Source organism: Pelmatolapia mariae, linkage group LG3_W, assembly GCF_036321145.2.
Source record: "Pelmatolapia mariae isolate MD_Pm_ZW linkage group LG3_W, Pm_UMD_F_2, whole genome shotgun sequence".
NCBI lineage: Eukaryota > Metazoa > Chordata > Actinopteri > Cichliformes > Cichlidae > Pelmatolapia > Pelmatolapia mariae.
The window spans coordinates 8,424,605-8,496,693 of NC_086229.1; the positions used below are offsets into that span (position 1 = coordinate 8,424,605).

The following is a 72,089-nucleotide window of genomic DNA, read 5'->3' on the forward strand; positions in this document are numbered from 1 at the left end:
TCATGGTGTGACAGTGTGAACGGCACAAATCCAATATTTTCAAATCTGATCTGGGTCACTTTCTCTTTTGAAGCAGCGCTCCTCTAAAACAGCAATAAGGATCATTATTAGGTTATTTACATTATTATGTAAATAACAAATTAACTTAAAGCAAAAATTGGGAAACATAAAGTCTGAAGTCTTTATATTAAATGGTAAATGGTCTGTATTTGTATAGCGCTTTACTTGTCCCTAAGGACCCCAAAGTGCTTTACACATCCAGTCATTCACCCATTCACACACTGGTGATGCTACATACATAAGGCCATCAGTCAAACAATACTGTTGCTCTGGGTCTAAACAGAGCGCGTTGTGTGTGCTTTAGCTGAAATTAGGCTACGTTCACACTGCAGGTCTTGATGCTCAATTCCGATTTTTCAATCAAATCCGATTTTTTTGTCTGCTTGTTCACACTACAAATAAAATGCGACAGCAAACGCGCTCTAGTGTGAACGCTCAAAGCGGCCCGCATGCACAAAAGAAGACGTCCTTCAGTCAAAGCTGACACTATCAATAACAGTGTAAAAAACTAGCAGACCTTCCACTCCACAATTAAAAACAGTAAGACTCCATAGTGTCAGGATAAAGCAACATTAAATATTGGATCAGCTGTTTGAAATAATTTCATTTTGTATAAATACACACCTGATATAACAGATAAAACATTAAAACCTGCTTAAAACGCACACATAGAGGAGACGTGCAAAACCACCATATATAATTTTCTCTTGACTCATTTTAAAGATTAAAGAGTGCACAGGGCGAACTACTATGTACAGCTTCTTATTAATGGCAATGATCTGAAAATTATCCTTTCAAGTGAATCTATTAATTCTGCTCATTATTCCATTAATCATTCCTACATTCTTCCTACATCCATTCTCATTCCATACGGAGTATTTTGCCTGACAGTTCAAGCTGCACCTTTTTAGTCTCATGCTGAGTCTGGTGCAGGTATTGCACTCAGCTTCAGCTCCTCTCTTTATGGCTGCTCTCTGTTTATACCAACTTTATTGTCTGGTTGGCTTTCTGACTCTGGTTTTGACTGCACACCATGCAGCCAATCACATGCAAAGACAGGGACCATATCATGCAGGCCAGGCACGCAGAGAGACGGGGGTTTAAAAGCTGGTGTGTTGGGAAAAAGTGACGAAGCAAAAATGTCAAATGAGCAGCATTTCAATGATAGACTGCAAAGCTGAGTGCAGAACTGATCAAAGGGATAAACCTGATTTCATTTTCCTTTGTTCCAAACTTGTCCAGCCTTAGACCTCATGTGTTCTCCCTGGTAGTAGTTAACGCATTAAAATAACCTTTTTATGAAAACACTGAAGAAAATGTTGCTTTCTTGAAAAAGATGATGTACATGTGAAAATAAAGTTATACAAAGTGTTTTTGAATGGCAGAGATGTGTGCGCGTACCACAGAGCCATGGCTCACTGAGTGTCTAAATGAGTCTCAGCGGCCTGAACGCTTGAAGTCGTTAATAATTCTTAACTTGTTGGATCTGCTGCTCACCACAAACCAGCACAAGCATGAATTTGGTCTTTAAATGTGTTTTTATAAGTGTTACAGCTTCTCCTAGTAATAAAAACCTCCTTTATTTCCATTCATGCTACGCAAAGTTGTCAAGCAAATAACAGTTAAATAACAGAAAAGTTTGTTTTTCCACTTTTTGCTACAGAAATTTCTGGATTTTACTACAGTTTAAAAAGCAAAAGGAAAAAACTGCAGTCTGGGCAATGAGCTGTCAGGGCTTTTTTCTATATTTGTACACCTTTATTTCTTACGATTTAAGTACAAAGAGCCGTGCCGACAGATTTCTGTCACAGCAGCTTTTTCATTATCATGTAGAAAAACAGTTAAATATGTCACACTGACAGAAAGCAGCCCTGGCATTTTTGGTCTAGGTGGCTGATCATGATCGCTCCAAAAATATATCAAAAATAAAATACCATAGTGTGAAAAAGTGTCACACTTAAATGTTTCAGACCATCACATCTAAATATTACACAACAACACAAGTAAACACAGAATGCACTTTGTAAATGTTTATTATTAAGATAAATGAACTGTTGTGTGTCACAGACCAGAAGCTCCTCCAAAGCCAGACTTCATGCCAGCATCCTAAGAAATTCAGCAACAAATGAATTGAGATCAGTGTGGACAGGGTTATAAAGCTACGGGACTCCACCAAACCACAGTGAGAGCCATTATCCACAGATGGAAACCTTCCTCGGAGCGGCCGGCATCCAAAAGGTCCAAAACAGAACAACAAAGAGCTGCACGACCCACTCGCCTCAGTTAAGGTTCATCACAAGGGATAAGTAACAAAGTACAAATACTCTGTACTCTACTGAACTAAAGTAGAATTTTCAGGTATCTGTGCTTTACTGGAGTACTTTTTACTGTTCCTCATTACATTCTGAAACAAATATCTGACATTTTGTTGTTACTTTTGGTTTAAGACATTTGCAGGGGGTCATTGTTTCTGTCACTCTGAGCGTACCGTCCTCTTTGAAATAATCACCAGGGGATGTCACAGAACTTTACTATGGCACACATAGATGACGTGTGCCATAGTAAAGGGTCCAAGTGGGCCGCTGTGTGGTTTTGGTTTTTTGGCACAGCTCTGCAACGACTGCAGGTGTCCATAAGTTATGGCTGCAGTACTTCAGCATCTAACGAGCCCTACAGAAGACGATCAAGCATAAAGGGAGTAACATGTTGTGGCAGGTATTTTCAAATGCAACGTTTCTATCAGCTCAACAAACATCAGCAAACACACAAACTGTTTTTGTGCAGTTTGTCTCACAGTGTGTTGCAGCTAAAGGTCCAGTTGCTGTATTTCACAGGGACACACAGGGAAAAGAGTTGGAGATAACTTCACGCAGAGATGGAGAAAGAATACAGGACAGGAAGAGGAGAGCTTATATTTAAAGGTAAGGACGGCTCAGTGGGATATAAACTGAAAGCTTACATGGAAGTCTTCACGTTCTCATATTGCTGCAAAGCAAACTAACTGTGTTATTTAAAGAGCACATGAAAGTCCTCTGCAGGTCAGTGCAGGATAATCAGGTTAGTTTACAGTAAAGAACTGTGTGACAGTGGCTGTGGTGCTCGTGGTTACATCAAGTGTAACAGAGATGAACATGAATTTCAGCTGGTGATGCTTACATGTAGAAAAAAGACGGTGGAAACTGTCAGTGTTGAGGGTGGAAATCAGCCAGGACAGCTCATCAAATACCTGCTTACATCTTGTTGATTTCAGTTTCTACAAAGAGCCACTGCAGCTGATTTTAGGATTCCCCACCTGCTAAATCACACTGTGAGATGGAAACCCTGCTGAGCAAAAGAAACAAAGGCTGCTCTCTGTTCTGCCAGAAAACATCTCGATGATCCCGAGACTTCTGGGAAAATACTCTGTGGCCTGTTGAAGTGTCTCTGCTGCTCGTCTGCAGAGTGACGAGTGTCTCAGCCTTCCACACAGTTAGCCTTTTCTCTTCATTTTGATTGTATCATGGATCTGTTGTTTGATCTCTCCTGGTTTATTTCTCACAGATCTCACTCGCTACAGTGACTACAATAAAAACATCCTGTTTGTGGAACAGCACATCTGATCACTCTGCACTGCACGCTCAACACAAATCTCACCGCCAGTAAGGACCTCAGTCACAAAGAGAAAACCTCAACACATAATATACACAACACATAAATCCCAGCTGTCATAATGTGCACCAAATGAACACTGTTTGTTCTCAGTCCTTGCAGCGCTTTCTGTCACCTAGAGCCAGTTAATGTGAGACCAGCCCTAAAGCTCCCTGATCTTTGAAAATGAATCCACTGTGTGAACAAATGTCATTGTCTCTAAGCCCCACAGATACAATCACAGTCTAACTGTGTCCAAATAATCCAGCACATATACAGCAGTTAAGAGACAGAGGGGTCAGTGAGCAGGGACCTTTAACAATGAGAAACTTTATCTTTTGCCAGAATCACACTCTTACTTTTCTGTCTTCATGTATCTTAAGTGAAAGTAAAGCTAATTAGAGCTTAATGGCATGAAAGTGGAAAGTGCTAAAAATGCAGAATTATCCTTTGAAGTGAATCTAAATATTTTCCTTCCTGTGTCTAAAAGAAGCTTCCTCTCCTCTCTCTGTTTATACCAACTCTACTCTCTGACTGGCTTTTGGAGACTCAGATTTGAAGCCAAACAGAAAAATCGATGTTGTTTTCACTGAATGTTTTCTAACAGTAAATATTTTTCTAACATTTGTTTCCAGTTTCCGTCCTTCCATGTGTTAATCTGAACTGGAACCAAATGAAGCAGAGTGTAATCACCTCCTACGAGCCCTCCTGTCTCAGTGGAAGCTGCAGTATAATATACCGACTCTTTGTGATTTACAATGTGAGCTCTTCATGGTGGCCTAAACAAACTGTGTGCATGCTCTTGTTGTTAAAGGGAATCCTCCTGCAAAGCCACAAGTCAGCTGTTTCCTGCTCGTCCAAAGTGAACAGTCGTGAAAAGATCAATTCATAAAGAAGTGAAGCAGCAGCATCAGTCATGGACGCACAGGTGTTTTTGCAGTCTGTTTTGTGGCACCACCAGCCTGGAGTGACTGGAGCTCCACTGGATCATCACCAGTAGGAAGAACAAAAACAACCACGTGGAACATTTTTGTAGCATTGCTGCACCAGCACACACTGGACGTGATCTGGGAATGCATTTCCTTGCAACATGTACTCAGATATTTATGCAATACTTATGTAAGAATGCTGTTTGTTGACTTCAGATCAGGTAAAGTTCTTCCCTCCAAGCTGATCACCAAACGTGTGGATCTTAGACTCAACAACTCCATCTGTACCTGGATCGTGGACTTTCTGACTAACAGACCTCAGCATGTTAGGTCAGACCATAACTGCTCTACCACCATCACACTCACACTGGCACTCCACAGGGCTGTGTGCTGAGCCCGTTCCTCTATGACTGCAGACCTCGGTATGCATCCAACTCCATCATCAAGTCTGCAGATGACACCACGGTGACTGTCTCATCAGTGACAACGATGAGTCTGCTACAGGGAAGAATAAAGCACCTACCTGTGTGGTGCTGACAATAACCTGCTCCTGAATACCAGCAAAACCAAAGAGCTCACTGTGGACTTCAGGAGAGAGGAGACAGACACCCATGTCCCCATCTGCATAAATGGCACAGCTGTTGAACGGGTCTCCAGCTTCAAGTTCTTGGTGATCCACATCTCTGAGAATCTGTCCTGGTCAACTAACACCTCCAGCCTGGTCAAGAAGGCCCATCAGCTCCTCTCTTTCTTGAGGACACTGAAGAAGAACCACCTGTCTGCTGACATACTGGATAACTTCCACCGCTGTACGATAGAGAGCATCCTGAACAACTGTGTCACAGTCTGGTGTGGGAACTGCTCTGTTGGTGACCACAAGGAACTGCAGCGGGTGGTGAAAACCGCCCAACACATCACAGGGACTCCACTTCCTGCCACTGAGGATGTCCACAAGAAGAGACGTCTATGCCCAGTATGCATCATTCTCAGGGACTCCTCTCATCCTGCCAAGAAACTCCTCCAGCTCCTCCTCCCCTCCAGGAGGCGCTACAGGAGCCTTCAGACTAAAACCAGCAGGTTTAGGAGCAGCTTCTTCCTCACAGCTGAACTCAGCCTCCTGCTGAACCTTTCCATCCACACTCACTGAACCCTTCTACACTCCTCCTCCCAGTGACCATGGTCATTATCAACATTCACCACATGCTCACACTGGTTACTGCTGTAGTTTTAGGACACTGACAGAGTCTCTGTTATAGTGCCTACACTGGTCACTAGTCTGTTCAGAGAGCTACACTTCCACTGCTCTAGATATATTCATAGCTCTGTAGATCTGTTTACCTCACACTGATACATCTGTACATATGTAGCACATCTGTATATTTGTTCATAGTACACCTGTAAATCTGCCCATCTGTACAGCAATATAAAACATCTGTATGCTATACATTTGTTCAGCTGTATGTTTGGTCTCTCTGTTCATGACTATTTCACCACTTATACTACCCTTATCTGTACAGACCAGTACATGTTGCTCTCTACTGAACTTACTGTATATAATCTGCTCTTATTGCACTTACTGATTAGATGCAAACTGTATTTTGTAACCCTGTATTTAGACATGTATGACAGTAAAGTTGAATTCTAAATGCTAAACATTTAAACAAAAGCAGCTACAGGAGAAGTTTTTAGAAGTGATTTTAGAGGCCAGTAAAGAGAGCATGGAGGCAGATGGAGGACGCCACGTCCACTGAATCTACCGTTTCCACCTCATCCTTCCAGTGCTCTACTAAACTCCCTGCTCTCTCTACCACAGCTGCCTTTGAACTTGCTTGGGACAGGTCACATGACACAGGGGTGTGCTCTGATGTCAGCAGGCAGGTCAGTGGAGCCCTCTGGTGATGGATATATGCCAGTGAAACAGGAGGAGGCCTGAGAACAGACAGCAGGCGTAACTAGCAGGACAAAGTTTCATGTAGTACTTGAAGGAGTCATCACAGCCAATCAGCTCTCAGGAAAATAGAACATCACATAAATATTTATCTTCTTTGATTTTGATCAATGTATTTCCTTTGATATGTTTTCTGTCAACACTTCTGCCTGATTAGAAGCTCATAGGCAGTTCCTGTCACGCTACACTAAAATACTGTAAAGGCTGCCCTCTCTGCCCTCCCACTAGCTGACCTGACTGACACAAACTGTGCTGAGATACCCTACATGGACTGAGCTTCTTGGCCACACACATATAGATTTGCTTGGCTGTAGAAATCCTTCCATGAAGCTCCCAGCGCACATTTTTGATGCTTCTGTCTGTGGCAGAGGAGGTTTGGAGCTCTGCAGAGTCTTGGTGACTTTTACTGACTATGCAGCCCTACCCACATGTATGATTTAGATTTATACTTATGTGGCAGCCACTCACTGACAAACTTATTTTAAATGATGTCATGTAACAAGTTATTTTCCATGAAAAGTAAAAGTGGTGAAATTCTCAAAATGAGACGTGCATTTTGTTGTTTTGTGTGTGTGTTTGTCTGTGTGAAGTTTCCATGTGTATTGTTACGAAATAAATATATATTCTTAATGCTTATTTTCTGTTTATTTTGTTTTAATGAGGCCAGACTGGGAGAACGCCAGTTTGAGCACAATGTCACAGAGTACTGACAGGAAACTGCATGCTGCTGCAGAGAACAGGAGGTTTTAGTGCAGAGCTGCACAGGCGTATAAAATACAGGAAACCAGACAAAAAGTAAACTGTGTGTCGGTGTGACGCAGTGCAGAAATATATATGCAGCTGGCAAAGAATTCAGACCTGAGCTTGTGTGTTCGTGTGGCGGGTCTCCATTTCTGCAAATGTAAAAATAAAGATCATTTTTTGAGTCCAGTCTTTCTCTGTCACCAAAGAAATTCAAAAGAGTGGAATTTAATAGTATCTGAAAAGCACAAAACACTGCAAAGACCTCAAGACATTTTTTCTTTTGCTTTGTATGTAAACAAAAATTCCCACCAAGGCTTTTCAGTGTGAAATTTAGTGTGTAGAGAAAATACCTGTGCCAGGTTGTCTCCATCTAGTGGTGAACATGGCCTTACCACTACATCAGGTGAGTTTCTCTGTGCACAGTAACACAACAACAACACAAACTGTTTAAAAATGATGCAGGCAGATCAATGTTAGAGATTCAGTAAGAACGGAGGTTTATCATAATCCTTCAAATATGCAGGGCGTCACACTAACACTGTTGCATCGCTCTGTTATTATCAATTAGATTCAAAACGTGTCCAGTTTAATGTCTGAAACTAAACTGGCATTAAAGTTTCAATGAACTAAAGTGGTCCCTCTGAGTCAGCACCCAGAAAGCTCGTCTCTCTGAACAATGTGGCCATAAATACGAGCGCTGCTGGGATCTTAAAACACTGGAGCTAAATCCAGACTTTGGAGGTTTCACTCAGTAACAGCACCTTTCTAATATTATTGACTGTATGTTATAGTCACATTTATATGAAATGTCAAACGTTATACGTTAGCTAAAGGTTGACGTCACAGAATTATACTGAACAACAATGCAATTTGAGTTCTTGTTTGTTCTTTATATTTGATTTATTGTACGCAGCGGGACTAAAAGGAAAAATAGTAAAAATATGAATGAATCTCTGCTCTTACAGCTTTTATTGTGCTGTGATGTCTCCTATGAAACTGTCCTCTTGCTCGTCTTTTGGATGCTCACCTCTTCTTCACCTTCCACCAAACTGCTGCACTCTTGTTCTCTGCTCTCGCCTCCTGTTCTGTTACAATTAGAAAGCAGTCAGCATGTGCCAAACAAATCTATCATGTTTGATATGATGATGAGGTTTTTAACATCTTATTTATGCACTTATTTAACACTGTATCGATCAATTAGTAAACAAATATCAGACTGTAGAAAAGCCAATAATAATGCACTGAGCACGTTCATGCCATAAGAGCTAAATGTTCATCAAAGAAAATCCTGAATGGCTGATACAGGACAGGCCAACATTTAATGCAGCCACAGATGGACATCAGTCAGCTTTCTGCACTTTCCACCTGATCACATCTGTCCTCAAAGTCATGTCACTTCCTCTGTGGTTCATTTATCTTTACTTTTACATTTGCAGTGACAATAACTTTAGTGACATAGTGCACACATTATGGACTGCTGGCTTATCTTGGTTTATTTAAGTTAGTATTTTTAAAGGTGCACTCAGTCATTTTTAGGTTATTTGATAGAAAACAAGGATCTTGTTCTCATAAACAAACATAGAATGACACAATGACACATTGTTAAACGTGTCACTGGTCACTGCTTAATCTCCTCATTATTTAAGCATTACTTAAGGATGTCATTTATAAATACACATATACATTCTTAGAACCACTCCTGAGCCTGATCTCCTTACTCCCAGGAGCTTTTCTGAGTTATCATTGTTCCAGAGGAGGAGGGTAATCCACTACTTCTTTCATTTCACCTGAGTTCACCTGTGGGAAAGCACAGCGCCCAATCCCCTGAATATTTCTTTGAATTCAGGAGGACTTGGGAAATAATGTTGAGTAATTAGTGACTGACTGACTAAAGCTAATGAACCAGAGAAATTGTAAACTCTTAAACATCCAGGGATGTCTGGACTTATGTCTGCACCTTCACACTCCAGACATGAAGGATCATACCTGCTTCACCTCCAGTGTTGTGACAAAAAGTCATCGTCTGACAAAAACTGATTTCCAGTGTCTTTACTTATGTTGGTAAACAGACTTTAGTGAGCATGATTTACAAAAGGGTATATAACAAATTTAATAATTACCTATTTCTTCAAGTATATTTATAACTCTGTGTTATATTAAAACCAACCCAGTCCTTTTGGGAAACTTAAAATATGTTTAGAGAACTATTATTATATTAGTTGCAGTTTCTGCTCTTTAAAAAAGTCATTTTAATGTCAAATGAAAGAATAAGAAGTAAAAATCACTGCCAAAACATCGTTGCAGTTTCTACCTTGTGACAGGAATGTTGTTTGTGGCACAAGATGACTCAATATCACTCATGAGGGATACATAAAAAGTTGTCTACAGCAGTTTAAATATGATCAACTGGTTTTTGACAAATACTGGGAATTAGTTTATGGCAGACATGACTTTTTGACACAACACTTGCTAACTGACAAGACCTAGTTATAAACTAATATTACGGTTGAATATTATTGCACCTAACCTTGGACTCTAGTATTCTAAAACTTCCCCTCTGATAAACCATATGATTATGTAACAAATATGTCAGCTTACCAAAGAACAGAGCACAGTTTATTCAGGGTGTGACAGCACTTTACCACCTGTGTCCAACATATTCATATTCTGGACTGCAGCACGTACGTCCTTAAAAACTCCAGGACTTCATCACAGCCTCTCTCACATCTGCTTTACATGTGTACAGGAAACTTAACTAACACTGGCTGAATATGTTTGTAGCAGGATAAAATCAGGGTCCCTTATATGAATGGGATTTAAACAGGGAGATATTGGCATCAGTTACCAACATTTCAATTAATATCAGATTGAGACTCACTTGTGTTTAACCCTGGAATATGTGAACAGATTACTTAATGAATCCTTTCTCAGTCCATGGGTTGTAAAATCGCAACATCCTCCATCCGTAGTAAGAGAAAGCGTCTGTGGCAACAACCTAAAGGTCTCCATGCAGCCTGTGTGAATAAGAAAATGGCTGGCCAGGAAAACATTTAAAAATAATCTTTTTAAAATCTTTTATAGAGCTAAATATGAAACGTGTCTGTGAGTCCTTCAGTCCAAACAAGAACAAGTAGCAGCCGCTGATCCCTCAATGGCACCAGTAGGACGGCAGGACAGCAGGGCCTCTTCCTCAGCAGAAAACTCTCCTCCACTGCTAGCAGGAGAATGACACATGAGTATTTTAAAAGCCTACTGCGTGTACACATATCACCGCTGGCTCACACAAGCTGGCTCTGACACAGCTACAGACCATGGCTGTGTCCCAATCCAGCGACCGCACGCATTTTGAGACCTATTACATCACAGCGACATGACGACGGCTGTCCCAATCCGAAGTGTACTCCAAATTTGAAGTGTGGTCCGCTGTACACTTCGTGGTCCCATATATCCCACAATTCATAGGCAGTGCTGGGTGTGGATAATTTTGCCGAAAAATACGGTAGAGAGCTGAAGCGCAGCGGCCGAAGAGTAAACTTTCACACTTATTCATGTGCGAATGTTTAAGAACATTAAAACATTACTGTTGGCCACATGTCGGCAAAGTTATGTAACATTAGTGATGTTTGTACTAACTTGGTTTTAAAGCCTCTACTTATATATCTGACCTTAATCTTACAGAGAATGTGATGATTTTATGGATAAAGTCAGTCATATATCCACAAACACAACAAGCTGAAAGTCAGTGATGCTGCTCGGTTTGCAGTCCTGAATATCACGGCACAAGCAGGATTCACTGCACTGTTAATGTTAGCTATGTTATATTGCTGCCTCTGTTCGGTGGTGTCGAGCCAAACGGACTTTAACGTGTGTTTGAACGAGCTGACGGTTCACTCGTTAAGCTGAAAGAAAGATGCTTTAATCACAGGAGTCACACATGTGTCCACTGGACCATCTGGAACTCTTCTTGTTTAGCACTCGTAACAACACAAACACTAAATCCTCCTTCTCTATATAACATTGGCCATATTATATTTACATTACCAAAGTTAAATGATTTTAGTCTCATGAACAACATGAGCTAATTGTTATTTACTAACTAATCTTAAAATGACTGTTGTACAGAATGAAGAACAACTATCATGTTTTACAGTCACGTGGTCTCAGCCTCAGATACTCAAAGTGATGTCATGACAAAAATGAATGACCAACAAAACATTTTTCTCCTTCATTTCTGTCACACAAAGCTGTATGACACGTTTCTCGCGGTTAGTATCATGGTTGCTAGGCAACCTGAGCAGCGTGACGATGGCTAGACCGTCCCGTTTCACAAGCCTCGCACTTCCGCACTTCTGGTACTTTGTGTTACTTTGTGTACGTGCGGTCGCTGGATTGGGACACAGCCCATGTGTGCTCATAGCCCCTAAACAACAACAGTGCAGTCTGCTAGTTCAAATGCACAACATGAAAGACAACTTACTGAACACACTCACTCACTGAGTTAGGTCCTTGCACCTTTTTAAAACACATCCCTTTAGCTTGCTTCTTAAAAGTAGTGCCAGCCATATTCCAAACAGTCACACACGAACTTGATCACCGAAGTCCGCTTAACATGGCTGCTAATTTTCAAGCTTACTAGCTTATTCACGATTAGCACACTAATAATCATCATTAACCACACATCATAACATAACCAAACGATAACATATAGAAAGAAACAATGTACGTATAAAACACCAATTCTTACCTAGCAGGAGAATAAATAATCAGCATTTTAAGGCTACTGCATGTACAGATGTCACTGCTGGCTCACATGAGCTACCTCTGAGAACCGCCACAGTTTACTCCCCAGCTGACTGTCGCGAAAGAGTCGTAAATCACTGTAAAACTTTACATTATTCCAGGGCATGTTAAAAACACCAGACAGATGGACTGGATATTAAACGGTATCAAAGGACTAAATGAACACAGGGTTACAATTACATTCTACCATCGTCACATCGAGAGTTCATTAATCATCAGAGTTCAACAATGTGACATCCAGTTGAAAGCAGCTTCACTAACGCCAGCCAGAACAGGCTAACAGTGTATAAGAGCACAAAACAGCCGTGCTCGACATATCGTCAACAACTCACCTCAGTACGGCTGCCATCGGTCACCTTTTAACTCCGTTTTACAGCCTCTTCCAGAAAATGAACGCTTACACTTCTATTGATTTTATTTGGTTTTAGAGTTTAACCTGAAATCTTTTGCTGCTGAGCTCCAAAGCGTCCCCTGTAACCATGGTTACGCAGAGGCGTAACAGTGTTCCAGCTGTGACGTCACATACTGCAACGTTTATCGGCACTTTTCTGCTGAGACCCGGAGCTCGAGGCGCTGGCGCCCCGGGATGAGATGAGCTGCTGTGTTTTTCACGGAGAAAAATAATTAAGATGGAATAACGTCAGTCTCAGATGGAAAAAATACAAGATGCAGGCAAAAGAGCAGATTGAGAAGAGATTTCTTCAAACGGTAAGGAGCTTCTACCAAGTGATATTTGATTAGGTTAAAACTTCAAGCTTAAATCTAATGTCCAGATTCATGCAAAACTTTTCTGATTACTCAGTGAATCTTTTCATATGTTGCTGTTTTAAACTTTTAATTTCATGGTGACAAATGTCTTTGACAAAAATGCAGGATTAATTAAAGGCTATATATGACTGCTAGGTTAGGACATGGTTAGAGAGAGAGATAATTTGCTCTGATAGAAATCTTTATTAATATTTATGGGAATTTTCTTCCTCCATGAGATTGTTTGTGGCCAATACAATAAATTGTCTCCTGGCTTTCAGGTCTCCCTGAGCCAAATTTGCAAAAATACCAGATTTTACAATCAAGGAACAAACTAGAGTAAAGAACAAACTGCCTATTAAACAGTAATTTGGAGCAGAGGGGCAACTTCCTGAAGCCATTAAAATGATTTGAGAGTAAAGATCATGCATCATCATGGTAAGAAAAATTATATCCAATGTGTAGCAAAGATACAAGAGGGAGACACTGAAGTGACAAAAAAGATCATTCAAATGTTACAGTGAAACAAATGTTACAGTGAAACAAATGTTACAGTGAAACAAATGTTTCCAAATCATGGAAAGGTGATGACACTATCACTCATTCCATATTGTTCCTAAAGTCTGCAGTCTTTTTCTAGTTTAACTTTTGAAGTTGCATGCACACATATGCTTTTACTCTGCACATGTGTACATGCATGTGAACTGATGTGTGCTTGTGTGGTGATTTGAAGTTGACAAATTATTCATAGTTCTTGAACTTTTACACATTTTGTCACCTTGCAACCACAAACAAAATATGTTTTTATTGACCTTTTCTATGAAAGTAGCACATAATTGTGAAGTGGTATGAAAATAATACATGCTTGTCAAAATTCTAGGCAAATGAATTTGGAAAAGTGTGGCTGCATTTCTGTTCACCCCCCTGCTCTTCATAGAGCCACCTTTTGCTAAAGTTACACCTGCAATTTTTTGGAGTATGTCTCTACCAGCTTTGCACATCTAGAGACTGAAATATTTGCCCATTCTTCAATGTAAACCAGCTCAAGCTCTATTTAGGGTCATTGTCTTGCTGGAAGGTAAATCTACATCCCAAGCTCGAGTCCTTTGCAGCCTCCAACAGATTTTCTTCCAGAATTCCCATTTACTTAGCTCCATCCATCTTCCCATCATCTCTGACCAGCTTCTCTGTCCCTGCAGAAGGAAAACATCCCCACAGCATGATGTTGCCATGTTTCACAGTGGGGATGGCACGTTCAGGGTGATGATGATGTTATTTTTCCCACCACATGTAGCGCCTTTCATATAGGCCAGAAAGTTTAACTTTGGTCTCGTCTGATCAGAGTACCTTCTTCCACTGTTTGCTGTGTCCCCTACATGGTTCCAGGCAAACTGCAGATGGGACTTTTAATGACTTTTGGTCAACCTGCTTTAACTACTTTTGATTTTCCCTCCACATTTTACCTTTAAAAACTATCTTCCTTTTCAGCACGACCTCACGTGTCTGATTTACAGTTATGTTTTCATTTTTACATACTGTATAAACACAATTGATCTACAACCAGACAAATAAACATAAAATCTGAGAATAAAAAGTTTTTTTTTTTACTATTTCAACCACAAACATTTTTAATGAATCATATTTCATAACTTTAAATGCAAATATAAATTGTCCATTTTAAAATCATATGCACAAGTTTTTCAAACAAAGTTATTTGCAGCCATTTACCTTTTACCCTTTTAAAAATAACCACTTCAAACTATTTACAGAACAATCAGCTGTTCTGCATCAAATCTGATGCCACACAAATTATTTGTGCCACTCCAAAAAATAATTTCTGTCCACTATGAGATAAAGGAGAACAACAGCCTGATACCTGCAGGCCTGACAACAGGAGATGTATCACTGCTGTAACACCTGTAACATTCAGCAGTCGCCTCATTGTTCTGACACACACAACACAACTATTGACTACACTACACACTAACTACACAAGATTTGTAGAGGGTTTCTCCGAGAAGGGGGAGGCAGTGAGGCCTGGGGGAGGTCAACCGATATAAAGCGTGGACCTCTGCTTTCTTTCACACGCCTGGTGGGCAGTGCCACCCCGTCATGAGGGCTGGCCAGACTTTCGGAGTCTGAGGGAGGGACACCCGTATAACGGGTGGAAAGGCATCCCGGACCAATGGTGAAGCTGGCCAATTGCGTAGTCAGAGCAGCTGGCCGGTCAGAGTGATTCCCCCCTCCAATCAGGACACGCGATTGTGAAGGAAGTCAGAGTTAACCCTCCCAAAATTAGTGTCCGGGCCTGGGCAGAAGAATAAGAACCCTGGGCCTGGACAAGTGATCGTGAAGGAAGTCAGATGGTGAAGGAAGTCAGAGTTTAACCCCCCCAAAATTAGTGTCCGAGGTTGATATTACACGCTAAGCAACACCGAGTAAGTTTAGAGTGCATCTCTATAACTGTACTTCTCCGCCGCTCAGTGGGGCGTTGTTCGTGGCCGCTCAGTGGGGCTAAAATTCGCCGTCTTAGTGGGGCGATGTACAAAACCGCTCAGTGAAGTTGTTGTACAGAAGCATTAAGTCGCAGAGTTGCGCAGTTCGAACTTTTGTTTGGTTCGCCGTCTTAGTGGGGCGAAATGTAGACCGCTTTGTGGGGTCCGCCGCTTTGTGGGGCATTGAGAAGTTCCACGGGGTCCAGATGTGCTGGACAATAGGCCTATTTTGTGTTGTTGTTGTTGTGTTGAGTGTGTTTGTCTGAGTAAGTGCGGAGTAGAACACGTGGTCTGTGACGCCGACTGTTGTTGTTATCATGGGTTCCCGAGCAAGTAAGACTGCCTCACAGGGAGACAACACATTTTTGCAAGAATTTACTCCCAACAGTGCGAGGTATTTATATTCTCATAACTGTCATATCACACAGCTGTGCTGCTGCTGCTGCTGCTGGTGATGTCAGCACATCTGGAACAATACGAGGTATCTGCTACCAGACTGAGCAGGACGTGAGACCTGTGGACTGTTTAAAGCTGTCCCTCCACAGCTCACTCAGACCTGATCCACACCTCAGTGAGATTCTCTGACTTCCTCAGTAGAGACAGAAACCATTCAGATCTGGGACCATCAGCTGACTGATGATGTCACACAGACTGTGTTTTTCAGGAACAGTGATTCTGATGTGAGCCTGCTAGCTGACAGCAGACCTGATGAAAGCACATGTTGACATCTGTGAGGACAGACTGGACTCTTTGACTGCACCTTGGTTCTCCTCAGAGGTCTGTACAGGAGCATGTCCACCCCCACTGAAGATCTCAGTCACTGTGAAACATAGAAAGCTGCTTGTGTGGCCTCTGCCTCACATGTAGATGCAGCTACAGGTTTCTCTGTCAGTCAGACTGAAACAGTGTCCTGATGCTGCATCATTCAGCTCTGTGCCCCAGTCAGCATCACTGTGTCTACCAGTGTCAGTGTTTCTTTTCCTGTAACACTCAGCACAGGCTCAGCTGGTATCCAGTGTTGGACTTTCAGCTGCTGTCATAGATCCTCTAACATAGATCAGCTCATGTTGTTAGATCAGTGCAGCTGCCTGTCATGTCCTGATGTTTCTCTGGGTCAGCAGCTTCTCCATCAGAGGTTCACATGGAGCTGATCCAGTATCTCCAGTAACTGTGTTCTGTGCCTCACTGGTTCATCCTTCTGTCTGTGTGACGTCAGTCAGATGTTAAACTCTGTAATCTTCACTGTGTCACAGAGTTCAGTGAGTCCCGTTATTCACAGGATCAATCAGATCATCAGAGATGATCAGCAATCAGTGGTGCCAACAGCGCCTCCTGTGGTGAGAGGATGCAATAATGCAATGTAGCATTTTTACACTGAACACTTCCAGTCATGGAAACTGTCTGTTGGATCTGTGTGACGTTGCTTTCTTGTGTTGCTTTCTTGGTTAGAGTTCCTCACAAATGTCCAGATGATTCTTCTAAGGCGTCGACCATGTTTTCAGTTCTTTGGAAGAAAACATCGCCCTTTGCCATCCTTACTTTTCTTTGACTTCTTCAAATGCAGCTGAACTCCAGCTGGTATTTGATTGGACTCTGCAGCTGTTTCTGGTCATCAGTTCATTCCTGCAAACCTCTGAACCTGAACAACAATGATGCTGCATTGCTGGCTGATCCCAAAAGCTTGATTCTGTTCATCTGGACGTTTTCACGTTTGCTCACTGATCAGGTGACTTGTTCAGTCTCAGCTGACTGCAGCTTTACAACCTTACAAACAGCACATTTGAAAAATGACTGAAACCAGCAGCACCTGATATATATGATACTAATATAATACATATACATATATAATCCATACTAATGATGAAGGAGCTGAGCTCACAGTGTTCATTCAGTGAACTACTCAGTTTATTTTGGCCTCAGAAATGCTCACTCTGTTTGTACATCACTGTCAGCAATAGACTCATTCTGCTGTGTGGACAGGAACACATGTGACATCACTTCCTGTTTGTTTGTGACTGAAGAGGAAGAAGTTTACAAGGAATCATTTAGAAGAGTTTCAAACATCAACTGATTGAATCCATGAATGTGAAAACGTGTTTGTGAGTGAAAGAGACAGACATGTACAGACTGAACTGTTCAACAGTCAGAGTGTTTCTCTAACAGGAGACACTCTTTACACTCAGCACAGCGACACTGAGGAACCAGGAGACCAGAGTCTAAACCCAGGATAAAGAGTTTGAGTGAATGTGGTGTTGAAGGTGTGGAGGTGGATCAGAGTGTCAGAGGAGACTCTGTAGAAGGACAGAGTGCCAGCAGGACAGTCCACATAAACTGCTGCTCTGTTAGAGACAGAGGAGGAGGAGGAGGAGGAGGAGGAGGAGGAGATGGGTGTTTGTATGTTATTGTGCCAGACCAAATGAGGCCCATCATCAGAGCAGATCAGACTCCAGGACAGATCATTGCGTCCAAACCAACAGTCTTCACTGTTTCCTTTCCTTCTGATGCTTCTGTAACTCACTGATATATAAACGTCTCCTCTCCACTCGACCTCCCAGTAACAGCGACCAGTCAGACCATTTCTACACAGCAGCTGAGGACAAACATCAAATCTGTCTGGATGATGAGGATATGACTGAACCTCCTCCACATGTGTCACCTTCCTGTTGTTGTCAGACAGTTGGAGCTTTGTGTTCACTGTGTTTGTGTCGATCGTGAGTTGACAGGAATCTGATGGAGAGAACAAACACAATCCAGCTGCAGTTATTGATCCATCATCTGTTCATTGATTGACACTTTGATGATGACTCCTGACATGATGAAGATGGTTGAATGTGTGCTGCTTTGTTTTCATGAATCCCATTAAAAACACACTTACACTTCCTCAGACCTGGTCTCAACCATCGGTCTCCAGCAGGCTCCGCCCTGAAAGGAGGAGGGGTCAGAGCAGCACAGTCAGCATGCACACATGGACATTACATGGCTCTCATACACACACTGTTACACACTGAGCTCAAAGCTCGGCTCCACTGTTTGATTCAAAGAAATCTACATTTATTTATCAGCACATTTAAAAACAGCTTGAGCCAAAGTGCTGCACAGAGTAGAGATAAAATAGGAAACATACACAGTAATTACTATAAAGACTCGTCAGAATTGAAAGCTACAGAGTACAAATGTGTTTCCAACCGGGTTTTAAACATGTCGAGTGTTGGTGACGACCTGATGTGAAGGGCGACTGTTCCAGAGTTTGGCTGCAGCGATCGATAAAGCTCACCTCTGTTTTTACGGCTAGTTCTGGTCAGAAGCTGCTTATCTGCAGACCTGAGGGCTCGACTTGGATTATTTTTGTTAAAGAGAGATAAGATGGAGCCAATCCATTCAGAGATTTAAAGACAAACAACAAGATCTGGAAGTGGATTCTACAACGTACTGGTAACCAGTGCAAAAAGCTGGAAAAAGCTGGTGATGGGTCGTCTAGCACAGAGCCACCGCTGGAACCAGACAATTCATGAGGGAGAGAACTGTGACAGCGCCGTTCCTTCACTTGACCTCAGTTGCTGTCAAGAGATGTATTCTAAGACCCTTCTTCAGCTTCGAATCAGAGAGGAGAAACACACAGTTTTTACTTGCAGCAAGGGCAACAGAACACTAGAGTGAGGGCTCCAAGACTCGCGCCCTTCCACTGCCTTGGTCTTTATTTATATACATCGGTGGGTGCGTTTGTCATTATGCAATCGATTATAAAACTCTAAGCATATACGAGTACATATTTCTAAGCATAAATGACAATCAACAATATAAACCTTACAGCTGGTTTTAAAAGCAGAATTTATATGTTTCTCAAATGAGAAAGAGCTATCGAGAAACACTCCTAAATCTTTAGTTCTGAACTTTTCCAGTGGGCCAAGGTTGCATTATAACAATGTGAGCAGCTAATACTAAGAAGGCTGCTGTTATTAGGTAATGCTAATTTAATGCGAGTTAGCATCTTTGCATTTTAACGATGTGGGGAGTTAATGCTAAGTATGCTGCCATTAGCGGCTGATAGGTTTGTAGCTTAAACCTATTCGCTGGAACGTTGAAGGCAATGTGATTACACAGCAAGCAAGACACGAAGTAGGCAAAGTCCTTTGTGTTACTCATGCATGAGGGAGGCCTGCCTGGAGGCAAGTGTCGTTCCACCTACTTGACCTCCGTCAGACTCTCAGCCAGGTTCCCCATAGCACTCCTTTTATTGAGGTTACTTGAATATGCATAGGGTCATTAACATATGATGTATACATACACACAAAGAGTACCTTGCCTGTGGTTTTGTAAGTATGTGTGTGTGTGTGTGTGTGTGTGTGTGTGTGTGTGTGTGTGTGTGTGTGTGTGTACTGCTGACCAAAAGGGTCATAAAGCAGGAACAACATCCTAGGTCATAAAGAGGGTAACCTCCCCACACCCAATCTATGGTTCACCCTAGATAACACAGTGAAGCCATACAAAGGGCAGGCAGTTTTACCACATCAGACCTTCACAAGGATGTTTGCCTGTGATAAAACACTACAGCCCCCCACTCAGAACCTCGAGAATCTGGGGAGGGGAGAACAAAAGAATTCCTTTCAACACACAGTTAAAGTACAAATGGTAAGAATAAAAATGACAAACATTTAACAATTCACTCTAACAGCGGCTAATTCTAATTAGGGGTGAATAATTATTACCAGCTAATGCTAATATCGTTTTCTCTTCCCTTTTAACAATGTGAGCAGCTACTGCTAGGTAGGCGGATGCTAGCAGCTAATGCTAATTTGATATGACTTACCATTATATTAGTGAGGAGTTAATACGACATAGACAACCATTAGTGGGTAATGCTAGTTTTTGGTGAATAAGCATTGGCAACTAATGCTAATACAATGTGAGCAGCTAATTCTAAGTAGTTTGCCGTTATTAGCTAATGCTAATTTATCCGCTAATGCTAACAATGTTTTTTCTTACATTTTAACAATATGAGTAGCTAATGCTTATACTATTTTTCCTTCCATTTTAACAATGTGATGTGTGTTACCGTTAATAACTATTGCTAATTTGATGTGAATTAGCATTATCAATAATGCTAACTATTTTCCTTTGCATTATAACGATGTGAGGAGCTAATGCTAAGAAGGCTGCTGTTATTAGCTAATGTTGATTTGACACGACTTAGCATCATCCGTTAATGCTAACTCTTTTCCCTTGCATTATAACAATGTGAGCAGCTAATGCTAAGAAGGCTTCTATTATTAGCTAATGCTAATTTGACGCGAGTTAGCATAACCCGAAAATGCTAACACTTTTCCCTTCCCTTTTAATAATGTTTGCAGCTCGTGCTAGGTAGGCTGATGCTAGCAGCTAATGCTAATTTTAGGTTAAGAGGAATTGGCAGCTAATGCTAATACCATATTTTCTTGCTTGATAACAATGTGACCAGCTAATGCTAAGTAAGTTGCCGTTATTAGCTAATGCTAATTTATCCACTAATGCTAACAATGTTTTTTCTTATATTTTAACAATATGAGTAGCTAATGCTTATACTATTTTTCCTTCCATTTTAACAATGTGATGTGTGTTACCTTTAATAACTATTTCTAATTTGATGTGAATTAGCATTATCAATAATGCTAACTATTTTCCTTTGCATTATAACGATGCGAGGAGCTAATGCTAAGAAGGCTGCTGTTATTAACTAATGCTAATTTAATGCGAGTTAGCATCATCTGCATTATAACGATGTGAGGAGTTAATGCTAAGTATGCTGCCATTAGCGGCTAATGCTAATTTTAGGAGAATAGGAATTGGCAGTGTATAGGAATTTCTTTCAACTGATGTACTAATCACATTATTTTATTGTATTATGCCTTGGTGCCACTGGATTTTAACATGTCTGACACCCATACTGTAAGACAGAAGTTGGGGGGGAGCAGACCACTCCACAGGAAGAGTCTTTTGTCTCTTCCAGGACTTTGGGAGGTAACACGGGAGTGTAAACCTTAAGGTGTGAAACAGCTGTGTACTGCCTTTTGTTCATGGAGAAAGTATTTAACTGAGAGACACACTACTCTCAGGGAGACTCTGCTGACCCTGCCCCGTGGGTCATGTAGGCTCTCCACCAAGCTTGGTTGTATGTTCTTTTGTGTGCTTTGGATTAAAGAATGTTAGCTACCGCTCACCGCTCATCTGCAGGCTTTATTTAAGTGGAAAAAACTTCCACAACAGCAGCTAATGCTAATACCATATTTTCTAATTTGACATGAATAAGCATCATCCGTTAATGCTAACTCTTTCCCCTTGCATTATAACAATGTGAACAGCTAATGGTAAGAAGGCTGCTGTTATTAGCTAATGCTAATTTGATACGAGTTAGCATTACCCGATAATGCTAACACTTTTCCCTTCCCTTTTAACAATGCGATCAGCTGGTGCTAGGTAGGCTGATGCTAGCAGCTAATGCTAATTTGTTATGAATTAGCATTATATTAGTGAGGAATTTAAGTAAATAGGAATTGGCAGCTGATCCTAATACCATATTTTCTTGCTTTATAACAATGTGACCAGCTAATGCTAAGTAGGTTGCCGTAATTAGCTAATACTAATTTGAGGTGAATTAGCATTATCCGCTCATGCTAAAAATGTTTTTTCTTACTCTTTAACAGTACGAGTAGCTAATGTGAACACTTTTTTTATTCAATTTTAACCTTTCCCCTGCGATGCAAAGCGTTAATGCTAAATAGGACGCCATTAGTGGCTAATTCTAATTTAAGATGAAATAGCATTAGAAGCTAATGCTAATACCATATTTTCTTGCTTTAAATCAATATCAGTAGTTGATGCTAGGTACGTAGCCATTATTCGCTAGTGCTAATTTAGGTGGATTAGCATTATACACTACTGCTAACAATGTTTTTGCCAACTCTTTTCCCTTGCATTATAACAATATGAGCAGTTAATGCTAAAAAGGCTGCCATTATTAGGTAATGGTAATTTGATGGTTGTTAGCATTACCCGCTACTGCTAGCAATGTTTTATCTTATTTTTTTATTACATTTTAACAATAGCAGCAGCTAATGCTAACACTACTTTTATTTCAGTTAAGCCTATTTAGCATTAATGAACTTCATTTATCATTAAGAAGTTAGTGGCTAACGCTAATTTTAAGCGAATAAGCAACTAATGCTAATACCATATTCTCTTGATTTCCCAGCAATGTGAGCAGCTAATGCTAAGCAGTTTGCCGTTATTAGCTAATGCTAATTTATCCACTAATGTTAATGTTTTTTTCTTACATTTTAACAATATGAGTAGCTAATGCTTATACTATTTTTCCTTCCATTTTAACAATGTGATGTGTGTTACCGTTAATAACTATTGCTAATTTGATGTGAATTAGCATTATCAAATAATGCTAACTATTTTCCTTTGCATTATAACAATGTGAGGAGTTAATGCTAAGTAGACTGCCATTACTTGCTAATGCTAATTTGACGTGAATTAATCAGCCGTTACTAACTCTAATGTAATGCTAACTCTTTTCCCTTGCATTATAACAATGTGAGCAGCTAATGCTAAGATGCTGTTATTAGCCAATACTAATTTGAGGTGAATTAGCATTATCCGCTTATGCTAACAATGTTTTTTCTTACATCTAACAATACGTCATTAGTGGCTAATTCTAATGTGAGATGAAAAACCATTAACAGCTAATGGTCATACTGTTTGCTTTGTAAGAATGACAGAAGGTTATGATACGAAGTCTACCATTATTAACTAATGCTAATTTGATGAGAATTAGCATTATCCAATAATATATTCCCCTGCATTATAACGATGTCAGGAGTTAATGCTAAGTAGGCTGCCATTAGGGGGTAACTAATTAGGGGTGAATCATTATTAGCAGCTAATGCTAATACCGTTTTCTCTTTCCTTATAACAATATGAGCAGCTAATGCTAATTTGATGTAAATTAGCATTATATTAGGGAGGCGTTAATGCTAAGTAGGCTGCAACTAAAGGTAATTTGAGGTGAATAAGCACTAGTAGCTAATGCTAATACCCTTTTCTCTTGTATTATAATGATGTGACCTTAATGCTAAATAGGCTGCCATGAGTGACTCTTTTCCCTTGCATTATAATTGCAATAGCTGCTCAAGTTGTAGAAAGCAAAGGAAAACAGTACTAGATTAGCTGCTAAATGTGCACTTGAGAAAAAATTTATTGTGAATTCAGTTTTGAATCTAGAGTTTCCAGTATTTAAGCTTCCATTTCCAAATGTTAGCTGCTCCTGTCTGCCTCTGTCACACACACAGACTGAAATGATTCACAGCCTTGTTTCATCCTTCTGTCACTGTCACTGTGGACATACAGCATGGGAAACATACACATGGCTGAGACTTTATTAGGTACACAGTGGCATCTATCTCAGGTACACCTGTGACCTAAATGTCCCTGCAAACAGACTCCTTGGAGACCCCCTACATAAATATCCATGTACTATCCAGCTAGACTAGTGTGTCTGTCCCTGAAAATATTCCTGCATGTGTGATTGTTCGTGTCTCATCTGAAGGAAACAAACAAGGAGTGAAGGACACAGGAAATGTTTCCAGCTCTTCCTCCTCTATCAGACATTCTCTCCATACCTGAGAGTGTCCAGTCTCCAGCCTGGATCCTTCAGTCCAGCCGACAGCAGCTTCATTCCTGAGTCACCTGGATGATTGTAGCTCAGGTCTAGCTCTCTCAGATGGGAGGGGTTGGAGCTCAGAGCTGAGGCCAGAGAAGTACAGCCTTCCTCTGTGATCAGACAGCCTGACAGACTGCAGACACACAAAACATCTCAAGCTGTTTAACAGAGTAAGGTAACAGCCTCCAATATTAGAGAGAAAGCCCCAAACATCAATCCACGGTGAGCAGCACTTGGTGATGGTGGGAAGGAAGAACTCCCTTTGACACAAAGATCCTCTCAGTGAAAACAGGCTCCAGGAGGAGCATCTACCATGACTGGTTGCAGGGTGAGGGGAAAGAGAAGAGATGAGCTCAGAGAGACAAGAACAAAACACAAACTAAGGAGAGAGAAGACAAAAGTTAAGGACATGCAGTAGTGACATATAAAAGCATCAGGAGTGAAAGAGGGGAGTGGAGAAGAAAGCAGAGCATCATGGGAAGTCCACCAACAGCCTGAGCCTATAGCAGCATAACTAAGGGATGGTTCAGGGTCACCTGATCCAGCTCGAACTATAAGCTTTATCAAAAAGGAAAGTTTGAAGCTGATCTTCAAAGTAGAGAGGGTGTCTGTCTCCTGAACTCAAACTGGGAGCTGCTTCCACACCCAGTCCAACATAGCCAGGCTTTCTTTGCTGCTTTGACAGAAGCTCAAATCCCAGTCAGAGATGATGAGCATCATCACAGTGATGATCATTTCTCTGTTAACCCAGGCTTTCTGCTTCAGGATCTGTGCACGCTCACAGAACAAGGAGATCTTTAAACATCATTTCACTAAATGGATGGACTGAGCTCAGCCTACAGATGAACTGGTGCCAGAGATCATAAAGAACATCAAACAGTCAAATTCAACACTTTAGATGGAAATATGAGATTAATGCTGCAGACAATCATGAACCTGCTGAATTCATGAACATCAAGAATGCAGCGAGTGGTAAAATAAAGATTTGACCTCAGTGTTTCTGTCTATTCTTAACATATTCCTAACATGATAGCTGCACTTTAGAGCTCTAAAACTGGACCTGACACATATTTAAACTCTACATGTTACTCAGTACATTCAGTTCTGACACTCACAGTCCAACAAAGGAAACATGGAGATCACATCAGTTTGACACCAAAGTCTAATTTGGAGGAAGAATACATGAGCTGTAGAAAAAGGAGAGACTACGAAAAGCCACGGCGCTACAACCTGCACCAGCTGTTGGTCTCTCTGGAGACTACTGGGCGTGGTAGTAGTAGAAGTATACTACAGTACTCTGATCACTGATAGGATAGTAGGGGTGGGTTTTAATAATCGATTTATCGATTAAAATCGATTCTGGCTTGGATAACGTGAAATCGATTCATTAAAATCCTGAATCGATTTTTATAAATTTATTTTGCATGAAACACCAGAATCTCAGGTGAAACCTCATAAAATTTCAACAACCACCAAACATGTCGCCTTTTTCACCTGACGGCACGGACACGGTCGGGGCTGAAAGCCGACAGCTCGCTGATTCTGCTGTGTCGACGCGTCTGCGCTTTGTGTTCACGCCCTTTTTGCGCTGATTCTAAAGCTGTTAGTTTGATCTCTCTCCAAACAATATTGACTGAACCAGCAGCAAAAGAAGATCCAAACTAGGCTTCACATAAACATCGTCATGAAATCACTCTGACTTTTGCTGTTTTGCTTCCACCACACTTCATGCACAGCTCTCTCTCTCTCTTTCTGTACTTCAAGAACAGTTTCCTGTCTAAAAATCTGTTTTCTTCTGAATCTGATCTGAATTATAATATTTCTGACTGTCAAAAATTCCCAGATTCAAATCGAATTGAATCGAATCAAATTGAATTGAATCGAATCGAATCGGGACCTTGTGAATCGGAAACGCATCGATTCTAGAAATCAGTGACGATACCCAGCCCTATAGGATAGATTTATGTAGATATACAACTTTGTGTTTAACATTACTGCATTATAGTACTGTGATCTTTGTCCTTATATATGGTTATGTTAGCTATACTGGCGTATGCATATAACTGGATATGTATCTTATCTATTCATCTTATTTGTCATGTATTTGCATTGTGTACTTCCTTTTTGTAAGAAACCACACACGTGATCACAGCCACAGGAATCAATCAGTGTAAGAATAAAGTGCCTCAAACTGAACCATAAGCTCCTTGTTCCACACGCTGCGATCATTTGGCCTTCAGTGGTGTCCTGGCTGACACACCGGAGTGACCGGAGTGCTAAAGAGTGAATCAGACACACCAGTGTCATCCCTGATATCTCCACTACATTTAATCATCCTTCAGCCTGTGGCTGCAGTTAGCTGGTCTGCTAGTTAGCCGGTGTGCTAGTTAGCCGGTTCGCTAGTCAGCTGGTGTGCTAGTTAGCCAGTGTGCTAGTCAGCTGGTCTGCTATTTAGCTGGTTTGCTAGATAGCCGGTGTACTAGTTAGCTGGTGTGCTAGTTAGCTGGGAGCTAACTCACTAGAACATTTGATGCTAAACTGTCTAAACTTTGTGAGCAGCTTTCGTGGCTGCTCTGTGTTTCTCTCCAGCCTCTATCTAACTCAGTCCTCTCAGTTTTTTCCTCCTTGCAAACTAGAAAACCTTCTTTTTCAGCTTCTCCACACCTGAACTGTGGCTAAGCTACCAGCATGCAGGCCCAGTGTGTCTCACTCAGCAGTTACACTCGTCACCCAGACTAACACCACTCCACATGTTCACCACTAGGAGGCGCGAAAAGACCACATACAGTGAGATTATCACTAAATATCTGCTGTGTCTGACGGAGACTTGGGTTTTTACTAACTGGCTACATGAGCAGGATTAGCTGCAGTTCCATCTTTGTAAGAGACTCAGCATTAGAACCAAACAGAAACATTTCTACTTTTTCTGCAGCACCAGCTGAATGCATGGAGCCTAAATTCCAGTGAGACACATACAGTGTGACTGCTGTGACTTTACAGCTGGGCCTCATTCACTGACATTAGTCAGATATGACTGAATCTATGTCACACTTAAGGCTTTCTGTAAATGAAAGAATCAGTGAAAACACAAACTCTGAACATAACCTGATCCAGACCAGGTTATAGGTTCAGCATCAGTAACCATGGTGATGTAGACAGGTAGACACCGAGCTAGGACAGAGACAGACAAACATTTATGCTCACAATCACTCCAGTTAACCCAGCATGCATGTTTTTGGACTGTGGGAGGAAGCAGAGAACCTGAAGACAACCTACACAGGCCACACTATCACCCTTATTTACAAAATTATAATTTAATTAGGTGATAAAGTAAAGAAAATAAATATTTTAATAAATAAATATTCATAAATGAATTCAAGTAAGTAAGTAAAATATATTTATATAGCACATAATCTCGTTTGTATAGAAATGTCTTCAGCTGCTTTTTCAAAGAGTCAGTGGAGTCTAGACAGCATAAAGACAACAGCAGGGAGTTCCACAGCCTCGGTGCCTGAAAAGCTCGATCCACACGTGTGTTGAACCGAGTCCGTGGGACCAACAGTGACCTCTGACCTAAAGACCTAAGTGCTCGGGATGAAGCACGAGGTTTCAACAGGTCAGAGATGCACTGAGGAGCTTCACCATGTACAGCTCTAAAAGTTATGACTAAAATGTTAAAATGAACCCTAAAACTTAGTGGCAACCAATGAAGAGATGCCAAAACTGGAGTAATGTGTGACCTCTTGTTTGTGCCAGTTAAAAGTCTCGCCGCAGCATTCTGTACACTGTGAAGCTCCAGAGCTGATTTGTTGAGACAAGTAAAAAGACCATTACAATAATCCAAGTGAGAAGAGATAGAAGCATGAAGAATCATCTCAAGTTCTGCCTTTGACACCAGTCTGAGTTCAAACATGTTTAATAAATTATTAACTTGAAATCTAAATATAAATGGTGAATTTTAATGATAATGGGTTGCATTTATACAGCGCTTTTCGGGGCCCTCAAAGCGCTTTACAATGTCACTATTCATTCACTCTCACATTCACACACTGGTGGAGGCAGCTACAGTTGTAGCCACAGCTGCCCTGGGGCAGACTGACAGAAGCGAGGCTGCCATATCGCACCATCACTAAAAAATAAAACCCTGAAGTTTTATGTTGATATAAAATGGATGCAGCATCTGTAATTTTGGAGTGATACATTGAAGAATAGAGTATTGGCTAGTTAAAAATTTGTTCAAAAGTAAATAAAAATTTTAAATCTTGTCAAGTCTGTAGACAAAAATAAAGTTAAAGTTCATGTTGTAATACATTTTTTAAAAATCAGAATAATTCAGTTCGTCCTCCAACGTTACCTGAAGCTCTGCAACTTTGGCTTCTCTTTTAACTTGATGAACTTATTTAAAAATCGTAATATAATTAATTAATTAAAATTAATTAAAAACATTAAAAGTTAAGTCCAGGGCATAAATATTAGGTATCTGCTGTTAGATCCAGTGAAATAAGTTAGAAATATTAAACCAAAGAGATGTTCATTCATTAGAGCTCAGACTTTACTCGTACTGCAGAGCTGAGGCTAGAGACATATCACTTTACTTAATAAAATGTGAATACATTCTAAAAACTCTGGTTTAAAATGTTTCTCTCTCGCCGTCATCCTGAAACCTCCCCCTCTTCCTAAACAACCAAATGTCATGTTGCTATATCATATTTTTGATTGGTTGACATGGTGCATTTTTCCACCAACAGGAAAGGGATGATTTTGGGGTTTTTTCAAATTCAAATTCAAATTCAAATTTTTATTTGTCACATACACAGTCATACACAGTACGATATGCAGTGAAATGCTTACACAACTGCTCGTGACCTAAAGAAAAAACAGAAAAAGGCTATGAATAAGATAGGAAATAAATATGAAAATTAAAAAGGGTGAATTTAACTAGGAAGGAATAAAATAAAATATATATATGAATTTGTTGAAAAATAAAATAACTGTACAACACAAATTAGAATGAAGGTTAAATTTAGCTGGGAAGGAATAAGATAAAATATATATGAATTAAAGTTTAAAATAAAATAACTGAAATAACTGTACAGCAAAATACACAATACAATATAAATTAGAATGAAGGGTAAATTTAACTGGGAAGGAATAAGATAAAATATATATGAATTAAAGTTTAAAATAAAATAACTGAAATAACTGTACAGCAAAATACACAATACAATACAAATTAGAATGAAGGGTAAATTTAACTGGGAAAAAATAAGATAACTATATATGAATTAAAGTTGAAAATACAGTAGCTGTGCAACAAAATACACAATACACAGTATAGAAATATATAAGAATGTATGAAGAAATATAAATATACATACAATAACAGCAGCATTTTACAAGTATTAAATGGAGATGGAGAAATATAATGTCCATTGTTGTGCAAACCACATTGTAGGTGTCTTGTGCAGTGCAAAAATATGCTTAAAGTGATTAAGTGTAAACAAAGTCCAGACTGTCCAGTGTGTGTGTGTAAGAATCATATGTGTGGGTCCGTTCTATGTGGTGGTGTGATGATTGAGAGACCGTATCGCCTGCGGGAAGAAGCTCCTCCTCAGTCTCTCTGTGTTGGTCTTCAGGGAGCGGAAACGCTTTCCTGACCTCAACAGAGAGAACAGTCCGTTGTTGGGATGGCTGAGGTCCTTCACGATCTTCCTGGCCTTGGCCCAGCACCGCCTGCTGTAGATTGAGTGCAGGTCAGGGAGCTCGGAGCGGATGGTGCGCTCAGCTGATCGCACAACCCTCTGTAGAGCTCGTCTGTCCTGCATGGTGCTGTTCCCGAACCAGGTTAAGATGTTTCCCGTCAGGATGCTCTCTATGGTGCACGTGTAAAAGTTCCTGAGCACCTTGGAGGGCAGTCGGAAGTCTCTCAAGCGTCTGAGGTGGTAGAGACGCTGTCGGGCCTTTTTCACTATGGTGTTGATGTGACAGGACCATGACAGGTCCTGCGTGATGTGAACTCCGAGGTATTTGAAGCTGTCCACTCTCTCCACTGGGCACTCGTTGATGATGGGGGTCTGGTAGTTCCTCTCCTGCTTAGTACTGAAGTCCACTATCAACTCCTTTGTTTTACTGACGTTTAGAAGGAGGTTGTTCCTCTGGCACCAGGTCTCCAGATTCCTAACCTCCTTCAAGTAGGCCGTCTCGTTGTTATCAGAGATAAGGCCCACCACGACGGTGTCGTCAGCAAACTTGATGATGGTGGTGGAGCTGGTAGTGGCCACACAGTCATAGGTGTACAAAGAGTACAGCAGGGGGCTCAGAACACACCCCTGGGGGGCTCCAGTGCTGAGAGTGGTGGAGGCTGAGACATGTCCGCCCATCCTTACTGCCTGTGGTCTGCCAGTTAGGAAGTTGGAGATCCACTGACACATAGATGAGCTGAGTCCCAGGTGCTCCAGTTTGGTGGTGAGTGTGGATGGAATTATGGTATTAAATGCAGAGCTGTAGTCGATGTAGAGCATTTTAACATAATTCCCCCTTCTAGTGTCCAGGTGAGTGAGTGATGTGTGGAGGAGATGAGAGATGGCATCGTCTGTGGAACGATTTGGACGGTAAGCGAACTGTAGTGGGTCCAGTGTGTCTGGTAGTGAAGAAATGATGAAGTCTCTGACCAGGCGTTCAAAGCACTTCATCACTACTGAGGTGAGGGCTACAGGGCGATAGTCATTGAGAGAAGCAGGGTGGGGTTTCTTCGGGACAGGAACAATGATGGACTCCTTGAAGCATGTGGGGATCACCGACTGAGATAAAGAGATGTTGAATATCTCAGTGAACACAGGTGCTAGCTGGTATGCGCAGTCCCTGAGGATACGACCTGGGATGCCGTCTGGTCCTGCTGCTTTCCTGGTGTTCACTCTCTTGAAGGCTCTCCTCACGTCATGCTCAGAGATGACGAGCACGTTTCCGGTGTTGGCAGTATCTTCCTGTCTGCAGCCGTTAGCGCCGCTAGCGCTAGCATCGTTGTAGTCCTTAGCTGCAGCCTCGAAGCGAGCATAGAAAGTGTTCAGCTCGTCTGCCAGAGTCCCGTTCGCGTTCGTCAAACCGGTTGTTGGTGCTTTATAGTCCGTTATTGTCCTTAATCCCCGCCACAGGCTCCTAGAGTCACTCTGTTGGAGTTGTGACTCTAGTTTCCTCCCGTAGCGCTGCTTCGCCTCTTTCACTGCCTTCCGCACGTCATAAGACGCAGCTTTGTACGGGTCCATGTCCCCCGTCGCGAGTCCCGTGTTGTAGGCAGCGGTGCGGGATCTCAGAGCGTCGCGGATGGTTTTATCCACCCACGGCTTCTGGTTGGGAAACGTTGTGATAGTCTTTGTCTCCACGGTATCATCCGCTAGTTTCCCGATGAATCCCACCACCGCTTCTGTAAACACGTTGACGTCATCATCGGAGCTGTTTCTGAACATGTCCCAGTCTGCGTCGTCGAGTGCGTCCTGTAACGCGGCCACCGATTGGTCCGTCCAGCGCGCGACCTTCCTCTGAACCGGAACTTCCTGTTTCAGCCTTTGTTTGTATTTTGGCATGAGGAAGATGGCGGCATGATCGGATTTGCCAAACGGAGGGTGAGATTGTGCCTTGTAGCCGTCCTTGACCGTAGTGTAGCAGTGGTCCAGTGTCCTTTCACCTCTGGTGGGGCAGGTGATATGTTGGTGAAAGTTCGGCGCTGCGCGTTTGAGGTTGGCACTATTGAAGTCCCCCGTCACAATAAGCGCGGTGTCCCGGTGTTGTGTCTGATGCCGGGTGAGAGCCTCATGCAGCTCGCATAAGGCAGTGTCCGTGTCCGCTTGTGGTGGTATATAAACGGCACTTATAATGACCGATGTAAACTCTCGAGGTAGATAAAAAGGACGACACATGATGGACAGTAGTTCCAGATTTGGTGTGCAGGAGCGTGTGAGAGGAACAACGTTAGCACTGTTGCACCAATTGTTGTTCACCATTAAACACACGCCGCCTCCCCTTGACTTCCCCGAGTCCCGTGTCCTGTCCATGCGGTGAACCGAGAAGAACTCGGCCGGCTGGATGGCGTGGTCCGGCACCGCTGTGTTCAGCCATGTCTCGGTGAAGCAGAGGAGATTGCAGTGCCGAATGTCTCTCTGGAACTTTATCCTGGCCCTGAGGTCATCAAGCTTGTTGTCCAGTGACTGGACGTTGGCGAGCAGGATGCTAGGCAGAGGTGTGCGGTGTGCACGAGCTCTCAGCCTGTTCCTGACGCCGGCTCGTTTCCCTCGAGGCCGCCGCTTCGTGTCGCGTCCTTTGTTCTCCCTCAAGATCTCACTCGGCCAGCTCGGATCCGGAGTTAAAGGCTTCGAATTGTGAGTACATTGTATACCAATAGAAACAAGAGTGTCACTGTCGTACCTAATGTACCCAATGGTGATGAATTTGACGATGTAAGAACGCTGAAAACTAACTTAAAAAACAAAAACGAAGAAAAGGTGGTCGGAGCAGTCGTGACGGCAGCCGACCTCACCGGCGCCATCTTCTATATATATTCTATATCTTTTTTGCTCATAAGCAGAGAGGTCTCGCTGCGCTGTCCTTAGACAGTAAAAGTGACAAAACTACTGAGGAAAAACATGCGTATATATTGTTTATCATGACTCTGGTTTTACGTGGCCTATCAACACAGTTTATAAACTGGTATATATCACCTAGTTGCTTTGTCTTTAAGTGGTCATGTGATTGGGTTACCACGACTACTTTATTCTTCCTCAGTCAAACAGCAGCACTCATGCGATTGTTTTGCCCCCATAGCTCCAGGTGTTGTGCCAGAAAGTGATCGTCTGCCAAAAAGTGATCGCCATCCGTGGGAGTGCATGCAGCTGCTTAAAGCCGTAGCACCCAGATTACTTACAGTTACTTCTGTGTAGCTGATAGTAACGCGACCGCACCGAATCCAATTCAGGATTTTGATTTCCACCACACTTCCACTGGATGCCCTGCTGCTCTGCTGTTATGTGATTATCATCAACAGAAAACTGGAGGATAAGACTGTGGTTCAGGGGGTTGGGAAGCTCATCTTGTAACCAGAAGGTTGCCGGTACAATCCCCAGCTCTGTCTGTCTTGGTCGTTGTGTCCTGGAACACAAGACACTTCACCTACTGCCTACTGGTGTTGGCCAGTGGGGCCGATGGTGCTCAGTCTGTCCCAGGGCAGCTGTGGCTACAACTGTAGCTGCCTCCACCAGTGAGTGAATGAATAGTGGAATTGTAAAGGGTCTTTGAGGGTCTCGAAAAGCACTATATAAATGCATCCATTATTAAGAGCATCTTTAGGCCTGACTGTGCTCATCCTGGCTCCATCCTCTCCTTACCAAAGATAACAACTACATCAGTATTAGCTCAATAACAATTTCTGCAATTCAATTGTGGACATTCACTTTTAAACCTTGTGTAAAATGATAAAACCTAAAAGTCCGAGTATTATTCTTTGTGCAAACAGCTCTTGCAGGTTACCCCGGACTTAATAATTAACTACTAATAATAATAAAAAAAAAAACCTTTCCTTTGAGCAGCTACTAAACTCCTTCCAGAAATAACAAGTGACACCATTAATAGTGGATACCTTTAACAGGTGAAACTGATTTGACCTATAAGGCTACTGTGCTTACTTCTTATCAGGGTTAGTAAGGAAGACATCTAGATGAGGTAGTTAGTAGTAGGTATTTAGTACCGGGCGAGTCCCCTCCCCCACATCAGCACCAGAACCCTGCATTATCTACTGGGTAAGACTGCCTGTTTTATCAAACTATGGCTATTACTACTGTGATCATTTGCAGCCCAGTGTGCTGCTCTCTCTGCTGGGATGAACCACTGGAGCTCACCCAGTCATCCCTTTCTTTCTCTCAAGGAGAAGTGAAATAAAAATATTTATTATGATACGACTCTAATATTCTTTAAATCAAACTGTAATGAATAAATGAAGCAAGAAGATATGGTGGCTCCAAGTGTTGTAGAAGATAGATAAACATCTCATTTTGAGAAGTACTGTAAGTACTGTGAATAAAAAACAAACAGCAAACCAATCAGTAGTCACCAATATCCTCCTAATTTTATTCCTAAAGAAATCAAATATATATATTATGGGCCGGAAGGAGCCTAAATCTTTACATTAGGCAGTACAATTGAAGTACGGGGCGATCGTGGCTCAAGAGTTGGAAGCTCGCCTTGTAATCGGAAGGTTGCCGGTTCGAGCCCCGGCTTGAACAGTCTCGGTCGTTGTGTCCTTGGGCAAGACACTTCACCCGTTGTCTACTGGTGGTGGTCAGAGGCCCGGTGGCGCCAGTGTCCGGCAGCCTCGCCTCTGTCAGTGCGCCCCAGGGTGGCTGTGGCTACAATGTAGCTGCCATCACCAGTGTGTGAATGACTGGAAGTGTAAAGAGCTTTGGGGTCCTTAGGGACTAGACAGCGCTATACAAATACAGGCCATCTACCATTTAGTTTTTTAAATAAACAAAGACATGACTATAGCAACTTTTGAAAGTAATTCAGAGTCCAATTATCCACTCAAATGTAAATAAAAGTTCACTTGACAGCTGTATAAAGGTTACCTGTTTATACAATAATATAAGTCACATTTCAAATGATCATCTGTTGAAAAGTTTGAATCCTGACCTGAGAGTTTCCACTGCACAGTGTGAACTCTTTAGTCCAGCAGACAGAAGCTTCACTCCTGAATCCTGCAGGTCAGAGTTACTCAGGTCCAGCTCTCTCAGACTGGAGGACTGGGAGCTGAGGACTGAGGACAGAGCTTCACAGCTTCTCTCTGACAGGTTACAGCCACTCAGTCTGAAAAATAAAAGACAATCTATAAAACAAATACTCATGTAGAGTTCGTTAACACATTTCACAACATTAAATGTTGACTTTCTATTTTTAAAGGAAACATTAACATACTAAGAAACAACATCATATGTATGAACTTTAATTAATAATTCAAAAAACAAACTGTTTTCTGATCTGACCTCAGAGTATTCAGTTTACAGTTTAAACTTTGTAGTCCAGCAGACAGAAGCTTCACTCCTGAATCCTGCAGCTTTCTGATACTCAGGTCCAGCTCTGTCAGATTAGTGGACTGTGAGCTGAGAACTGAGGACAGAGCTTCACAGTTTTCCTCTGAGAGTTCACAGATGTTAAGTCTGAAGATAAAAACATGAATAAAGATTGTTGTTAAAGTGTAATCAGGGTGCAATAGCTTATTGTCTTGTGCTGAGCAGGTTAGTATAAGTTCACTTTAACTTAGAAATGAATAAAAATGCTATGAAACAAGGATAACTGGATAAAGTTTACCTTTACTGGTTAAATTGTTGATTATTTTTATCAGTTGATATAAACAAAAATAAACATCAAACATATAAACAAACAGAACTAAACAGAATACAAATTGATCAGACCTCAGAATATTCAGTTTGGCGTGTGGACTCTCCACTGCAGCAGACAGAAGCTTTACTGCTGAAGCCTTCAGGCTGTTGGTACTCAGGTCCAGCTCTCTCAGACTACAGGACTGGGAGCTGACGACTGACAACAAATTTTCACAGCCTTCCTCTGAGACGTTACAGCTGCTCAGTCTGAGAGAGAACGGAAAAAACAAAAAACAATATATGTGATCAAATGACATTTGTTTACATGTTAAACCTTTTTTAAAAACCTATGAGACTATGAGTGCTACCAATCCAGTGCCCACTATTGGTACCTTGATGGTACCTTGCTCCGGGGAACCTCAGGGTAACTGTTCGGTGGATTTGACCTCCGACCTTACGATCATGGTGCGACCACTCTACCTACTGAGCTAATAATTCTGTGTACACTATCATACAATATTAACTAAAACAATTATTTTAGAAAATTTTACTGATTCAGTAATTATTATGCTCATTACCTGCGTACTGTGAGTAACACTGGATTTTAAACACTAGCTGTATAAAACTCTTCCTGTTAAAGGTGTTTATAAAGGAGATGAGCTGAAACAGACTTCATGGAGAATGTTTGCTGTCAGGAAATATCAAAGAGAAAGCAGAGATCCATCCAGTCTCTTCCACTAAGCCTACAGAGGGACAGACAACCACTCCCACTCACACCTGCATGAAGTTTAGATCACCAGGTAATCTAACTGCATGTCTGTGGACAGTGGGAGGAAACTGTAGAGGACCCAGAGAGAACCCACTGTAATGCTGTGGGAACACTGGTTATGGCAGCCTTACAGTTCGATATGAATACTGTCAAGAAACAGGACCTGAGTGGCAATTTCAATGATGAAGCCTGAGTTTTTCCCACCATCCTGGATGAAAACAGAACAGTCACAGTAGATTTATAATAAAAAGGGAGAGTGTTGGAGTTGGAGACGTGAACAAGCTGAGGATAATAAATCTGTTAGAGTGGCTGAAGGATCAGAGCTCATGTTCTTATTGGCTGGGTCTGGATTGTCCTTTGATTAAAGTTACAGACAAAAATGTGTCCGACATGCTGACACGTCCTGCTGGACTGAAAAAATATTTACTGAGTGACTGATGATTATTTAATTCACTATTTTTATGTTTTTTACCTGTTCTTTAAACTCCGAATTTCTGATTTATTTCCCATAGTTTTAAGATTTTTATCGATTATAAGATTTTAAGCGATGAGTTCATGTTTACTCACAGAGCTTTGTTGGAGGCTTTGATCACTGGCAGCATTCTCAGTAGAGCCTCCTCTGAAGCAGAGTATTTCTTGAAGTCAAACTCATCCAGATCTTCTTCTGATGACAGCAACATGAAGGTCAGAGCTGAGCACTGAGCAGGAGACAGTTTACCTGTGGAGAGACTTCCTGAACTCCCGTATTGTTGGATCTCCTCCACTAGAGAACGATCATTCAGTTCATTCAGACAGTGGATCAGATTGATGCTTTTCTCTGCAGACAGATTCACACTGAGCTCCAACTTGATGAGCTTGACTGTTTCCTGATTGGTCTGTGAGCTACTTCCTGTCTGTGTCAGCAGACCTCGTAGGAGAGTCTGATTGGTCTGCAGTGAAAGACCCAGGAGGAAGCGGAGGAACAAGTCCAAGTGTCCATTTGGACTCTGCAAGGCCTTGTTCACAGCACTCTGGTGGAGAGATTTTAAACTCTGTTTCTTTTTAATTAATTTAGACCATGTAAAGGTCAATTGTTCCTCCAGCAGATTGAGTCCAGAGTTGATGAAGGTCAGATGGACATGAAGAGCAGCCAGAAACTCCTGAACACTCAGATGGATGAAGCAGAACACCTTGTCCTGGTACAGTCCTCTCTCCTCTTTAAAGATCTGTGTGAACACTCCTGAGTACACTGAGGCTGCTCTGATATCGATGCCACACTCTGTCAGGTCTGATTCATAGAAGATCAGGTTTCCTTTCTGCAGCTGATCAAAAGCCAGGTTTCCCAGAGACTCCATAATCTTCCTGCTCTCTGGACTCCAGTGTGGATCTGTCTCAGCTCCTCCATCATACTTGACCTTCTTCACTTTGGCCTGAACCACCAGGAAGTGGATGTACATGTCAGTCAGGGTCTTGGGCAGCTGTCCTCCCTCTCTGGTTTCCAGCACATCCTCCAGAACTGTAGCAGTGATCCAGCAGAAGACTGGGATGTGGCACATGATGTGGAGGCTTCGTGATGTCTTGATGTGGGAGATGATCCTGCTGGCCTGCTCCTCATCTCTGAATCTCTTCCTGAAGTACTCCTCCTTCTGTGGGTCAGTGAACCCTCTGACCTCTGTCACCATGCCAACAGATTTAGGAGGGATCTGATTGGCTGCTGCAGGTCGTGTGGTTATCCAGAGGCGAGCAGAGGGAAGCAGTTTCCCCCTGATGAGGTTTATCAGCAGCACATCCACTGAGGTGGACTTTCTAGGGTCAGTCAGGATTGTAGTTTTGTGGAAGTCCAGAGGAAGTCGACACTCATCCAGACCATCAAAGATGAACACAACCTGGAAGTCTTCAAAGCTGCAGATTCCTGCTTCTTTGGTTTCAGTAAAGAAGTGATGAACAAGTCCCACCAAGCTGAACTTTTCCTCTTTCAGCACATTCAGCTCTCTGAAAGTGAATGGAAATATGAACTGGATGTCCTGGTTGGCTTTGTCTTCAGCCCAGTCCAGGCTGTATTTCTGTGTTAAGACTGTTTTCCCAATGCCAGCCACTCCCTTTGTCAGCACTGTTCTGATTGGTTCATCTCTTCCAGGTGAGGCTTTAAAGATGTCTTCTTGTCTGATTGTTGTTTCTGGTCTGTCTGGTTTCCTGGATGCTGTTTCAATCTGTCTGACCTCATGTTCATCATTGACCTCTGCAGTCCCTCCCTCTGTGATGTAGAGCTCTGTGTAGATCTGATTCAGAAGGGTTGGGTTTCCTGCTTTAGCGATGCCCTCAAACACACACTGGAACTCAGCCTTTAGCTTAGACTTGAGTTTAAGTTGACACCTCTGAAGAGTCTCTGAATAAAAACAGTAGTTGAGATGATTAGTCTACTATGGTCCATACATTGCCAACAACGTATATATACATCTATTTGCATCTTAATAACTTTTGTTTAAATCTCATTAGATGTTTGTGTAGCATATGAGTCATACTCTTAAATTTCACCAAAACATGCTCTGTTTAGTGAAATATTTCATTTTGTTTTTTAATCTCCTGCCTATGTGATCTGAGTGTGTGTGTGTTCGTGTGCACTGAGTGGTGACGTAGACTCGTGCATGTGTGCCCGGGTCACAGCTCCTTTCAGCATGGCCGGAGGTAAGTCACTGCTAATGAAAGTTTTTTAAGACCACAAGCTGCAATTTGAATATAGCTGAACTGCCGCATTTTGGTCTGTTGTTAACAGACTCATTCGGTAGAAGTTTTGTAGAGAGCAGATTTCGCTAATTTAACTTTTTTTTTTTATGAGTTTTAGCCCAAAGATGCAGCTGTACCGTTTTCTTTTGTCAGGAGACACGCACAGATCACAGGCCTTTATTTCTATGTGTTGCAGGTATGGGGATGTGGTTTTTCATTGATTGCTTTCGTGGTACAGTGTTGTATTGCCTGTTGGATGGTGTTTATTAATATGATTATATTTGAGTTTAAGGTTTGAATTATAAGCACCAAAAAGTTGGGTCCTGGTTATTAAGTTGAATTTGTTTGTCTGATTGTTCAATTATTTTCGAATTATTTTGTTTTACTGTTCCTATAAGTTGTTTTTGATGATTTTTCTGATATATTATTTTTGTTGTTTTTTGAGAGCTTAATTGAAAATTTTAAAACAATTCATTGTATTTGATTCATTATATTCTAGTAGAGTAGATAAAGCTGCAGCATTATCACAGCACAGATCCTCCACAGCGTTGGTGGAGGAGAGGTTTCATCGCAGGCGCACGATATGAACAGATCTCATTTCTCCATGTAGATAGAATATATTCCACCCACTGTTGACATCTTCAATGCCCTGTAACAACATGGAGCAGAGCAGCTACCCGAATGCTACTTCAACAGTGGTCGATCATGGAAATATGGTATCTAAGCAGATTCTTACTCTGGATGGCATTACCTTGGCCTCCAGTAACACTGTGAGGAACCTTGGAGTCATTTTTGACCAGGACATGTCCTTCAACGCACATATTAAACAAATATGTAAGACTGCTTTCTTCCATTTGTGCAACATCTCTAAAATTAGAAATATCCTGTCTCAGAGTGATGCTGAAAAACTAGTTCATGCATTTATTACTTCCAGGCTGGACTACTGTAATTCTTTATTATCAGGAAGTCCGGAAAATCCTGCTCCTCACATACAAGGTCTTAAATAATCAGGCCCCATCTTATCTTAATGACCTTGTAGTGCCATATCACCCTATTAGAGCACTTCGCTCTCGCTCTGCAGGCCTACTTGTTGTTCCTAGAGTATTTAAAAGTAGAATGGGAGGCAGAGCCTTCAGTTTTCAGGCCCCTCTTCTGTGGAACCAGCTTCCAGTTTGGATTCAGGAGACAGACACTATCTCTACTTTCAAGATTAGGCTTCAAACCTTCCTTTTTGCTAAAGCATATAGTTAGGGCTGGACCATGTTGCTCTGATTTTGAAAGAGTGAAGCTCTAAATGTGTTATGAAGTCATTGTATAACTTTCCTAAAGCACGACTTGTTTGATTATTTCTGATCCAAACATGTTAGATGTTTTTCCATTTTTTATAATCTACTATGAACCATCCTTACATCTCATCTAAGGCTCAGTTGTCCTTTCTTTTAACTGCTTTCAGAGCTTAAATATCAGGTAACCACAGTTATAGCCAGTGAATTATGGTTAGAGATTTTTAAACCAACCAGGCATTCATTCATTAGAGCTCTGACTGTAATCATACGAGGGAGCTACACTGAAGCCACAGAGATATCCGATGGATAGAATCTGAGCTCTGATTGGTCAGCTCAGAGTTCATGTGTTTCTGCCTCATCCACGTCTCTTCAGACAAACTGATGAATTCTTACCTTCTGATTCTGATGGATGTGATGAGGCTGAGGGAGTTCCTGTTGGAGGAAAGTGCACTTTAAATCATGAGCTTTTTAAAAATGAAAACCTGTGTGGATTCAAAATAACGTAAATATAACATTTGTACTCAAAGGTTATTTGAGGAGGAAAGAGAAAACTAAGAAGTTCAATACATACAATAAATTGAGAGAATGTTGTGTCTTCCTAACACACTGACTGATTGTTTTTTGTCTGACTGACCTTTTTTAATCTTCTTTAAAATCAACCTCGCCACCTCCATCACATGGTCAGTAGTATATGTTCCCACCATGACATCCACTGTTCTCGTTCTGTTCGCTTTCCCCAGGCGGCTCTTTTTGATGGGGGTGAAATCACCTCCCTTCTGCAGGTACCAGTGGAAACGGTCAAGATCCTCTTCTCCCAAATCATCCAGCATGTTCAGGAGCTGTTCCTCAACTGATGCCTCCATCTTTGACCTGTAAATCATGAGAGAAGATGAATCACGGTCTCAGCACACTTTATTTTTTACTTATTTAATACATTTCACAGCAGATTACATGTTTCATCTGGATTATTTAGAATTTACTTATGACTGAATTTTCTGGATGGATTATTCTGTGGTGAGAATAACATCACACACTAAATGGTAAAGAATCTATAATGAATAAAATACAGTAGGGGGCAGCCTGTGAGATGGTGTTAAAGCTGAGGAAAGATGAGGCCCCCACTGAACACGGTCTGACAGGGAGTCCCTATTCCAGGGGGTAGAAGGAACTATTAGAAAACAACCAGAAAACTTAAAATCAGCTGAAGTATGTGAAAAATGTAATATGAAGTCAACACTCAAACTAGTTTTATCATGATTATACTGGCACCAGTTTGACATCAGGTTTCTAAATCTGCTCTGCAGTCAGGAACATGGTGTCAAGAAGACATTGTCATATAACAGTTACAATATATCTGATGATGGGGTTACTCTGGTCCTTGGAGATAATCTCAGGTTGCTGTTGATCCTAATGAGCTGTTTCTCCTCTATTACAAACATCAGCTGTACTTAAAGACACTAAGTGCTGCACACAGGCTGGAGCTGATGCACTCGCGCTACAGCAGCACATGAGTTTCAGAGTCCAAACTGAAACTGGTTTCAGGTGGAAAGTTCTTACTTTCTCAACCTCACTGAACTATTCATCCTCCTCCATCCAGCAACACCTGAAACACCTGAGTGGAAGCTCCTCCCTACACTGTGTTTGAAGCAAAGCACAAAGGAGACGCCTGCTGGAGCAGCTGGAGTCCTACAGACACTCTTCACTACACAAACACCTCCTACAACATCCACTCCTCCCACTCTGACTGCTGTGTTTGTGGAAACACTCCAACACACACCGCTTCACATATGAACATGTGTGTGAAACAGCTGACATTAAACATGATGGAGGATTTATTCACAAACACACAACATTTACACACACATTACCTCTTTGCAGGAGGACGACCATCGCCCTTCGACTCGTCACTCTGTAAGGACACAGAGCTGGGTGGAGGTCCAGGTTTAGTTTCTGTTTCAGGTTTACGTTTCCTTCTCCTTCTACGTTTTTTCCTGTGAATAATGATGGAGCAGTGATGTGAGTGCTGAGCTGTGACATGGAGAAGAGTCATGGACAGTTAGAGATGGTCATCTCACCTCTGAGCTTTGGTCTGGCTCTCATGTTCCCCACACAGAGTGCTTTTAGAGGGAGGGACTCCCTCCTCTCTGTCCTCACACTGATCCATGCTGCTCAGCTCACACACACTTTCTACCTGCAGAGGAAACACAAATCATTCATGTGCACATCAGCTGAGAGCTGCAGAGGTCGTGTCTGATGGACTAACATCCATCTGAGGCACAGCTTTCATTAGTTCACTACAAAAAGTGTCACAGAGCCGAGTTCAGCCTCCAAATCCTCCATTATTGAGGTCCTTCAAAGCAGCAGGTCAAACGTGGCTGTAGAAATGGCAGAGAACAGCTTTATTTCAGTAACAATGTCCAGGACCGAGCTGACAGCTTGCAGAGTTCATACTCTATAACTGCTAGCTGCTCTGCTAGCTAAGCTAACTCATGTTAAATGTCAGAGTAAAGAACAGCACGCAGCAACACCACATAAGAGCAGGCAGAGAGAGGTATGGGGTCTTCACACACCCCTGTTCTCTGTTCACCATCGGGGCAGGGGCCTGGGAGGAGGAGTTGGCCATCTGGTCGAGGTCTGGGATGCTGGGCCTCCCTGCTACTGCAGGACCAGGGGTGGTCTGCGTGTCTCCACCCCAGGGAAAAGGGCAACATCTCCTGGGTCTAGAGGCAGATCGGGCCTCTGGGGGCGATGGTACCTGGACCTGGGGGTATAGAGTATGTTTGGGGAGTGTGAGCATGTGTACAATGTTCATTTCTGTTTGTCTCCACGTTGGGCGAGTGCTGCATATTTGTATATGTGCGCATGAGGGTGGGAGTGCATGCTTGTGTCTGTGTGTGCCTGTTTGTCTATGTCTATGTATCAGGTTGGGGCTTAGACTCCACCTCTCTCCCCAGGTGTGGGGCCCTATCTCCCCCCACCACACTCCCTGCCAGTGGCTGATGCCCTCAGCCATTGGTGCCTTGGTGGTGCTCGGCTTCCTGGGCTGCTGGCTTGACAGGGCTTGGCGCCATGACTCAGTTGGGCCCCTTCCCAGGGGTGGGGGGCCCTCCATCCTCTCTGGCGTGGCTAGCTACCGGCAGAGCCTGCGGGCACGTAACCTCAGCTCCCTGTGGCTTTTGCACCGCAGCTGCTGGGTGACCCCTCAGCGCTCATCGGCACTTCCTGGGAGGGTGGCACACCTGCCCCTCTGGTGGTCCTCCTTGGGCTCTCGTGCTCTGGGGGGGGGGCTCTGGATGTCTGGTGCCTGGATCTCCTCGATGCCTGCTTTATTCCCTGGGGGGCGGGGCTATGGTTCCCCACACCCTCACGTACATAGTTACATCGAGAAACCTTTTGAATACAAGCGCGCTCATCCACACAGGTGTGTGCACACAGACACAAACTATACCTTTCTTGGCTGCTACCTCAGAGCATATTGTGTGCTGTCGGTCTTGTGTGTTGCCCAAAAACATTTAATATTTAGTATTTACTGTTACGTATACTTATCAGGGTTGTTGCTGTGGTCTCCCTACTGTGTCGCTCTCTTTTTCCTTGTTTTCTTTTTTTTCTTTCAACAGGTGATCCAGCAGATTTTTTGTGTGCCTTTTCTCACTGTCCCTCTTCCCCTCTGTTTTTTCCCTCCCTTTCTTTATTTCTCTTTCTCCTATCTCCCTGTCATGTCTGTCTATTTTGTAATAACTTAAAATAAAATAAATAAATAATAATAACAAAGATCAATCAAGTGGACCAATATGGGAAAGCCAAAATGATCCACCTGGATTAAATAAATCTGTTGGGCATCTTTCTTGGCCTTCAGACAATAATTGTCATGTGGACATGTGTGTTTTTGGTGCTGCTGTCCCCTGTTTCCATGTTGTTGTCTCTAGGTGGGTGTGTGTGGGTGTGTCAGCCCCGGCATCATCAAAGAAGCTCCTCACCGCAGCCGGATTCCCGGACTTTTCAACAGCCAGCTGTGGTGAGTAATATGGACAATTCTTCTTCACTCACCTCATCTGTATATTCGACCATGGACTGTGTGAATGCTAACCCTGCTACCCAGCTGGTAACTCACTCAGCTGCTCAGCAGCCACTAGCTCAGTCTTCAGCCCTGCTACCTGTAGCTCAGTCTTTAGTGCACTCAGCCACTCATCTACACCCTCAGCCAGAGGTCAATACACCTGCTGGTCCCACATCAGTCGTCTCTGGAGGGTCCGAGGGGCTGCTTCAGCTGTCATCTGCTTCACCATCGGCATCTGCTATGCTGCCATCATCTCATCTGTCTGCAGCTGCTACACCACCACCCTTTCACCTGCCTGCAACCGCTACACCACCATTCTCTCCACCACCTGCAGCTGCAGCGCTACGTGGACCTACTCAACCCAGGCCAGAGGTCAGCGTGCCAGAGGGACGCCCTCCACGTCGCCCACGGCCAGTGCATCCACGTCCAGCACAGCCAGCACATCGGGGATCATGTGCCATTCTACACTGTGGCTCACCGGAGCTGCGCCGCCACCACCAGACCCGTGGCAGGCCGCCTGAGCCGCAACGAGGTTGCCACTGGACTTGTGGCAGTAACAGTTTTAACAGGATGATTTACTGAAACTATTTGAAAACATCCATCCATTCGCTTCCGCTTATCCTTTTCAGGGTCGCTGGAGCCTGTTTGAGCCTGTTTGTTTGAAAACATATCTTTGTTATTGTTACTGCTACCTTCTTTACTTTTTCTTTACTGTGTGTTGTAGAACGTAAGATCTGAAGTTCTTTTATTTTGGGACTAAACATGCTGTACAGGAAGTCAGAATCAGACCCATCAGATATAAACCTGCAGACCCACAGAGCTGAAAGCAAAGCTGTGTCTGTACATCTGCCTGTTTAAGCACAGGAAGTAGTTTCTAGTTTCAACTAGTTTGTCAACTTCCTGTGTGTGGTCATGTGACTGTTAGTGACTCAGAGAGATGTTAAAAACAGGAAGTGGGGTTGCTAAGCGGTTGCTACGTTTTTGATGTCACACAAACTAGGACGAGGACCTTTGACCTGAGCAGGAAGAAGAGCCTGATAATCTGGAGAAACTCTGCCTGTGTAAAAATAACAGCATTATCTACACACAGCTGGTTATTGGTGTTCTGACAGACATTTGGTAAATCATGAACGTGAAAATAAAATAAAAGTGGTCCCAGTATTGAACCTCTGGGTACTCCAACTTTACAATCAAGGCAAGGAGATTTAATACAGAGTCTGTTTGAAAACATTCAAACTGACTCATAACAGAGTCTTTTTTTTCCTTCAATCACCCAGGACAACAAATGTGTCTGTAAACAGCAGCTGAAACTTCCAGAAACTGAAGAAAAAAAAACACTCAACTCAAAGCTTCAAGAAACCAAACTATGAACCCTGTGTCTGTTGCCATCTCTTATATACAGACTGTAGATCATCTACAGTGGAAATAAGTATTTACACCTGCTTAGAGACATTTAATGTTAATCAACACACACACACACACACACACACACACACACACACACACACACACACACACACACACACACGCACACACACAAACCTTAAAAAGAGGAAGAGTTTTTAACACTCGGCCTCGTTGGTCCAGCTGTGAGTCCGTGAACTATGGAGCGGTAGATTTGTGCTGTTTGTGCTGGAACTAAGCTGCACACAGCTGATGTTAGCCAGGAAAACATTACAGACTGCTTCACTTACCTTCACATGGAGACGATCAGCATCTGTCACAAACACCAAGTTCAGGAAAGAGGAGCTTTGAGCAGGAAGGAAACACCCAGAGAGGCGTCCACAGACCATCACAGCTGTGGTGTGTGGTAACTTCTCAGGAAAGGCAAACTGTGATGATGCCCACCCCACCCCCAATACACTCACAAAAATAAACATCCTGCTCTACTATTGAGCAATTTATCAAGAAACTGGATCTGACTTAAACAGTGTTAGTGCTGCCTGTCTGCTCTCTACATGGACGTCTTCACCTTCACCTCACTGAAGAACTGTAAAATATTCTTACTTCTATAGTTAAATGAATACCTGCTTATTACCAACAATATTTACCCTTAGCTGACAGTGACGAGTGGTGGAGGAAGTTTTTATGCTATTACTTTATATAAAGGAGAAATAAAACACCATGAAAACACCTCAGTGCACATTAAACTGTATTTGTGGAAAACTGAGAATAAATTATCAAAAGTAAAAATTATAATTTTGCAGAAAATGTTGCCCATCAGTGTTAAAGTAATGAATATTGTATAATAATACTCAAAGTGTTTTATACAACATCCTTCATTCACACAAGCACTTTCCTTCTATGTTGAAGTGCTTCTTCCTATCATGATCTGAGTGAGTGGTGGGTGTGTCTTTGGGGTCATGTTTTTCTGGGTCCGCCCTGAGGCGGAGCTCAACCAATCTCCTTTACCTGTGACTCGTCAGCTGCAATCAAGAGGCTGCATTTAAATCCGGCTTCATTATCTCTCCTTCACCGGTCCGTCAGCTACTAATGGTGGTAACATGCGGCATATGTCAGTGTTTCCTTTGGGTCAGTGGTTTGTCTTACCTGTTTCTCCTCATGTTTACAGTTTTATCACGTTACTTACTCTGTCAAGCAGCTTCCAGCCAGAAAATCTCTCCTCTCTCCATCAGCTGATCTACTCTACCTATTGAGCCACAGACACCCCATATATTGGTAGTGGCTGTCTTGTGGGGACCATAACTTTGCAAAATATGAAATTTTTTTTTATATTAATATAAACAACACAAATCAAGTGGATTAAAAGATGTGAGCAGTGTGTGATATAGTTTACTGTCAATATCTACTGAAAAATATATTACTGAAAAATGAAAGTGGTGGAAACTGAGCGCTCCACCATCCGCTCCAAATACACTCACTGCAAACAGGCCATCTTTGATATCCAGTCTGTGCTCTGGGCTCTTGCAGCCTCTCCTTCAAAGCTCTGAGGCTTTCTGTCTGCACTGACTCCCTGCTTCTTCAAACCTGTCCTCAGGTGTTCCAGCTTTGCTCCCACATGCTGCTCACAGCCAATCGGATCATGACTTTCATTCTCCCAGCAGATGCTGCAGTAGATCCAGGCTGCACAGACACTTCAGGTCAAAAAGCTCAAAGTGACAAATGTGTCCAGAAAGCATCGGCCAACATTGAGTCCCAGGAGAGAGGAAGAAGGTGCTGTTTGTTCCTCCACCTGTAATCATACTGCAGCGTTAAAGAGGGCATTAGCCCCTTCCCCAACGGTGTGCTCCAGCCAATCACAGGACAGACAGTTTGTATATTTGTACACAGTATGAATCCAGAATCCAGCACACAAACAATTCCAGTCATGTGTGGAGAAGCTCTGAGGCAGCGAGCGAGCTTTGAAGCAGCTAGCTTGGAGCCACAGGCTGGATGCACTTTCAGCCAAACAACAGAGACGACCAAACGATACAGAAGCTTTGAAACTGGCGTCGCTCGTCCTGAAGTGCGGCCGTTCAAAATGCCGCCGCCGTGCGCACGTTGGAACCTTTGAGCACTATCACTGCTTCACAGTGGGGCGTTTCATTGGTTTGACAGCTTTGACTCGTTGCTGCTGAACTATCCACATGTAGCCCTCGCTAAAGTCAGTCATTTGTTTTGATGACTGAATAATTCATCAGAGTTCATGATGTGTTTAAATGTTCAAAAATGCACATTAATGGTTCAAATACAGAGAGAAACAATTTAAAATGTGTTCAGATATTTAAAGTTATCCACAGTATTTCTGAGTTTGCGCCAATACCCCTGATTCATAGCTGAAGAAATGTTTTTTACTTCCGCTTGTGCTGTTGTTGGCAGTGGCAGATTACACTTTCACTGTGGATAAAGGTTTCTCTCAGTGCAGTTTCTTTTACCTGGTGTTAATGTCAACACATTGAAGGTGTATAGACAGTAGAGATGTTTTAAAAATTGCAGAGGACAGTTCAGCAGCAGCGCCTCACCCGTCACTTCTCAATGACATTCACATTAACTAACTTGTATTTTCTGAAGGCATTGATGGCGAGGATTTGCATAATTACAAGAGCACTGAGGCGTATAATTACCTGCACAGCAATAATGATAAAGTACTGCTCAACAAACAAGGTGACTTTATTTTTCTTAAAGCAGCTGTAGAGCCGAGCCAGAGCGCTAATCAAGCTAAACACTTAGCATGGCTAAGAGTGGAGACAGTCGCTGTTCCGGTATCGCCGGATCAGGGAGATCATGTAGTCATGCTGGTGTTCTGTGGAGGGTATTTCACTTATCTGGATATCACAATGTTTAAATGACTGAAACAGAAACACTGGACTGGCCAAAGGCTGTGATTGGGGAGTCACCCTACTGCCATATAGCCAAGTATTACGTGGAGCACTGTTTACATGTGAAAGCCACTCGTTAACTTTGTGTGAGCTGTATGCTGTGCAATCACACAAAGGTTAAAATAATATAAAAAAAATAAAAGACGGTACATTAAGGGCACATTTGCAAGACAAAAAAAAAATACAGTTACATGATGTGACACTGGGCGGACGGATGGACGGACAGACGGACGGACGGACGGACGGGCGGGTGGACGGACAGATAGATAGATAGATACGCACACACACAACTTTGAAAAAATTAGACTATGTATATTTCTGCATCAAAAAGCTACTGACTGTTAATATGAAATGTAAAATATGGGTGACTTTGCCAGTGTTTTTATTTCAGTGGGTTAGATATGATTGAGGTGTGTTGAGCCAGGATCATATCTGTAACATGCAGGACACCAGCCCACTGATATAAACAGACACTGTAGTGCTTTTGTTAGTGTAAGTTTCCTCATGATGCTAAATCTTGAGTATTGACAGTGAGAAAAACTATTATTGTTTGTTAAATGTAACCAACTTTAAGGTATAAAGGTGAATTACAGCACAATAATTACTTGGGCTCGTAATAAGACCCTGGCCAGAATCAGAAGACACCAAATTCGTATGGAGCCAAAGTATTGAGCAGCAATAATGACCTGGACACAATGTTAAATTTTGAGTAGCCACTCTTGTATTGTTACAAGGTATAACAGATATTTGTCCAATTTGTACAGATAAAGTATAAAATAAAATAAATAGTGTGCACACTCAAACAAAATGAAAGTACTCGTTGGGGCACTTTAAGAATTTAGAGTTAAGATGGCGATAGCCAACTTCAAAGGTCCTTGTGAGTGTAATAGAGATTTGACAGACCACGTGACTTTCGCGCATTGCATGCCGGGTACTCATGGCAAAACAATCATAGTAATGCATCAAACGCAAGCATTTGCAGCACCGCAAAACGTTCATTCTCCGGTTCCAATACCATCTTGCTTTTTCTTTGTCCCCCCAAAAAGTATGTGCCAAACGAAGGAGAACAATGCCGGTCCGTACAAAGACAGACTTGATGAAAAGTCAAAGAAAAGATACGAGGAAAAAAATCAAAGGAGTGAAAGCGTTAGACCCTTACGAGAACCGGAGAATGAATGTTTTGCGGTGCTGCAAATGCTTGCGTTTGATGCATTGCTTGGCTGTGTCCCAATTAAGACACCGCACGCTTGAAGAACGCATTTTGAGTGCGATTACGTCACCGCCACGCGACGACAGCTGTCCCAATCCAAAGTGTACTTAAAATGCGTACTTCAAATGCATACTCCAAATGCGCCGTCGATTTCCCCAAATATCAAGCGTGGTCTGGTGCACGCTTCGTGGCTGCATATATCCCACAATTCATAGCGTGGCGGTGGGTGTGGATAATTTTGCCGCAAAATACGGCAGAAGGGAGCGGCCGAAGAGTGAACTGTCAAAAGTGAGTACTGAATATTGTGTCACTTATTTATGTGTGAATGTTTAATAATAAACAACATTAAAACATTATTGTTGGCCACATGTCGGCAAAGTTGTGTGACATTAGTGATGTTTGTAATTTCAGTGTTAACTTGGTTTTAAAGCCTTTACTTCTAAACATATCCAAATCCAAATCCAATTTATTTATATACCACATTTAAAAACAAAAGGTTTGCCCAAAGTGTAAAACACAAGATAAAACCACTGACACTTACATAAAACATAATAAAACACATAAATTATCAATGTTCTGTCCTCACTAAGTGTTGTCCTCGTGAACGTAGACTCAGCTATACAGACAGCTAAACACTTTCCTAATCAAAATCCAAGGAACAGGCCGATGTGTTGAGCTGGATGATTTAATAAGGAAAAATTGGAAAATGTTGACAAAACCAGAAATAAACCAATAAAATTGTTGCATCAATATAAAATATAACAAACACATATTCAAAAATATAAGAGCACTATATTTATCTGCTTAGTGAGTGCCTGAATAAAACATCAATTAAAACACGCTCATGATCAAAATGTTAAAGAAACCGCATGGCATATGAGCTAGCTTAACCTTACTAGGTTAGGTTATACATGCATTCAAATTAAATTCAAACTACAAACTATATCACGCCTTCACAGCAAATAATAATGCACACAAGTCGTCTCAGTGATAACAAACAATATTACTTACAGATGATGCCGTTTATCAACTTGTGAAGGCGTGGATGGCAACAGATTAACAGAGGTGAAACTGCCTCTGGCTAGATCTTGCAGAGTAAAAAATACACAAAAACAACCACTAGAGGGCAAACTGCTGCAGAACAGAAAATACCTAATGCCAGCATAATCAATATCAACACAACACATACAAATATCAACTCACGCCAGTCTGAAAGCTATCAAAAAAAGGTGTGTTTTCAAAAGCATTTTAAAAACAGGAAACTAAGATGCCTGTCTAATATTTAAAGGCAGCGTATTCCAAAGTTTTGGGGCCATAATTCAAAAGGCTCGTTCTCCTCTGCATTTGAGCCTTGATTTTGGGACAACCAACAGCAGCTGGTCAGCTGATCTGAGGGTCTGTGAAGGAATATAAGGCTGAAGTAACTCGGAAAGGTATGGGGGAGCAAGACCATTAAGGCATTTATAAACCAGTGTTAGGACTGATGAACAGGAAGCCAGTGAAGAGAAGACAGGATAGCTGTTACATGTTCATGCCTGTGGGTACCAGTCAAGAGGCAGGCAGCAGCATTTTGAACGAGCTGAAGACGAGCAAGAGACCCTTGGCTGACTTCAACATTAAGTGCATTGCAATAGTCAAGCCGTGTTGAATTAAAGGCATGTATTACCTTCTCCATGTCACGTCTTGACAAAACTGGCTTCAGCTTTGCTATTTGCCTCAGCTGGAAAAAGCTTTTTTGCAACACTGAATTAATATGTTTGTTTAATTTAAAATCTGAGTCCATAATGACTCCCAAGTTTGTCACATGCTGCTTGATATAAGACCCTAGCCAACCAAAATTTACGAGCGGGTTGCATGAAATATTATTGGGTCTAAATACAATCACCTCCGTTTTACTCTCATTGAAACTCAAAAAGTTCAGAGCCATCCAAGCTTTGACATCTTCAAGGCAGTTTAAAAGAATTTGGATGGAGCCTGGGCCATTTGGTGCTAAAGGCAAATAAATTTGACCTGAGTGAAGTTGGCCCCCCCACCTTCTTCAAATCCAACAAAAGTGGTATCAAACGTTTGTGCTACGTTTGTGCTGGTTTGTGCTGCAACAATTTTCGTTTGTGCCGCTATCATTTTAAAGATATTAATAAAAATTTCTAGGGGTCATCAGAGGTCAACCAGCCCCCCCACATTAATGGAATCAAACAAAACTGGTGTCAATCAACTGTGCTATGTTTGTGCTGGTTTGTGCTGCTAAAATTGTCGTTTGTGTTGCTTCTGTTTTAAAGATATTGATGAAAATGTAAAGGTCAAAAGGTCAAGCAGCCCCCCCACCTTCTTCAAATCCAACAAAAGTGGTATCAAAGGTTTGTGCTACGTTTGTGCTGGTTTGTGCTGCAAAATTTTTCGTTTGTGCTGCTATCATTTTAAAGATATTCAAGAAAATTTCTAGAGGTCATCAGAGGTCAACCAGCCCCCCCACATTAATGGAATCAAACAAAACTGGTGTCAATCAACTGTGCTGCGTTTGTGCGGGTTGTGCTCCTAAAATTGTCGTTTGTGCTGCTTCTGTTTTGAAGATATTAATGAAAATGTAAATGTCAAAAGGTCAACCAGCCCCCCCACATTACCCAAATCAAACAAATTTGATGTCAAACGTTTGTGCTACGTTTGTGCTGGTTTGTGCTGCAAAGATTTTCGTTTGTGCTGCTATCATTTTAAAGATATTAATAAAAAATCCTAGAGGTCATCAGAGGTCAACCAACCCCCCCACATTACCCAAATCAAAGAAAAATGATGTCAAACATTTGTGCTACGTTTGTGCTGGTTTGTGCTGCAAAAATTTTTGTTTGTGCTGCTATCATTTCAGAAATATTAATAAAATAATGTCCTGATGCGTGCTCAATCATCTAGGGAAGTAAATTCCAAAAGGTTGATTCTGTTCAACCGGACATTTTCAGTGGAAGAAACATTTTGTCACTCATCCAGGTGACTTCTTCAGTCTCAGCTGACTGCAGGTCTCCCCAACCTTATAAACAGTACATTTGCACAGTGAAGGAAACTAGCACCAGTGAATGAACAATGGGCTGGGGGGTTAATTCCATGATTGTTAGTATGCAAATTCTTATGACCATTGATCAACGACTACTAATCAAAGACACAGATTCTCGAATGGCCATGAGTACCATTCACAGAGAGTTGGGGAATGGCTGCAATCACAGCATTGTAAGATGGCGAAAGATGTACCCTTGGGCCCCCCTTCTCGATTCAGAGATGGTCAGCATCCTGACAGCCTGATGGACGAAGCTGTTTCTCAGTCTGCGGGTTCTGGCCCGGAGGCTCTTCAGTATCCGTCCTGATGGCAGCAAACTGAAGAAGCTGTTGAAGGGATGAGTGGAGTCACTACCCGTTGTCATTTTTTTCCTGCAGGACCCAGTGCAGGAGTCATACCACACAGTGATGCAGTCGGTGAGGATACTCTCAATGGTGCCTCTGTAGAAGGTGCTAATAATGGGGGTTGAATCTCTTGCGCTTCTCAGTTTGCAGAGGAAGTAGAGTCGCTGTTGGTCTTCTCCACATTTAGGGACAGGTTGTTGTAGCTGCACCACTCTGCCAGATGGTTAACTTCACCCCTGTAGTAGATCTCATTATTGTTGCTGATGTGACCTACCACAGTTGTTTCGTCTGCAACTTGATGAAAAGGTTGGAGCTGTGTGATGGTGTGCAGTCGTGGGTCAGCAGAGTGAAGAGAAGGCGGCTCAACACACATCCTTGAGGAGCTCCGTGTTATTGGGCTCGAGGTGTTGCTGCCGACCCGTACTGTTTGCTGTCTTCATGTGAAGAATTAATTTTATTGGAATTCCACGTGAAAGACAAATACAAAGTGGTGTACACGTGAGAAGTGGAATGAAAATCATACATGATTCCAAACATTTTTTACAATTAAATAACTGCAAAGTGGTGTGTGCGTAATTATTCAGCCCCCTGAGTCAATACTTTGTAGAACCATGTTTTGCTGCAATTACAGCTACCGGTCTTTTAGGATATGTCTCTACCAGCTTTGCACATCTAGAGACTGAAATTCTTGCCCATTCTTCTTTGCTAAACAGCTCCAGCTCAGTAAGATTAGATGGACAGCGTTTGTGAACAGCAGTTTTCAGATCTTGCCACATATTCTCGGTTGGATTTAGATCTGGACTTTGACTGGACCATTCTAACACATGGATATGTTTAGTGTTAAACCATTCCATTGTTACCCTGGATTTATGTTTAGGGTGGTTGTCCTGCTGGAAGGTGAACCTGTGCCCCAGTCTCAAGTTTTTTGCAGACTCCAAGAGGTTTTCTTCCAAGATTGCCCTGTATTTGGCTCCATCCATCTTCCCATCAACTCTGACCAGCTTCCCTGTCCCTGCTGAAGAGAAGCACCCACAGAGCATGATGCTGCCACCACCATATTTGACAGTGGGGATGGTGTGTTCAGAGTGATATGCAGTGTTAGTTTTCCGCCACACATAGCGTTTTGCATTTTGGCCAAAAAGTTCCATTTTGGTCTGACCAGAGCACCTTCTTCCACATGTTTGCTGTGTCCCCCACATGGCTTGTGGCAAACTCCAAACGGGACTTCTTATGGTTTTCTGTTAACAATGGCTTTCTTCTTGCCACTCTTCTTAAAGGCCAACTTTGTGCAGTGCACGACTAATAGTTGTTCTATGGACACATTCACCCACCTGAGCTGTAGATCTCTGCAGCTCGTCCAGAGTCACCATGGGCCTCTTGGCTGCATTTCTGATCAGCGCTCTCCTTGTTCGGCCTGTGAGTTTAGGTGGACAGCCTTGGTAGGTTTACAGTTGTGCCATACTGCTTCCATTTCTGAATGATGGTTTGAACAGTGCTCCGTGGGATTTTCAAGGCTTGGGAAATCTTTTTGTATCGTAAGCCTGCTTTAAATTTCTCAACGGAGGCACCATTGAGAGTATCCTCACCGACTGCATCACTGTATGGTATGACTCCTGCACTGGGTCCTGCAGGAAAAAAATGACAACGGGTAGTGACTCCACTCATCCCTTCAACAGCTTCTTCAGTTTGCTGCCATCAGGACGGATACTGAAGAGCCTCCGGGCCAGAACCCGCAGACTGAGAAACAGCTTCGTCCATCAGGCTGTCAGGATGCTGACCATCTCTGAATCGAGAAGGGGGGCCCAAGGGTACATCTTTCGCCATCTTACAATGCTGTGATTGCAGCCATTCCCCAACTCTCTGTGAATGGTACTCATGGCCATTCGAGAATCTGTGTCTTTGATTAGTAGTCGTTGATCAATGGTCATAAGAATTTGCATACTAACAATCATGGAATTAACCCCCCAGCCCATTGTTCATTCACTGGTGCTAGTTTCCTTCACTGTGCAAATGTACTGTTTATAAGGTTGGGGAAACCTGCAGTCAGCTGAGACTGAAGAAGTCACCTGGATGAGTGACAAAATGTTTCTTCCACTGAAAATGTCCAGATGAACAGAATCAACCTTTTGGAATTTACTTCCCTAGATGATTGAGCACGCATCAGGACATTATTTTATTAATATTTCTGAAATGATAGCAGCACAAACAAAAATTTTTGCAGCACTAACCAGCACAAACGTAGCACAAATGTTTGATACCACTTTTGTTGGATTTGAAGAAGGTGGGGGGGCTGGTTGACCTTTTGACATTTACATTTTCATTAATATCTTCAAAACAGAGGCAGCACAAACGACAATTTTAGCAGCACAAACCAGCACAAACGCAGCACAGTTGATTGACACCAGTTTTGTTTGATTCCATTAATGTGGGGGGGCTGGTTGACCTCTGATGACCTCTAGAAATTTTCTTGAATATCTTTAAAATGATAGCAGCACAAACGAAAATTTTTGCAGCACAAACCAGCACAAACGTAGCACAAACGTTTGATACCACTTTTGTTGGATTTGAAGAAGGTGGGGGGGGCTGGTTGACCTTTTGACCTTTACATTTTCATCAATATCTTTAGAACAGAAGCAGCACAAACGACAATTTTAGCAGCACAAACCAGCACAAACGTAGCACAGTTGATTGACACCAGTTTTGTTTGATTCCATTAATGTGGGGGGGCTGGTTGACCTCTGATGACCCCTAGAAATTTTTATTAATATCTTTAAAATGATAGCGGCACAAACGAAAATTGTTGCAGCACAAACCAGCACAAACGTAGCACAAACGTTTGATACCACTTTTGTTGGATTTGAAGAAGGTGGGGGGGCCAACTTCACTCAGGTATAAATTTGGCAGTCGTCTGCGTAACAGTGAAAGGATATTTCATGTTTTCTATAAATAGACCCCAAAGGGAGCAGGTATAATGAAAAAAGAAGAGGGCCAAGGATTGAGCCCTGGGGCACCCCACAAGAAAGGGGGGCTGAGGTGGACTCAAAATTTTCAACTTTAACACTAAACATTCTGCAACTCAAATATGAGCGAACCCAATCCAGTTCTGCACCTTTGATGCCAACCAGGTGTTCCAAATGAGAGATAAGAATATTGTGGTCAACAGTGTCAAACGCTGCAGTAAGATCTAAAAGCACAAGGATCACGGAACTTCCACAATCAGTAGCTAAAAAGATATCGTTAAAAACATGTAAAAGTGCTGTTTCAGTGGAGTGTAGATGTTTAAAACCAGACTGAAAAAGTTCCATGATGCCATTAGCATCCAAAAACGCATTCAATTGGGTAAAAACAATTTTTTCCAATAACTTTGAAAGGAAAGGAAGCCTTGAAATAGGTCTAAAATTTGAGCAAACTAAAGGGTCAAGGCCATTTTTTTTAATAAAGGCCTAACAATTGCATGTTTAAAACCATCAGGAACCACACTGGAAGTAATACTGCTATTTATAATAGCAAGGACTGAGGTTCCAATTGAAGGGAAAACCTCTTTAAAGAGCCATGCAGGGATCACATCCATGGGAGAACCAGAGGGTTTAATTTGTCTAACCATCTCGTTAAGAAGTGTAATTGAGATGGGTTCAAACTGGTATAAGGCAGCTGAACAGGGACTAAATGTGGATGGGTCATATGTAGGAGGTACTATTTCTGACCTGATGGATTCAACCTTTTTTACAAAAAAGAAAGAAACTGATTACATCTGTTAGCAGAGCCTTCCAGGGTGGCAGACTGGGGCACATTTAAAATAGAACTGATGGTCTTATAAAGTCCGCGGGGATTATGACAATTTGATGCAATCACCTGAGAAGAATGGCTATTTTTCTCATTTTTCACTGTGTTTTGATAGCATTTCCAACAGTCCTTTAACATTTCAAAAGAAACCTGCAATTTGTCCTTTTTCCACTTTCGCTCTGCTCTAGTGCATTGACGTCTGACCGCTCGGGTGGCTTCATTTAACCAGGGCTGGGGAATACATTTAGGGCACCTGGTTTGTAATGGGGCCATAATGTTTAGGGTCTCAGTACAGGTTTCTTGGAACTGCAAAAGCAGCTCATCCACACTAAGTCCTAAACTAATTTCAGGGTCAATAAAAGCATTTTTTTCTGTAAAAGTTGAGGAGAAGAGCGCAGCAGTGGAAGAATTAAAGATTTGACAGCACCTGGGTGGAGCACGAGCTTTAAACTCATGCACAAGAGAAACGTCAAATAAAACAGGTTTGTGATCAGAAAACACGGAGTCCCCAATTTCCAAATTAAAAACAGATAAACCACACGATAACACCATGTCAAGAGTGTGCCTCTGCTGGTGTGTAGGGCCTAGTACAGACTGTACAAAGTTAAAAGACTGAATAAGATTTAAAAACTCCTGAGCAAGCAGTCCATCAGAGCAACAGACATGAATATTAAAATCACCAACTATTAAAATCCGATCATATTTAGGCGCAATGTCAGCCAAGAAACATGAAAAGTCATTTAAAAAGTATTTGTTAAACTTCGGTGGTCGGTAGATTACCGCACACACAACCGGTTGAAGACGTCCCAGTTCAAACATCAAAAGTTCAAAACTGGAGGGGGGAACCGGTACATGGAGTTACTTGCAATGAAAGTTATTATTAAAAACTGTCAATATTCCTCCTCCTCTACCCGATATCCTTGGAGGATTTAAAAATGAGCAGTTGGAGATCAATAGTTCAGAAATGAAGCTAGACTCACCAACTTTCATCCATGTCTCAGTCACAAAAAGGAGATCCAAACCATTTGAAGAAAAGAAATCGTTTATGACAAACGTTTTACTTGCTATGGACCGAGCATTTATTAAAGCCATCCTCGTTGGGACTGGGGTCTAGGCAGAAGTTGTCTCTGAAGCCCAAGTTAATGGGCGCAAATTCACAAAGTTTATTCCACGATGCCCAAGACGTGAAAAACATCGGCGAGCAGGCTCACGTCCACCCGAGCCTACGACAGGAACCAGACAAGGGGCAACATGATCCAGGAGACGCCTTGGGATGCGATGGAACAGACTGTTATCCACTGGAGCAGCCGCTAGAGAAAAAGCAAGGCAAGCTTTAAGCTTCACTAGCCGACCGGCACGTTTACCGCGGCGTCTGCGACAATGTGTCGGAGCAGGAGGAAGCGCTCCGCGTAGCAGGTAAACAGGAACATCAGCCAGGGATGGTGGATACCCTGTGGTTTGTCCTCGCTGATTAGTCAGAAAATACTGAAGATCAAAAAGTTTTTGGCGTTCATATACCAGTCGCGAGTTGATTTGGGTGGCACAAATTGTAAAAAACAAAACAAACAAAAACAAAATTGACAGAGACAGACGGCAAGCCACACACACCGGCGCCATCTTTAAGTCGACCTTAATCTTACAGAGAATGTGATGATTTCATGGATAATTAAAGTCAGTCATATATCCACAAACACAACAAGCTGAAAGTCAGTGATGCTGCTCGGTTTGCAGTCCTGAATATGACGGCACAAGCAGGATTCACTGCACTGTTAATGTTAGCTATGTTATATTGCTGCCTCTGTTCGGTGGTGTCGAGCCAAACGGACTTTAACGTGTGTTTGAACGAGCTGACGGTTCACTCGTTAAGCTGAAAGAAAGATGCTTTAATCACAGGAGTCACACATGTGTCCACTGGACCATCTGGAACTCTTCTTGTTTAGCACTCGTAATAACACAAACACTAAATCCTCCTTCTCTTGTGCTGTTTTGTAGCAGTGTATACACCTGAGACTGTCACCTGTCTGTCTGTCCTGCACTCTCTCTCTGTTTCTTTCTCTCTGATTGTGGAATAAAAGTATGAACATGTATTTATAAGTTACACTTGTGTTTGAATCCTGCAGCTTATCACACATTTGATTTCCATGTGTGACAACTGCAAGTGTCCAGAGTGAGGACCAGTGATGGGAGTAACGGCGTTACTTTTTCAGTAACGAGTAATATAACTAGTTACTATTCCTATCGTTACAACGCCGTTACAGTTACTAACAAGGAAACGCGGTCTGTTACTATTTTTCAACAAACAGACGGTTGAAGCTGTGTTCAGTTTATCGCAGCTTAAATCAGCTGCAGGAATTAGCTGTAAGTAATCTGGACGCTACAGCTTTAAGCAGCTGCGCGCTCCCGCGGACGGTAATCACGATCACTGTCTAGTAGTGACGTGCGATACCACTGATTTCCTTTCCGATCCGATACCAAGTAATATTCAGGGTGGTATCGACGATACTGATCCGATACGGATACTTTGTACAAAAACTTATTTTATTTATTGTATCTCAAATTATAGCGTCATAATGATTACAGGACATCAGATCACTTGTTCTTATCACTTAACAATGCAGGGTTCATCACATAGAAATAAAAAACCTGAAGTTGTGCGCTATTTGAACACGTTTCCTGCCTGCATCACTAAAGGACTCTGTGAGAGACGTTTGTCTCACCCTAGCAGCACCTGTCCCTCTCCTCCTCTTCAGTTTGCCTCAACATACCCTCGTCATATTCTGCTATATGATTTACTTTGAGGTGTTTGACAAGGTTAGTGATGTTGCCACAACCATACATGCCAACCCTCCCGATTTTTCAGGGGGAATCCTGAATTTCAGTGCCCCTCCCGAAAATCTCCCGGAGCCACCATTCTCCTGAATTTCTCCCGATTTTCCAGCTGGACAACAAAATTGAAAAACCATATCGCAGAATTCATAGCGCGGCCCAGCCAATTCCAGTTTCCAACAATGGCGGCAGATACTTAGTTTTAATATTACTCTTATTTCTCTTTCTGGGTCGCAAAAAAACTTTTAACATATTTTCTGGTGAGAATGTAGCTGTGTAAACTTCAAATATCTGAGCAGACCAACACATCGTTTTCAAACCCCCGCAGTCTTTCGCTATTCAGGTTAAACATGATATATAAGTCACTTTGATAACTTAAAAATGTTATTGTTTGGCTTTTTCAGTGTTTTATTTGTTCGTGAGTAAATCGGTTTGGCTGAGATTAAAGTTATTAGACTAGATTAAATCAAATTTAATTTTATTAATTCCTCGGGAGGGTTCCTCCAGGGTTTTCACAGCTGAATAAACGTCACACAGAAAATGATTAAACAAAGTGTGAGATGGTCGAGAATCTACGTCAGCGCCCGGTTATATTTTAGATAGCAAGGAGCAGACGGCAGAGTTTCACTCCACCGAGGGAGCTCGTGACGCACTTCCCAGCTTTCTTTAGACAACAAAGGCCGGGTCCTCAGGTGGAAGCAGCCTCTGAATTTGGACACCCCCGCTGTTTCCGGGCCGCCCAATAATAACGGTGATATTTAATGTATTTTATCCGATAAATAAACCCTGTAAAATGTATTTATCCCCCCCCCCCCCCCCCCCCCCCCCCGCAGCCCTTTGAATGACAAAACAATCGCATGAGTGCTGCTGTTTGACTGAGGAAGAATAAAGTAGTCGTGGTAAGTCAATCACATGACCACTTAAAGACAAAGCAACAAGGTGATATATACCAGTTTTTAAACTGTGTCGATAGGCCACGTAAAACCAGAGTCATGATAAACAATATATACGCGGCGTTTTTTCCTCAATAGTTTCGTCACATTAGCGCCAGCAAGCACTCTCTGCTTATGAGCAAAAACAAAACAAAACAAAAAAACAGGGGAAGTTTTAGGAGTGACGGAGAGAGAGAGAGAGAGAGAGAGAGAGCAGAAAAAGAGAGAGAGAGCGAGTTTTGAGATGTGAGAGATTTGTGACGTTTAGCGTGTTTGGAGTGTGTAGTTAATGTGTTGTCTTGTGTAGTTAGTGTGTAGTGTTGTGGATAGTTTTGTGTTGTGTGTCAGAACAATGAGGCGACTGCTGTCTCCAGGTAGAAACAGCAGTGATACACCTGCTGCTGTCAGACCTGCAGGTATCAGGCTGTGATGTTCTCCTTTATAGTGGACAGAAATATTTGGAGTGGCACAAATAATTTGTGGCATGTTATTGAAGAACAGCTGATTGTTCTTTAAATAGTTTGAAATGGTTATTTTAAAAAAAGGGTAAAAGGTAAATGGATGCAAATAACTTTGTTGTTTGCAAAACTTGTGCAAAGGATTTTAAAATTGACAATTAATATTTGCATTTGAAGTTATGAAATATGATTCATTAAACATGTTTGTGGTTGTTACAGTAAAAATATAACTTTTTCTACTCTGATTTTATGTTTTTTGTCTGATTTTAGATCAATTGTGTCAATACAGTTTGTCAAAATGAAAACAGACACATGAGGTTGTTCTGCAAAGGATGATACCAAACAAGACAAAGTAAAAAGTTTTTAAAGGTAAAATGTGGAGGAAACATCAAAAGTAGTTAAAAATGGCCAATAATACCCTGGACCCCAGAGGGTTAAAGGTTTTTTTTTAAAGTAATGCAATAGTTACTCTTTAAGTAATTAATTAATTTTAGAGTATTGTAAGTCAGTTACTAAATCAGTTACTTTTTTGAAGAAGTAACTAGTAACTATAATTAATTACCTTTTCAAAGTAACTTGTCCAACACTGATGGTGACACGAGTACTGGATCAAATTTGACCCTGAGCTTTGTTTTCACCTACAAAGTTCACATCCTGCTTCTTCTTCCAGTTCAAAACATGCAAAAGTTCACTGGTTTCCACAGCAGAGCCTGACACAGCGCTCCACGCCTTCTCCTCATCACATTTGTGCTTCCTGACGTGCAGCTGCTTCCTAAACTTCCACACTTCTAACTTCATTCATAGGGAGGAGATCACTCCACTGCACTGCAGACAGACTTCACACTTTCATGAATTCCTTCTAAGGCCTGATGTGGCTTTGCTTCCTGCTACATGACACATTTATTCACACCTTATGAACCAATCAGGAGCCTCCTACCTGTTCCCACAGCCGCCTCATTAATAACAGGAAGTCAGTGTTTCTGTGAGCCGACGAGCTGAACTCAGACTTTTCACTTATACCACGTCTGATTTCTTTCTTTATTGTATTTATTTATTTGACCTGCACAGTGATTTTATTTCTATATGTAGATATTTGATATTGTGTAACTGAAGCTGTGTCCACGTTTGATCTCAAAGTGACACATGGACTCTGTCTGTGTCCTCAGTTTCCCAGCATGCCTCGCTGTGGAGCTGTATGATGGTTAGCAGGTAGGCTTTTGATTAGTGTGATTAGATTTGATTGGGTTTTGATTAGTGATTGAAACCAATTCTAGAATCGTAAATCAATTTTTAAATATAAATGTATTTTAGCTGAAACGCCTGAATCTCAGGTTAAAGCTCCCACAGTTTCAACAACCATCAAACAGCTAAAACAGTAACTGACAGCAGGAACACTGATTCTGCACAAAGACGCATCAGGATCAGTTTCCATCTAAAAATCTCTGTTTTCTGCATTATTGGCTTGTTGTTACCCACCAGTCTAACGTTGTTGACAGCGCTGTCGGCCGCTGGGTTTGTTGTTGTTTTTGACTTAGTCTCATTTCTGCTGTTCAAAACTGAACAAACTTTGTAAAATGATGCAAAACTCTCAGCTGTGTCTGTAATCAAACCTCTGTAACTTTGCTTCACTTCATCAGGTCATGTTCACATGTGTTTTTGTTCTACTGCAGAATATTTTTAAGGTCATCTGCTAGAAAAAGCCAGGCAGGAAAATCTGCTTCATGTTCTTCTGTTTTATCCTCAGTGACTTTGACACAAAGGCCTCTGCTGTGATGCTCACACCTCTGATGAAGTCTCACAGTGTCAGCTTTCTTTTATAGATATAAAAATATGGAAATGAATGATAATATTTCTGACTGACTGAGGCAAACTGATTCAAAGTGAATGGATTGTAGAAATGAGTGAGGATACCCAGCCCTGTTAGCAGGTGTCCTCTGGTGGCTCCTTGACTGTCACACAATCATGTGCTGACAGGAAATGTTGCAGCAGCTTCAGTAAATGTTCCTCCCTGAGTTGTGCTCCGTCATGTGGTGGAGAGCTTCAGATGTTCAGAGCAGGAGAGCTCCAACAAGACCAGGACTGTTCCACCATCTGCTGACATCACAGTATAACTGCTTACTGTTAGTAGTGCAGTGTCAGTGGATGCATTTGACCAAAACCAGAGTGGAAACGCTCATAGATGTGGTGTTTCTTCCAGCAGGCTGTGAGGTGGGCAGCAAGCGGCTTCTCAACAAGCTTTGACCTGAAAGAGAAACTGATCTATAATGTTGATGTAATGTTGGATCTAAGCTGGCTTTGCTGAGCTTTGCTTCCACAACGGCATGTTTGAAAAAGCTGGAACAGTCCAGTCTGAAGAAAAGCGTTAAAAAGGTTTACAAGGCAAAAAGCTTTGTGGGGAGAATCTCTGAGGGAGCTGCAGACGGCTGATTCTCATCAAATGTCACAGGTGTAAAAGTAGAGCAGCAGTGAGCTGCACAACAAGAACGCTCTGGGGGGGTTTGTCATTAATTTCTTTGATCTACAGAAAATCAGACTTTTGTTGCTGTCTGCTTTAGAGCCACATTTATAGGTGAGGCAGCTCGAGACGCAACAGCTGATTGTGTCAAACAAAACTTTGAATTTCTCCCATTTTCTGATCTGAGTTTTGTTTCTGAAGTTTCAAATAGACTCATTTATCCAACGGCACGTCCTCAAGTGAAGGTCAACAAAGACGCAGCTGTGGTCACTCAAAGCTACATCCTCCGCAGACACGTTGCTGATGCTGAGGCCCAAAGAAAGGAAGCGTGTGAGACATGGCCGACTGTGGAGGCTCAGTCTGTCTGTTCTTCTTCATCCAACATGTCTGCAGCACTTTACAGGACGCTGCAGACTAGTTACCAAAGAACGAGTCAGGAACACATCAGGAACAAACTGAGACACACAAGTTTTACAGAGACCCAACGAAGATGAAGAGAAAGCTGCTGTAACCTGGAGACCTCAGTCTGACCCTGAAATACCCACAGATGGAGACACAAACACCTCCACCTGCACCGTCTGCAGCAGGGAGGGAAACATCCTGCTGAAGAAACAAGTGCTGCTCACTGTCAGGGCTCAGTGCTGTAGATGCAGGTCAGAGGTCAGAGGTCATGGTGGGACCAGTTTACTCCATTGAATCCATTCAGCCTGTGGCTGATAATGTTTCTAATAATGACAAACTGGAAACACAACTTTACGATTGTTTCTTTAACATCATATTTCCTGAAGTATTCAGACACTTATTTGAAGCCCCTTCAGCAGGAATCACAGCAGCAGCTGTTTTTGATGCAACGAGCCTCGTCCACACCTGGAGTTTCTGTCCTTCTACTTTCTAAATACTCACAGGCTCAGGCAGTGGGTCACAAAGAGGTGGCTCTGAGCCCGTTTGCAGTGCTGATGAACACTCTGATGTTTACAGACAAAGTTATGATCTGTAGTGAGAGTGAGGAGGAGAGTCTGGAGAGAAGAGAAAGTACAAACAAGGAGAGATGAGGAGGAGGTCAGGGCTGATTTATGACAGGAGGAGAGCAGTAAGAGTGAAGAGGAGGAGATGGCAGTGAGACCTGCTGTGATGGAGGCACACAGACAGGAGGAGCTGCAGGTGGCAGAGCTGAAGATGCTGAGAGTTTGGTTGGAGGTGAGCAGGATGGATTAGAAAGAAGAAGATCAGAGGGATCGCTCAGGTCCAGCAGAGCTGCAGTCAGACTGTGTGCTGGATGCTCCAGAAACTGACTCAGTGTGTGTGTCAAGTTCACACAGTGCAGAAACAAACTCACTTTACAACATGATCACAGGTTTATTGATCCATCAGAGCAGCTGGAAGGAAGAGACGAGCTCCTGAACATTTCCTGCTGCACAAACAAAGTGATTCATTATTAGTTTGATTAGATCTTTGATGTCACAGCTGAAACATGCTGATGTCACACAGTTTGATCAGACTGTGCATTGGTACATAGTGTTGGTTTTACCTGCATGATTTTATTGTCATATTTATATGTTTGTTTATTTAAATATCAGGTTTTATCCTGATATTTGCATGCCAGCATAGTGGGAGGCGATGCAATCCACAGCAGGGCAGGGGTGTCCCTCTGCCTGCATCTGGCGGTGCTACGACGGAGGCCGTGTTCAGGTGTGGAGTGGGGCGGGACTGTGATGCGCTGTCAGGAGGAGACAGGTCTGTGACAGGAGCCCCGCCCCCTTGTTCTTCTGGCCGGCGTGGTTTCCATCCCGGAAGAGAAATTCCTCTCCTGTCTCAGATAAGGAACATCTGCCCGCGTGTGGCTGGACTGTGGCATTATGGGATTTTTAGCATATGGAAACATTTGTTTAGCCTTTGTGTTGACAGTGTAGAGTTATTTTTGCGGCAGGGTTTTTAGCGTGTTGAGACTCTTTGTATTGTATACAACCTGTAACTCTGGTTGTGTTTGTTTCCATGGAAATAAATGGTGTGTTTAAGGCCAACTTAGTGTCTGAGCCCTGAGCGCTGACCCACTCACTCCTCTTCTACTTGTATGTGAACGCACTTTGAGGTGCAGATGTAGATCCAGCACTTTAAGCAGCTCCACTGACACTGAAGCCTCACACAGGAAGTCATTTCCATGTGCCGTTTATTTACTTTCCAGCTCTTTGAAGCTTCGCTGCCAAATGTGGAGGAAAAGTTTTGTCTGGAGCTCTGCAGCATGTATGAACTGATATTAATCTTTAACAGGGCTGTCAAAACTGAGAGCAAACAAAAGTACTGCTGTATAATGCCCACTTAGTTTAACTGGTCACATGACTGCATCATATGACTAAAATGTGTCGTTGTTTACAAAGGGCTCAGTTTTTGCAGTCCAGGGGCCCGTTCTTCGTACCTCGCTAAGTAAGTTAGCTGGATTTGATTGTTGACGATTTCGCGTGATCTTGGATCGGTTCGGTTCTATATATATATATATGTATATATATATGTATGTATATATATGTATGTATGTATATATATATATATATGTATGTATGTATATATATATGTATATATATATAGGCATACTCTTCCGAATATGGTGATGACCTAAGGCCTTTGAGGTCACCCTGGACTGGACATCCTTCTGTCACCTGTAACTAGGCAAACTCAAATCCCACAAGAAGCTTTGCTCAGGCCTTTGCTCAGCTACTATTTTACTGTAACAATATACTCAGCATATGAGTTATGATATATATATTTAACTCAATCATTTTAAAGTAGTTATAACTGCACCTGTAATAAACATGTTAATATTTGATTATGATAACCCCTATAATATAAATTATAACATAATGCCAGCAGCTTCAATAAACACTTTGATGAAATGATAATTAATGCAATGATAAGATGATGGTTATGTAAAATAATCCCTGTAATTCCACAATTCCCTCTTTTGACATTCCAATCAGGAATGTCACCACACTTCGTGTTGCATCACTCCCTGCTTGGCTCTATGGGTTCTAAGTTCATCCTATAGATGCCCTCAACCCAGCCAGGGTTCACAACCCATTACCTTTACCAACAGTCCTCTTACACAAGGAATGATACAACAACCAGCGATGACCAACATTCCCAAAAATACAGCCAATGAACATATCACTGACATAGCCACACCTTTCCATTGTCCAAACACAGATGTCATCCAGGACGCCAGCGGATTTTCGATACCTGAGTGCTCATGCATTGTTTTAGACAAAATCTTCAGACCCACCAGAGCTCAGGTTACTGAGCCATCTGGGGCAGTATTAATAGGGATAAAAGTGCAGCACATGTCTCCGAACATGGCGCATACGCCTCCCCTCTCACGTCAAGGGTCACTTGATTTTACACTCCCATCAGCAAACTCGGACCCAGTTGTTCTTCTAACCCCATCATGGCGTCCCTGGAGAGGTTAGAGAGTCTCAGCAGGTTTTAGTGAACCAAATGCGGTCAAAATTTTGATTAGGCGTTACCCAAAGAAATATACTCTCAAATCCTGCAGCTATCAGATTTACCAGCTTGTACTCGTCTGGAACTCCCCTAGGCACTCCTATGGAGTCTACCCAGGTCGGTGAGTTTAGGCAGGATCATAAACATGTGTACCCTAGGTCCCTCTTTTGGCCAAAATCTGTCTCTTATGTCTGGCAGCTAAAGTTCGCGAGTTGTGTTATGGAATAGTCTTTACCTGGTTTCTAATCCGCATGAGTGGAGCTCCCAGTCGCTCTGTAGACAAACGTGGCCTGGCTAAAGCACAGGCAACATAATCAGATACATGTTGTTCTCTAGCATTTTGAGCCACCCAATCAAGCCAGAGGTTGCTGTCCTTGAAACCAGTGACACGCTCAATTAAATCCTTAAGCCTCAGTCTAGAGTAATCTGTGGTCAGAAGTACTCTCCCTTTTGGTTCCTGTTGCTTTTGAGCTACTGCTCTCAAAGTTAGCATCTGATCAGTCAGAATGGTGATAGAACTTTCTGCGAGCGGCTTAGACTTTGGATCAACTAAATTTACCTAAGCATATCATGGGGTGATTGCAGACCTGTACATCATACGCTCTCCAACTACTATTAACTCCTGTACACTTAATGACGTTACACAAATCAAACGTGAATGAGCTGGTAGACCCTTTAACATAATTCAACTCTATGCCATTATTGCTGCTGAGACACTCATCACCTTTACCTGACACCTCGCGCTTTTGTCTTTTTACCGATCCCGTTTTAGCAACTACAGTCTCAGGAAGTGCTGGACTGGACTGGCCTCCGTGTTCAGACAAGGGGTCTGGAGTACCCTGCAAAATATAAACAGTATACAACACAGCCATGGTTAACACTAGAATTACTGAGCCTTTTTTCCCTGGTTCAAGTGCCTATTACTAGATTTACTAGCCTGCGCAAATTTGCGTAAATTCCCCCCGACCTTAACACCTCTTGGCACCCCGCTGAGATTTTCACAGGTCTTCAGCTCCATTGTTCTCCTGCTTTTGTTGTGCAAACACACCCTCCCCCAACCCCTAACCATGAGAGATTCAGGTCTTTCCTTCCCTGCAAGGCTACTTTCCTTCCTTACCTGCAGCGTACTATACACTATGGTAGTTTCTATGTGCAATATGCAATATTAGTTCTTGTCAATCCTTGTCACTACATTGGATGCGTGGCCATTAACATATATACACAGAGCTGTACATATATTTATATATTTATATAGCCACACCTTATATAATATGCATAAAGTCTAGTCATACACACAGACACATCTATATCAGATAGATATATATATATATATATATATATACATATATATATATATATATATATACATATAGATACACAATGCATATATACAATATATGTGTTCCACTTGTGGGACACATATATATATATATATATATGTATACATATATATATATACACACACATCTATATATATATATATACATATATATGCACACACAGATAGATGTGTGTGTGTATACATACACCAATATTTTTGAATACTCGTGTCCATATATATGTTTCCAGATTGTTTGTATAGTGCACTTTCTGTACCGTGCTCTCTCCACTTTTTTGCAATGACAATGCAGATTTTCCACTTGTGGGACAAATAAATGCAGATTTGCTGTGTGTGTGTGTGTGTGTGTGTGTGTGTTTGTGTGTGTGTGTGCTACATTGGCATTTGTTTACTCAGATCCAAGGCTGGCCAAACCTCTGTGTTACAACCTACATACAAACGACACACATTCACAATATATGGGTACACAAGTCTGTTTTATTTCAAAGTGTTTCAAACTTTACAGCGTTTGCAGACCCAGTGTCCATCATCCCTGCATTTGGCACAGGTGAATTTCTGACATGTTGCACAGGTAAACCTGCTGCGATTCCTGTTGCAGCTCTCTTGCACCTGGCACTGCGTTGTCTGCATTGTAATATTTGCTTGTGCTGCATGAATCGGCAACGAAGTTGCTGAGCTAGAAGACTCAGAGACAATCTTCTTTTGCCTGTCCACCCTGTACATGCCTTGTACAAAATGTAGGCATTCACTTCACCAGGTCCAGCATATTGTAGAAAACCGCTACTGGCCACCTGCGTGTTGCTGATCTTACGGAATACATCCGTGCCATTTGGTCCAACACGTCTACACCACACTGTAAAATCAGAGAGAGAGAGTCATGAGTATATGTTTTTTTCTATAGGCCTGTATAGCACACATCAGAAAACACTGTAGCACTGGTGTAAAATTGTACACACATTCACATACCTTCATGTGGTTACAGTCTGTTATCGTTTTGGGTTTCCTCTTTCTGCCGTCACCGATCGTCACGTCTTGGTGCATGGAACAGTCTTGTTTTTTTTAGGTGCATAAATTGTCAAGGAGGCACTGCCACTTCTAAGCACTGAAGTGGAGAATACCTCTCGCTTTGCAGTATCTTTTGCAAGTTGGGGAAGTTCACGCCGGACTTTATTCACCGTGCCCAGTAACGTTGTTTTGCGCTGCAGCAGTCTGTGCGACAGTGACAGTGAAGTAAAGAAATTGTCCGTTGTGACATTTCTCCCATCATCCAAAAATGGCTCCATCAGTTTCATGACCACGTTCTCTGCCAGCCTCTCTCCCTTCTGACGACTGGGGTCCTTTCCCAAGTAAGGAGATGCACTGCAGACATATTTGTTGTCCAAATACGTGGCCATCCAGAACTTGATCCCAAATTTGTCTGGCTTGGTGGCCATATACTGTGTGAATGGACAACGAACCTTGGTAGGGATGCATTTCTTGCAGCTGGCAACAACGGTCGTGCATTCAGTATAGCTGTGACTTCCGCAAGAAATGTGGTCAAAATCTCATAAGTAAGTTGAAGCATTTCTACCAGGCATTTCTGAAAGTTGTAACACAGAGGTTTGGCCTGCCTTGGATCTGAGCAACTCTGAGTGAGCAAATGCAAATGTGCCAGGCCTCAAGGATAATGGGTGGTTTGCACAACAAAAGCTGTAGGAGAAACAAGCTGACGACCTGTGAAAATCTCAGCAGGGGTGCTTAACACCTCGGGACTTGCACCAGAAAATAAAAAAGCCAGTAATTCTAGGGGGTGTTGGGTTTAGGGAAGTTACGCAAATTTGCGCAGGATAGTAAATCTAGTGTTAATATCATTGCATACAATAAACATGTAGTGGTAAGGAACATTTTAATAAGTTTCTTAGCCCAAAGAGATTTTTATTTTACTCCTGTGCTTGACAGGATAAGCCAAGTTGTTTTTTGTTTTGTTTTGAAATTCTTCCCTTCTGTGTGTGTGTCTACATAGGTAAGCATATTATAATCAACATAACATCCCTGATTTGCAAATTATTTTCTGCCCCCGCTGCAGGGCAACATCATGTGGTGGTGAGTCCATGTTGGCTAGTTTAATGCAGATATGTAACAGTTTCTTGATTCCATGGCCCACTCATAGTTGCGCAGTGTCAATGTATGTGGAGAGTTCAATACACATTTCTTGGCTAATTATTTTCCCAATAAAAGTGAAATCACACATTGCATTTGATTTCACATATATATTATCATGTTCTGGGCTCTATCCATTATATTAACTTTCTTCAATCTCAATACTCTTTATGTGTGTGAGCAACGCTTGTAGTTTTATTAAACACAACCCCAGTAAAATACACACCATCCCCATGTCAGCCTGACTCTCCGCTAAAAAGCACACTTCAAAGTTTTCTATCAGAATTTACGCCTCTTTTGGCTTCAAGCATATACATAACATGCAAAAGTTACTGTTAATGCCAGTTAGACAAGTTTCCATTATCTACAACATTTTGTTTCACCCGGCTCACCCTCACATGTTTCCTGTTCACTTATTGCATATTTATCTTTAAGACCTTTTACCTCAGTAGTTGCTAAGCAGAAACAAAGCAACCTGTGGTCCACCTTTACCCTGTAAAATAAACCCCTGTCATGTTTGTGTCTGTAAGCATGTTTTGCATTCATTCTTTACACTCCCCGCCATTCCTGCAAGTTAGGAGCTGTAAAGTTGAAAGCTGCATCAAGTCCAGGCCTTTGGCCTGGCCTATATATAAATCATGTGTGTTTGTAAGCGTGCATGCAATTAACCTGCTATGTTCTCATCTTCCCTCAACATGTATCACCTGGACACTCTCACCAGTGAAGCTTAAAACCCTTTTGGACGGAACATCAACTCTAAACAAGCACAGTTATGCATTGTGTATAAAATGAACTCAACCTGTAAATAGAGACATCACTGTTATGACCAACATCGACCTCTGCACAGCTCAGACGCCAGTTGCAAGAGCTCTCTAACATTAGAATCATCAACTGTGACTTATATAGTGTTATTTCGGTACTTTATACTTCACACATTTTTGAACGTTGTTTATATGGGGAGTTCCTCTTTTTGTGTCTATATTTATTAATATGCCTTGTGCACTACAGCTTCCTGTTTTTCAGTCTGGCTGAGCACTTGTTTGTGAGTAAAAACTGGCCTCTACAAGCCTTCATAGCAGATACACATTACAAATGCTTCATATATACAGAGAAAAACCCAATAATCCACATTTCACTATTTTGTTCTTTGATTCAGATTTGGATTCTGTATTGTTCTTTATTTGTTATTCTTTATATTTACATTGTTTTTGCTAGTCTTGGTTTGTTGTTGTCTGTTTGGGAGCTGACATAGTCTCTATAAATAAACTTCTTTTGGTGGAGTAGCATCAGGAGAGAAGCTCCAGAGAGGCATCTTCCATGTTAAACACTAAAATGTAACAAAAGAGATCTCCTCGACGTGTTGTATATTTTTAATATTTCCTTATTATTTTGTCATAAGATAAATCAACCAAATAACTTAAGCTGTGTGACAGCACCTTGCGTTTATGCCAGGCTGTCAGCTGCCCTGAAGCTACACCCCCTTTTACCCCATTTAATTTCTCAATCTTAGTTTAAACTATTCCTGACCT

The 72,089-nt window shown here is 42.1% G+C and overlaps 1 protein-coding gene across 1 annotated transcript; it reads right to left on the reverse strand.

Annotated features, from left to right (window-relative positions):
• Window positions 1-17,237: 17,237 nt before the first annotated feature.
• On the reverse strand, window positions 17,238-42,356 carry LOC134624173 (NLR family CARD domain-containing protein 3-like). The gene is made up of 11 exons (XM_063469156.1): window positions 42,242-42,356; window positions 42,035-42,157; window positions 40,801-41,036; window positions 40,560-40,598; window positions 36,745-38,542; window positions 35,502-35,675; window positions 35,073-35,246; window positions 34,723-34,896; window positions 24,008-24,181; window positions 18,226-18,272; window positions 17,238-18,077 (listed from the first exon to the last, which is right to left on the reverse strand). Exons 1-11 carry the CDS (start codon window positions 42,328-42,330, stop codon window positions 17,530-17,532), a joined length of 3,576 nt encoding a protein of 1,191 aa, XP_063325226.1. The 5' UTR covers window positions 42,331-42,356; the 3' UTR covers window positions 17,238-17,529.
• Window positions 42,357-72,089: the final 29,733 nt, after the last annotated feature.

Coding starts and splice junctions, on each gene's coding strand:
- LOC134624173 (XM_063469156.1), bottom strand. CDS start 42,330: ATGGATCAGTGTGAGGACAGAGAGGAGGGAGTCCCTCCCTCTAAAAGC. Junction 41,037..42,034: donor GGTCGTCCTCCTGCAAAGAG/GTAATGTGTGTG, acceptor CATGATTTACAG/GTCAAAGATGGAGGCATCAG. Junction 34,897..35,072: donor TGTAAACTGAATACTCTGAG/GTCAGATCAGAA, acceptor TTTATTTTTCAG/ACTGAGTGGCTGTAACCTGT.